Source organism: Cottoperca gobio, chromosome 22 (genome assembly GCF_900634415.1).
Source record: "Cottoperca gobio chromosome 22, fCotGob3.1, whole genome shotgun sequence".
NCBI classification, from domain to species: Eukaryota; Metazoa; Chordata; class Actinopteri; order Perciformes; family Bovichtidae; genus Cottoperca; species Cottoperca gobio.
In genome coordinates this window covers 15,596,400-15,660,444 of record NC_041376.1, presented here as the reverse complement: position 1 = coordinate 15,660,444, position 64,045 = coordinate 15,596,400, and the positions used below count along the sequence as shown (strand labels likewise).

At 39.2% G+C, this 64,045-nt stretch overlaps 4 protein-coding genes across 19 annotated transcripts; all 4 read right to left on the bottom strand.

Annotated features, from left to right (window-relative positions):
• Nucleotides 1-6,279: 6,279 nt before the first annotated feature.
• kcns3a (potassium voltage-gated channel, delayed-rectifier, subfamily S, member 3a) lies at nt 6,280-8,755 on the bottom strand. The gene is made up of 2 exons (XM_029460981.1): nt 8,705-8,755; nt 6,280-7,913 (listed from the first exon to the last, which is right to left on the bottom strand). The coding sequence occupies exon 2, from the start codon at nt 7,854-7,856 to the stop codon at nt 6,555-6,557; it is 1,302 nt and encodes a 433-aa protein (XP_029316841.1). The 5' UTR covers nt 7,857-7,913; nt 8,705-8,755; the 3' UTR covers nt 6,280-6,554.
• Nucleotides 8,756-9,616: 861 nt separating this feature from the next.
• Nucleotides 9,617-26,760, bottom strand: wdr35 (WD repeat domain 35). Its single transcript, XM_029461347.1, has 27 exons — nt 26,737-26,760; nt 26,518-26,635; nt 25,410-25,481; nt 25,163-25,255; nt 24,949-25,077; nt 24,621-24,754; nt 23,581-23,746; nt 23,329-23,474; nt 22,944-23,069; nt 21,479-21,664; nt 21,235-21,270; nt 21,066-21,126; nt 18,830-18,974; nt 17,313-17,427; nt 17,112-17,221; nt 16,758-16,977; nt 16,573-16,653; nt 16,118-16,254; nt 14,780-14,983; nt 14,546-14,692; nt 13,029-13,161; nt 12,809-12,919; nt 11,986-12,150; nt 11,642-11,782; nt 11,385-11,541; nt 10,577-10,808; nt 9,617-10,086 (listed from the first exon to the last, which is right to left on the bottom strand). Exons 1-27 carry the CDS (start codon nt 26,758-26,760, stop codon nt 9,936-9,938), a joined length of 3,540 nt encoding a protein of 1,179 aa, XP_029317207.1. The 3' UTR covers nt 9,617-9,935.
• Nucleotides 26,761-27,576: 816 nt separating this feature from the next.
• Nucleotides 27,577-45,380, bottom strand: LOC115027198 (matrilin-3-like). Of its 16 annotated transcripts, none has more exons than XM_029460342.1 (21): nt 44,992-45,380; nt 43,903-44,040; nt 42,415-43,113; nt 40,169-40,288; nt 39,220-39,339; nt 38,887-39,006; nt 38,365-38,484; nt 37,854-37,973; nt 37,493-37,612; nt 37,029-37,148; nt 36,762-36,881; nt 36,235-36,354; nt 35,358-35,477; nt 34,321-34,440; nt 33,444-33,563; nt 32,407-32,526; nt 32,139-32,258; nt 31,681-31,806; nt 31,366-31,485; nt 28,828-28,929; nt 27,577-28,527 (listed from the first exon to the last, which is right to left on the bottom strand). In XM_029460342.1, exons 1-21 carry the CDS (start codon nt 45,323-45,325, stop codon nt 28,475-28,477), a joined length of 3,252 nt encoding a protein of 1,083 aa, XP_029316202.1. In that variant the 5' UTR covers nt 45,326-45,380; the 3' UTR covers nt 27,577-28,474. The 16 variants fall into 16 exon arrangements, 15 of the variants coding, with proteins under 15 accessions (XP_029316202.1, XP_029316208.1, XP_029316207.1 ...); XM_029460348.1 differs by having other exon boundaries at nt 42,538-43,113; XM_029460347.1 differs by lacking the exon at nt 32,139-32,258.
• Nucleotides 45,381-52,488: 7,108 nt separating this feature from the next.
• On the bottom strand, nt 52,489-58,110 carry odc1 (ornithine decarboxylase 1). Its single transcript, XM_029461058.1, has 11 exons — nt 57,927-58,110; nt 56,829-56,976; nt 56,456-56,593; nt 55,812-55,985; nt 55,506-55,678; nt 55,179-55,395; nt 55,003-55,086; nt 54,722-54,884; nt 54,361-54,476; nt 54,038-54,252; nt 52,489-53,903 (listed from the first exon to the last, which is right to left on the bottom strand). The coding sequence occupies exons 3-11, from the start codon at nt 56,555-56,557 to the stop codon at nt 53,765-53,767; spliced, it is 1,383 nt and encodes a 460-aa protein (XP_029316918.1). The 5' UTR covers nt 56,558-56,593; nt 56,829-56,976; nt 57,927-58,110; the 3' UTR covers nt 52,489-53,764.
• Between the last annotated feature and the right edge of the window lie 5,935 nt (nt 58,111-64,045).

The following is a 64,045-nucleotide window of genomic DNA, read 5'->3' as shown; positions in this document are numbered from 1 at the left end:
CTAAAAAAACTGGACTGGATCTGAACTTCCTCCTTCAGAGTCAATGGTTCAATGAATGATCATCTTACAGTGAAAATATATTTTATAGCGTGAGGAGGAAACCTGCGACGTATGACAACAAACTGGGCTCTTTTCTGACCTCACCACCGGTGTCACACACCTTGGCCAGTGAAGTAGGATGGAAATGTTTCCTCCTCTTATTGTCTACTTAATGTTGTAATATACACTTTATCAACCTCGCACCTTACTTGATTGAATTAATCTTATTTTTATTATAATAATTTTTTAATTGTATTAATTATTAATTTATTTATTTATTTATTTATTTATTTATTTATTTATTATTTATTATTTATTTATTATTTAATTTATTAATCAATTTTCTATGTTTCAATTGTAATAATAATAATAATAGTAAATTATATTTGTAAAGTGCCTTTTAAAGCTAAAAGCAATCTCAAGGCGCTAACATTAGTGGACGTGGGAGACAGTTCTGCTGTACCTGGGCTGTGGGTGGGGGGTGTTATTTTGTTTGTTTGCCTTTTTGTTTTTGTCATGTGTATTTTTTTTACTGAAAAATAATGTTTTGCTATAATAAAAACATCTGGAGAAAAAAATCTGCTTTTGAAAAGGCATCTTGTTGTTGTAGAAAGCGTTGATCTTTTGTGTAATGCGGATATCAAACCACTAGAGGGCAGTGTCTGCTTCCCTCTGCTCGGCATCAGGTCCACCGAGCTAAACCTAATTCTAATAAAACAGTCTTGTAGTAAATCATACCATCATGAATATAATGTACAAAGTGTTTTAGAGAACTGTGTCAACCGTATGGTCATTTTAGAGGATGTAGTTAGTGTTGCTCTTGAAACGTATCACAGAAGTGTCAGTTATTGTACCTACCCTCATTGATATAAATGGTCCTTTTATGAATGTGGGACTGTTGTATTAGGCTACATTCGTTTTTGCAAAGTGGACCTAATTCACCAAACTGAGTGTATATTTAATTCTAGTCACACACAACCAGATGTTTATGGTATTTTATCCACTTAAATGCATGTTAATTAGAATAAAAGCTTGACTTCCTTCAAGAATAAAGTGTATAATTGATTCCAATCAAACATCTCTACTATAAAAAGATCCAAAAATTAAAATATTGTTATTGTTTTACTTTGAAAGTAGACACTGACAGTGTTTAGGTGAACAGATGTGATGAGTGTTCACTGCCCTCAAGTGGTCACAGAGGGGAGTTACAACACCAGGTTTAAGTGGGAATAATAGTCATGGTGGTTCTTGTTTATTTTCATTGGGCTCAGTAGTAATACCCATGTTAGCAGTAGGGGAGACCGGGGTTGGTTGGCACACGTTTCCCTCTGCCGTATTTCTCTGCCATAATTTGTTAGAATACCAGCAAAAAAAGAAAGAAAGATTAGCTCTCAGTTTTACATAAATATGTATTAATGTACACCAATGTGTTCTAAAATTAGGTGTTTCATGATCAAGGCCATGTTTTGCATTTGTGCCAACAAGCCCCATCACAGTTAAGAATAAAGTTGAAATTCTGAGAATAAAGTTGAAATACTTTTGGAAATGCCCTCCCACTCTGACTTTCCTCAGAAGCTTTATGTGAATGCTTCATCGCCTCAATAGAACTGTCTATATGATATGCAAGTTGTCTTTGATTAAAATGTATTTATAGAAGTTTCGACACTGAATCAAACCCTTCATTAACAGCGCATACTCGTAAAGTTTGACTGTATTCTCAAAATGCATCTTCCTAATGTTTCCCCCTTATGCCTGGCCCTAATACTCTTCCTATTTCAGTAAGACAGACCTGTGTTGGTGTGGCCGGGAACCTTTTGGATAAATTTGATGTCAGCGGGCTACTCTAGTCCGTTACATAACCTGGACATATACATTTCTCTCTTGTCAATCATGTGTGCTTGGATAAATCCGTTTCTACCCTGAGATATGATTACAGCTCCGAGTTTAAGAAGCACATTTGTGAACTTTTATTCTTCTGTGGTCCTTTTTCTTTTCCAGGTACTGTTTCAGCCAGAGTGCAGGCTTTTTTCTATTTCCTCAACTGCTAAAGTTGCATTTCAAGAACACACCCTTCGTTTGAACACAATACGTTCATTGTGAGTGAATGTGTCTGTGCCGAGTAAGCAAGGGTAATTTAAAAAATTGATTTCCGTCTTGTGAAGCAACTCTGAAAGTAGGAGAGCAGTAAAAGACTGCAAACAGGCTAATAATCATTAGACATGACATTTTGTGACAAGTGGCTCAAGTCCTTTTGGAGAGCCAGTAAACTGCTGTGCAGTCGTTATTATGGTACCGGAGTAAGAAACCAGTGTTCAGGATGAGGATGCAAAATAACTCTTAGATTTGATATCTTACTTTTAAAACACAAAACACTGAAGTGGTTTTTAGTTGTTGAAAGATGTTGTTCTTGCTTTTTTCCACTCCAGCAGATTAATCACCACATTTCAGCTACTCAGCACACATCTCTGGTAAAATGCAGCTACTAGTGTGTTCCCAAGTGGTTTGTTTTAAGAGTTAACCTGAACCTGTTAAAAAGAAAATATGAGGATATAATGATTATGTAAGGGGTCATTAATTACACCTGTGACTTCCTGTTGAGACACGTCAACATGTCTGTTTGAACATGTCTGTTTGAACAGGCCTGTTGGTGAAAAAACCCGACATTTTAAACCTGAAACCAGTTTTCTATTGAATCATTTGAATAGGGAAATAAGAAGCTGCGGGGAATTACTGCAGACTAACTGGTTTGGTGTGTTCCCCTGAATTATCTGTGTTGGGTGGACCTTAAAGGATAAATTCACATTTTTTAAAGTGTTTTAAAACAATACTAATATGTCCATATGCATATTGAAATATTAAATGGGTGCTGTAATGGTTCCTCCTGTTCAAACTGGCCATGAAGCGATCTGTTCCTAAAGCGATTGAAGTGTTACTGATGGACAGGGGGGAAAGTAGGTCTGTTACTCTGTTCCACTAAAAGATTCAGTGCCGGTACTGGAAGAGGGGAGAGCAGCCGCCTGCCTTTTCTGAACTTTTAAACGCTAGTTAGCAGGCTCACCTAACCGACTGCTGGCTGGAGACAGAGCTGAATGATATTGAGTGCTGTGGGTTTTTAGCAGGAAGTAGTTTCTTGCAAAATTCTCAAGTAAAATAACAGACATAAGTTGTGATGTTTCGAGCGTCATTAACTCTGGGATAACGGTTTGCATCTTCACTTCCTGAACAGTCCTTGGAAGGGTGTGTTTAAATTTAACATCATCATCATCATCTCTTCTTTCATGTATGTGCCCAATGTACTGCAAATTCAAAGACAGACTTGTAAACTGTGACACGTGTTTGGCGGGGGTCAGAAAACCAGTCAGTATCTGGTGTGACTACGCAGTGCGACACATCTCCTTCACACAGAGTTGATCAGGTTGTTGGTTGTGGCCTGTGGAATGTTGGTCCTCTTCAATGGCTGCGAAGTTGCTAGATATTGGCAGGAACTGGAACACGCTGTCATATACGCCGATCCAGAGCATCCCAAACATACTCAATGGTGACATGTCCGGTCAGTGTGCAGGCCGTGCAAGAACTGGGATGTTTTCAGCTTCCAGGAATTGTGTACAGATCCTTGCAACATGGGGCCGTGCATCATCATGCTGCGTCATGAGGTGATGGTGGTGGACGAATGGTACACCAATGGGCCTCAGGCTCTCGTCACGGCATCTCAATAAAATGCACCTGTGTTCGTTGTCCATAACATAAGCCTGCCCATACCATAACCCCACCACCACCATGCGCCACTCGATTCACAATGTTGACATCAGCAAACCGCTCACCCACATGACGCCATACACGCTGTCTGCCATCTGCCCTTGTACAGTGAAAACCGGGATTCATCCGTGAAGAGGACACCTCTCCAAAGTGCCAGACGCCATCGAAAGTGAGCATTTGCGCACTCAAGTCAGTTACGACGAGCAACTGCAGTCAGGTCAAGACCCCTGTGAGGACGACGAGCATGCAGATGAGCTTCCCCGAGATGGTTTCTGAGAGTTTGTGCAGAAGTTGGTTATGCAAACCGATTGTTGCGTCAGCTGTCCGGGCGGCTGGTCTCAGACGATCTTGCAGGTGAAGATGCCGGATGTGGAGGTCCTGGGCTGCTGTGGTTACACGTGGTCTGCGGTTGTGAGGCCGGTTGGATGTACTGCCAAATTCTCGGAAACGCTTTTGGAGACGGCTTATGGTCGAGAAATGAACATTGAATTCACAGGCAACAGCTCTGGTGGACATTCCTGCAGTCAGCATGCCAATTGCACGCTCCCTCAAAACTTCAGGCATCTGTGGCATTGTGCTATGTGATAAAACTGCATATTTGTGTACATAGAAAAAGTCTTAGATCTTGGATTTCAACTCATGAAAAATGGGAGCAAAAGCAAAAGGGTTGTGTTTATATTTTCGGTCAGTGTATATTACGACTTTTTTATAACATAAACATAAACATACGACTTTCATTTTTTAAATATAATATATTAGGTCTTTTTCATGATATTTTTCTATATACTATACTATGACATTTTTCATATTTTTCGATATATACTATGATATATTATATATATATTGCAATATTGTTCGACATACGTGATTTCTTTTCAAGTGCTTCCACAGCTCTTTTTGGTGGCTTCTTGGTGCATGTAGTGACATCCTGTCAATAACGTCAACATCATATCAACAGCCTCATGAGGGTCACTAGCAGGTTCAGGCTTTCAGTGATAACAGCACACACTGTATGTTCCTGTGTAGAAAACCACCTTGCTGTCCTTGACCACAGATATTGCTGACGGTGGCGTTCGCTAATAAAGACTGAAACAATGAACTAAATCAAAGTGCAATACTGTGTGACTTTGAGCATAAAGGAAGGACGCAGGAGGAGGGACCCGAGCTTAAAAGGTTACCATACCCCTGATTGCTGATGTGATGTTTTTTAAGGGCTGAAGCCACAAGCTACTTAACAATTCTCTGACAGCTGCAAAATGCCATAAAAATTGTAGTCAACTGCCAGCGAGAATAATCTGACTAAAGATCAGTTGGATTGAGATACAAATTTCTGTTGGCATCCTTTGGAGGGCAACTCGGATATTTGGTCTGTTTTTATTGATCGGCATGTTCTTATCTGTGGAAGAGATAACAGATAAAACACATGTATAGAAAATGCAGATGAAGGTTAATGCAGCAAGAAGCAGAGCATTAAACCACAGCACGATGTTTGCTTGCATATAAATTCAACACAAATGTGAAATATAACAGCTGCATGGAAGAAATACAAACCCGGGCACATAACTTTATTGATCGGTTTATTCTTTTCAAAAGTCATCGTGGGATGAATTGTGAATTCAGCAACTTGAAAGGATTTTTATTGACATGCTCATTGATTAAGGACTAATTACATTAATGACCCAGTAAACAAGAAGCCTCCCGTTGGATTATGCAAATACAAGCCTTTTAAAACAAAATACAACAGAGACATAAGAACGAGACACATGGATCGATAGCAGATGAGAACAGCAATGGAGACGTTTTTTTTTACGGACAAAGGACATGAACAACTCCAGAATGCTGTGTCATATCTTTTCAGTGGGGACACATTTGGAGTTTTATAAACTTGCTATAAATGCAAGACTTAATGAGTCTTTAACTGTTAAACTTTCATAATGTATTTAATGGCTTGAAAACATGGTGTTACACTTGGATTAACTTGTCAGATAAGAAGATTGATACCACTCCGTATCTGTACAATGACAGCAGCCGGTCAGCTTAGTTTAGCATTAGGACTGGAGACAGCTAGCCAGGCTCTGTCGATAGGTAGGAATATCCACCGACCAGCACAAGTAAAGCTAACTAATGAACATGTTGTATCCTATTTCATTAATCTGAACACATTCTAGTTATATGAACTACTACTAAGCTGTTTTACAGGGGTTATGTGCACGACTATTTCCTGGCCAGGACCTGTCACTTCCTGGAATTTCCGCTGGCCAAGAAATAGTCCATGCTGGTAGTTGGATTTTGTTACGTTTGGACAAAGCCAGGTTACCTGTTCCCCCAGTTTGCAGTAGTTATTTTTTAAGCTTTTAAAAAGCTTTATTATGCTTATTTTCTGCAATAATTCTAAATCCAATGGAAAACTCCCATTGGATTTAGAATTGGCACACAAAAATACATCATCTCTGCAGCACTTTCTTTACTGTATAGTGAGTAATATCAATCTTTTCAGTTAAACAAGACAACGATTAAGCAAATTTCTCAAAATGTCGAACTGTTCCCTTAAGCCATGAACATATTTATCCCGACCCAAGAAAAAAACACTTACTTGACCTTTGAGTAAGCCATTTACTTTAGCCAAGTTTATTACAGTACATTGCGCAGCTAATCCCTTTTTTCTGCACAAATTATTTCACGGACCCCCTGACAGAGTACCACAGACTCCACTTTGAGAATCACTGCTTTAGAACACTTCTGTACTTTCTGGAGAGAGTTCAGTTATTGCTTTGTCTGAGATCTATACGTTTTTTCCTCTCATAGAACTTGGAGAATTTATTGAAGATGTTAGTAATGGGCAGAGCGACGATCAGCAGCCCAGAGAGGATGCACAGAGTTCCTATCAGCTTCCCAGCTAGCGTAACAGGAAAAGTGTCCCCGTAGCCCACTGTAGTCATGCTAATGGTGGCCCACCACCAGCCAATAGGCATAGTCTGCAGCGCCGACTCTTGACATTCTCTCTCTACGAAGTAAATGAGAGCGGAAAACATTGAAATGCCCACAGACAAAAAAAGCACGAGCTGCCCTACTTCACTGGAGCTGTTTCGCAGCGTGGCACCAAGAGAGCGAAGGCCAGCGGAGTGGCGAGCCAGTTTTAGGATGCGAAACACTCGCATCAACCGCAAGATCTGCACCACTTTGCCAACATTCTCCAGGTCTGTGTTCTCGCCATCAGCCATTATATCACAAGCTACGGTGAAATAGAAGGGCATAATGGACATTAAATCAATAATATTGAGAGGGCTACACAAGAACTTCCTGGCAGACGGTGCAACAGCTAGACGAAGGATAAACTCTGCAGAGAAGAACAGAACACAAAGGTTCTCAAAGAAATTCAACGCTGGGTTTTCAATCTCCCTCTCATTGAGATCAACTTGATGGAAGTCTGGCATGCTGTGGACACACATGGCAACAATAGAGATAATGACCAAACTTAGAGATGCCACAGCCATAACTTTGGCTGAAGTGGAGTAAACTGGATTCTCAAGTCGAATCCAGATATTCCTGCGAACGTCTGCACACAAGGAGCCTTCAAACATTTCTATGTTGTCCTCCGAAGCTGACAGCTCCTCAATCGACGAGCCTGAGCTGTGGAACTGCAGCTCATCGCTCCTCTGATCCCAGCACTCGTCTTCAGCAAGCCCCATCAGTTCGTGGAATTTGTTGCTGCAGCAGAAGTCCAGGTGGCGCTCCTTGATGCCCCAATACTCAATCTCTTGGAAAAACGAGACTACGCACAACCCGTCCACTAGGTGGAGTTTGCCTGTGAGGTAAAAGTTGAGAACGTAGTAGAAGAAATGCGGATTGCGATCAAAATAGTACTCCATTTCAGAGGGAGTGAAATCATCGCAGAGCTCCAGGACTGCTTCTTTGGAGCTGCAACACAAGAGGCGCCCCAGACGTGTCTGTGGGAATCGGTTCAGGACGTTGTGCTCCATGCGTTGTTTGAAACCACCAACATTGACATTAATAAAGCAATCATCGGGGCTGTGCGGATGAAGGATCTGCCCATACATCATGACGAAACTGTTAGAATTGTCGGCTATTCTTGGTTAAAATCTCAGATGCTTCAGTGCCTGTGTACAAAGAGAGTGAAATAAGAATACCTCACACTTTCTTCTATGTCATTTGATCACATTGCATCAAGTTGCATCTGGGTTTGTGTTGCACCCTGTGATGGAAATTTAAACGACATCAGCATCACTTACAATACATACAATCTAAAGATACGTTTCCACATATATACATATATATATATATATATATAGTTAGATTTCTATTTGTCACAAGGTACACGTGTTACACTTCATGACTGTGCTAACACAATGCATTTGCAAGAAATTAGTAATATTAGTCAACCTTTTAAGATGGATGTTTAAAAATGCATCAGATATAACTTCACACAACAACTGGCTCTTTAAATTGAATGTATTTGCTGCCAATGGCTCAGAACACACTAGTGCTGAACACATTTGAACATTAAAACATTGACTTAGTATCTTAGTATCAACAGTCATCATACCTGCTGTCGCTCCTGCCTGTAGCTCTAAAACGAGCTGCACTTACTTGTTACGCACTGGAATATAGCGTTTCAAATTGCAATGAAATGGCAAACCAAGGTCAGATTAGACGTTTCTGCAGCAATAAAAGTTGTTTTTAAAAATAATCGATGGAGGGACATAAAGCTTAAAAGACTAAAGTGAAATAAAAACAGACTTTGAGTGCCAATTACAACGACATTGGATGTTATGCATCAACAAATCAGAAAACTGTGCCAAAAATATTACAAATAACGTCAACGGGTCGCAGCAAAGGAAGTTTCTCTACATGAACTTAGAAACTGGAGGGAATGATTACAGCATTATACCTGGCAGTGAGTTCCGGCAGCGCAGATGTCCCGTAGCTGCTTCACTTACCTCTGAGTCCGGAGTGAAGCGCGTGCATTGCGGTGCTGCGAGTACAGCGCGGCGCAGGGCGGAAACAGGACAATTGATCACACAGTTGGCACTTTATTCCACATTAACAGGCTGTTTTATACCACTTTAAACTTTAATGTGTCACCAGCGCCCAGGGTGCGCCTACTCATTTAAGGTGTGCCAAATGTATCACTGTGAATATTTTATGATTCTTTCGGCTAAGTGCTCACATTATTCTGTAAAGGCTGCATCATTTGTTTAGATGTTATTGTGAATTACTAATACCTTTTGTGAAGCAGAAACACCCGTTGGTCAACATTTATCGACCGATCGGTGAATCACAACAACTTACCCTGCAATCAATCATCGTCTAGTAAAACCATTTGAATTCAGTTAACCATTTTAGTCTCAAGACAGCAATGTAAAAGGCTAAAAATGTGCACACTGGCAAATTTCATCCTATGATGTACCGAGAATCAAAACCACATGAGAAGCAGCATTTAACTTTGAACCATGTCCTCATTATCTACCAAAGTGACCTCTGGGGAGCACCGGGCATATCCCACTTAAAGTGTCTTTTCATCTGCTTGGACATACTAGTGATTCCTTACAGATGAACAGCACAGACACTTATTTCTTATGCACTGTTCGCACTATTCGCAAGTGCAGTAGCTTCCTCAGTAAATACTTCTGCGGGTTTTGGTCTCTAGTTTCCAAACGGACTAGTTGGTGACAGGGGTTTGAAAGCCTTCTGTCCTTTGCGTAACAGCAGTTTCCACATCATGTTCAATCATCAAGAATGCAACATGACATTAAAAAAGTGAGTCGAATGAAATCCAAGGAAAATACATTTTGAATTGTTGTATTAAGTTGACAGTTTATTCACTGTTTACTTCTGTATAAAAATAGTTTAGAAAGCAGTGTTCAAGCGAGTATTTTACAACACTAAAAGAAAGAAATTAAACTAAATGATTGAAGACATATACATTGAAACTTACTGAACATAGCCTGTATTTTGCTTTGACTGTGAACACAACATATTTAAGAACTTTAAGCATTAAGTTAAAACAAATCATAAATCATATGTGCTCCACAAACCCATATACTGTATAATATATGCAGACTAAAGTACAGTACAAGGCTTTGAAATGTGAAAGTGAAGTTTTCTTATGGGCTTTAGCTTCATGCTACAGGACTATGACACAGTGGGCAGCAGTTATATCTCCTTATCTCCTGCTGGAGAGCGCAGTGTTTACACACACTGCACATCCAGAGCTGGTACTCCTGGATCGGTAGACCCGTCACAATGCATGTGGGTAATTCTCTATCCACCCTAAAAAGTGGAAGAAAATAGAATTAATAGGGAATATTGTGATGCAGTAAGGCCACAGAGGAACTCTATTTAAACAATCTACAGCGCATGGTCTACAGTGCATTTATTAAACATTTAATATGATAAACATGCATTGATAAATAATAACAACTGTATTTCACAGTATTATACAGTGTTGACTGTAAGGGGGAAAAACCTAAAGACTAATATAGGCTGTTTTTTTACTGCAATTTATGGCCACTCATAATATGGGTTCATATTTTAATACTAATAATTTCAAATCACTCTCCTTTGCCAACACAATTACTGTTGTTCCTCCAAATGTCAGAGAGACAAACTCATCATGTCTTTAATATGTCTCTCTTAACCTCTAGTGACCTCACCGTGGAAAATAATGACATCAAATCAGCATGCGTCAAAGTGTCTTTTAAATCTGATGTTATTTTGCAGCCATACAGTTTAGGAAAGTAGAAGTCACTGGTGCCCTCACCCATCTGATGATTTGAACGGCTCTGTCCCGTGGCAGTTGTGCGTGGTGAAGATCTCCAGGGCCAGATCCTCATAATGCTGCCGCTGTTCAGGGCTCAGACTCTCCAGGGACTCCAGCTTGATGAAGGCCTGTGAACATGTGCCGAAGCACTTGTTGGCTGCGGAGCAAATGGCGAGCAGAGAGTAGATCTCCACCGCTGGGATGATGTCCTCATACTCACGGAGGTGAAGGGCTTTAAAAAGAGAAACAGTGTTAGACTTCCAAATAATAACTTATTTAAACAAATTAAATTCACAAAATGTAATTTTCTGCCACTAGGGGTCTCAATCAAAACACAATAACAATTTAAAGATGCAAGCTGCGACAAACGGGTCCTTGCACAGCCACGTGTGTCGGAGGTACTAGCGGGACGCCGGTTGATGCAGCAGTGCATTGTTGTGACCGTTGGAGACTGAGCGCATGAGTGAACATTACTCCATTATTGCATGGAGTGTGATGTGCTGGAAATAACATACCAGATTCTTGCACCACTTGTCCACTATATGGAGCTAGAGAACACACACACACATTTTATCACTGAAACACTGTTAATGTGTGTGCATAGTTTTGCTTGTTTTCATGCATCCTTAGACCCTAAAAAAACAACTTCATGGTAAATGATGAGTCGCCACAGCAAATACAAAAGCTTTGCAGTCTGCCAAGGTCTTGACATTGAGCTGACAAAATGTTAGATGGATCTGGTCAACCTGCAAAGAGCAGTACACCAAAGTATAGCACTTATGAGGAAGTTTGTCATTTGATGTGGTACCTGTGCGCATGGCGTTGACCATGTCGCCTTCATATAGCTGCCGCTGAGCGAGCAGAAAGAAGTGATAGGCCTCCGCTCCACGCCAGGCATTGTCCACAATACGATTGTCTGAAGAGGTTGCATCTTCCTCAAGCAGTCCAGCAAGTGCAGATGTTGCCTAATTACAGTATAATAATATTTAAAAGCTTTTATTAAAGAAAAATAGAAAAGGTATGATTTTAGAATATATGTAGAAAATATTATCAGTAATAGATTACCTCAGACTTCTTCCCTTTGGCTTTGCTCTGCTGTGACGTCTTCACCTGCTCGTGGTAATTCTCAACGAGACGTGCTGCGAGCACATAGAGCTTCTTCACGCGCAGTGGTCGGGTCCTTTTCTCCGCCTCCTCATCTGCTATCTGTAACAAAGTCCATGTCCACGTTATTCCAGAAAGTAATCAGCTACACACAAGTGTGCTGATGGAAGCTGACAAGACGAACAACCACCAGTTAACTTTAGATCAGCTTTTAGAACAGACCTCTTTATCTGACTGTAGAAGTCATATCAATTGTATTTCTATGAAGCTACTCAAAAGTAATGAGCATGGAAACATTAGCCTACCTTAAACATGAGTTTGGCTGCATCAAGAAAGTGGTGGGCTTTCCGATACAGTTCCACCGCCTCTAAAGTTTTATTCTTCTCCAGAAGATGTGAAGCATATTTGGAAAGAAGAGATTTGATCTCCTTCATGTTGTGGGTCCTGGCGAGTTCCACTGCTTTGTTCCACTGTAAGAAAACGATAACATTCATTCAAAAAAACTAAATTACGACATCGTAGCTGACATTAGCCTTTAGCTGAAATAATAATCAGAAATGGTATGTAAGTCAATGCAACATATACTTGAATTTAGCTTTCAGTGAAAATCTGTTTTGAACTTAAAATCCTTTTCTTGCTCTCATTTCTGAAACCTCCTAAAAAAGGCCCTGAGCTGCATATCTCACTTACAGTCGGAGCACAAGAATGAGATAACACGAGAACCCGCTGTATTTTTCAGACATTCCGGGGATGAGGCAACAGGAAAGTTAAGGAAATAGTTAAAGTCCCCTTTTGGATTATCACAGGCCAGCTGTGGCTTTTCAAGGTAAAACAGCTGCAGCTGAAAGTTCTTTCTTTTGTCCAAACCTGAGCCGAGAACAGTTAAACAACCATCGAGAGCCGAGTGTTAAAGTTGACATTGGAAGAGCAAAGTTTGAGAGCAGCATTCACACTGTCTGGCTACATATCGCTCAGGAAGAGGATGGGAGTGGGAGGACAGCAGGTGCCACAGCGACTGCTGAGGTACAAAGCTGTCAAAGTGTGTGAGATGTGGCTGATGGAAAGCCGCACGTGCTCAGAGTGTCCCTTAGAAACTCTGGCGCCACAGGTTTTCTGTCTGTCTCTCACCTGGTTCAGATGGACGCAGGTGTCGACGGCAGCTTTGGGCTGGTTGCACTTCAGGTAGGCCTTCACAGCTTGCTCACACATGCCCACAGTGGCAAACATTTGCCCAATATCCTGAAACACAGACATGGGAGACAATAGAGAGGACTTTGATGTGTTAAACTATTACATAATAAATAGATATCAAAGAATTATTTTTGCTCAAATCTGAATTTTGGCTCACCGGTAAAAGTTTATGATTCTCTGGCAGCATAGTGGTCATCTTTTCAAGGCCATGATAGTCCTCCAACATGTAGTAGCATTCTGCCAGCCTTTCCTGGTTACGACCCTGAAGGTAGTACTGCACTGCATTGCACCTTGAAACAGAAAGGATTTATAGTGAGGCAAAGTTTCCTTTGAAGTACAGGTTTACATTTTTTTAAGTCTTAGAACAAAACTCAGATGTCCATAAGTACACAGAGAGAGATATCGGTCGCTATTATAGTTCCTACTGTACATCCCTGCAGTGAGGATGTCCCCTGCTAATGCTGGCCCAACGTTAATGATGCATGAAAGTCTTTTGCAGTTGGTATCTTATAAAGTCTGTTCAGTACAAAATGACCTCTTTTTGTTACCTACCAAACTGCTCAGCAAGGAAACACAAAGAGAAACACAAAGAGAAACACAAAGAGAAACACAAAGAGAAACACAAAGAGAAACACAAAGAGAAACACAAAGAGAAACACAAAGAGAAACACAAAGAGAAACACAAAGAGAAACACAAAGAGAAACACAAAGAGAAACACAAAGAGAAACAGGGATTTTGCACTCAAATTATTTTCATAATAATCAGTGAGGCGATCTCTTCCTGACATGAGTCCAGAGTAAGTGATGGAGGACAAACGCCGTTCTGACGTTCAGCTGAAGATAGTAGAGGCTTCAGCAAAGTGAGATCGAGGTGATCCAAGTTACAGTGATCGATCATTCAAAGGGAGCGAGATAGAATTAAAGGAATGTTTACCTATCCTTTAATGATGGAGTCTTTGTATTAGCATTTAGAATACGATCTGCACTTTTAAATGCTTGGTACTAATGACGGTCTCTTGCTTAAAATGTGAGATTTTATATTTGCATAATTTGTATATATATATTTCTATACCACACTAATAATGCATATCCCCTAAACAAAGAACAACCTTTTGGAATTATGCAAAGTACATTACAGAACTCCCCTCAAACAGATATACTATGAATAACTCAGGGCTGCACAACCAATTAAATATTAATCGTGTTTAGGATTTTGGCTTCCCACAATTAAAAGCAACATGATAGAATGAGATATTGATGTTTACAATGCGTGCACCGAGCATAGAAAACATTCCTGAATGCTGCAGCTGCAGTCAGAGTAGAAGAGTATTTATTATACAACAACATGATCAACGAAAACTGCACTGAATTCAGATGAAGAAGCTTATTTTAACTCTTATTTTGATGCAAAGATGTGTTAATTACCAGGATTGTAGCGTGAAAGTGAAAACAGTGCTTTATATATTTTAATGTGAAAGTGCAATATAATATTATAATATATACAAAATATATCTTGTCCCTAAAACCAATGAATAATCATGATAAATAATCGTGATTGATCATAAGAGTCGTGCAGCCCTATAGATATTGCAGATAAACCTCTAACATTGTTTCTGTACTAAATAGACTAAAACACTAAACCAGAGAAAGAACGGGCAAACTAAATTTCAATACCACTTCTGTCTGTCAGCAAAGTAATCTCCAATTGCATTGTACGCCTGTTCCAGCAGAGCATCATCACAGTCCCCAGAGCCAGTTTTGAGCAGCTGGAGCACCCTGAACCAGTCTCCCAGCTTGATCCTCAGGCTGATGGCAAGGTCCCTACACGAAATAAAACATCAACCATCATGCCTAAAGAACAGAGGATGTATTTGTCACCATGAAATATGCCTCAACAAATAAATGTACCTGCGATCCATATCCAGGTACATCCGCTCAGCTTCCTCAAACCTGCTGAAGTAAGCTGCCACCTCCGCCTGTTTCATGGGCTCGCTCTGCAGGTTGCCAAGTCGTTTGACGAACTCGATGCCCTGATAGTCTTTGCAACGGACGAAGGCCTGTTCAGCAGTCTTCAGATCCAGTTTCTGGAGGGCCGCCTCAGCCAGAAGACGCCTGGAAGGTTCATAACAGAGACAGGGGGCTATTATCACCAGGAGGGCTTGACCTGTATGAAATCCTTATTAATATGATGCATTTAGCATTAAAGCTGTATGAAGTCACTCAACACCACATGACTAAAACTGTTCATTGAAACTGTAAATCACAATCTAAGAGTTTTTTTACCACTTACTTATCTGTGTTCAATCTATCTGTGTCAAACTCAATGATTCTATGACTTAATAAGTCTATGAGATGAGTACACAGATGACCCTTAAAGGGTTAGTTTGGATGATTTGAAGTGGGGTTACCATATGTTTTGCAGCGGCCCCTGTGCACAGCACGACACTGCTCAGCTTTCGTGCTGTAACTTCTGTCTGTTTCTCCAAACTGTGAGTGTGCCGACAGTCATCTACTGTAGGTAACACACTGACTATGGAAAAGTACCTCATACAACTTCCTTAAAAACATCCAAACGATCCCTTTAAGACACTGACTGGAACTGACTCCCATTTTTCTTTGATGTGGTCAGATTTTGAGGGATGCTGCAAGATTTGACACACTAGGCAGAGAAAACACACAAGCTACAGAGATCACACTGCTGCTTCAAAAGACCATTAATCTCCTATACTCTGCAGTAATCCTCCCACACCAGCATACAGTGGCTGCTCAGAACCTGACCTGACAACAGATGTCTTTTGAACAGACACTTAAGGAATAGCTTTTGAGAAAATCGATTCTGCTGCTTTGTATCACTGTGTCGCGTGTTTACCTTCATTAAGTTACATGTAAACAACACCATGCTGCTGCCAAATGACAACGCACACCTCTACACACATCAGAAGGGTCCATAAAAACGCAATATTCTGCCTTTTTATGTGGGAGATAGATTATCAAAGCTCAAACTTTTTATTTTTTCAATCAGAATGTATTAATCACTGCATCCTGTAATCTATATTCCACTTCACCCAAACCTTTACTGCTGCACATGCATGTACTAAAATAGCAGGTTAGCTTTGAGACGCCCACACCGTCCGTGCAGCCAAGAGACCACTTTGTTGCTGCACTTGCATGATTTTAAAAGAGCCCTTAAACTTAAAGCCATGCTTTATGCTGAATCAAAAGTCAACATCAAAATACTTCATTTACCAGAGTCTTGGGTGAGGATTGTCTTCAATGAACTGTGAGGCATCTTCAATCCCCACTTTCTCAATCAACGCACGACTGTCTCTCAGAGAGCGGATTTCAAAGTTGATGAGGTTGTCTTTGTTAGGCCTCTCCGGATCCTGTCAAGCAAGATCCCATAAGAGAGGGTTTACTTAAATCAACAAATACAAACTGCATCTTTCAGCACTTTCAAGGTACAACAATGTAGTTATGAGAAAAGCCTCTCGTTATCCTTGATAACACTACAAAGGGATGAATTCATCATTTACCAGATGGCATCAAGACAAAACTATTGTAAATCCATCTGCTTTAGGATATTTAAGAGCACAGAGGATATTTAAATACATTCGAAGCTATGAGCAAATAAGTATCTTGATTTTATGTTTATGTTTCAGATTTTGAAATAATAGTGTTGGGACTTTAGGTCAAAGCTTTACCTTCATGATTTCGTCAAGCAGGACTGATTTGATTTCCAGGTCTTCAAAGTTGCAGATGTATCCAGATGTTTGGATGGGTTCCTGTTATTTTCCAACACAACACAGGATGGCAACAGTTGCTAAATGTTTATTCAGTAACAATAAGACAACGCAGCTGACCATCACACAAACGCCCGAGCACTCACCTCTGGGTCCAGGTTCCTGAAGACATACATCCTGGTCTTCTCCATCATGGCAAACAGATCAGGATTGTCATTGGCCCACTTCATGTCCCAAACATCCTTGCGCTCAAACTTTGACGGGTCTCCTGCAGACGCCTGGTTTCCTGTGCTGTCATCTGCGGAGGCTCGAACTTCCAGGTCCAACAAAGTCAGCACGCCTGCGATGTCGATGATGGCCAGACGACTAGAGGAAATAATGATTAAAACATCATGAAAAATTCCACACTTTTCAAAATTTGACATTTGTGTTTGAACAGTTTAATAATATTTATCTATACAGCAACAAGTTGTATCTGCAGAAAACCAACCAATGCTTGCCTGGAGTTGCAGTTCAAGGACAGATAGTAGGCTCTGTGGTTCAACGTGTATTTGTGGATGAGGACAACATTTGGGAGGCTGTATTTATGGATGGTGCCAGAACCACGACCCTGTAAACACACATACACCCACACTCAAACTTGTACTTTCATTTTTATTGGATGATTCAAAATTGTATGATTAAAACAGAGGTGTACATACAACAATCAGGGTCTTATCTGTTGCTGTTATACAACAAATGGGATCTCGAGTTGCTTTTGCAAAATCTGGACTGCTGTCATTGGCTCCAGAGGGATTGCTGTCAATGTGATAGACCCTAGAAAGGCAGGAAATGAGAACAAATGAGAAAGAGACAAAAAGACAGACAAACAGTTGCCCTGTCCACTGAGATGAACTGTGGTCCAGGTGCTAGTAAAGCCCTGGCAGAACATTAGGTCATGCCCAGCCTGTCTGGAACCTCAGTGGCATTTGATTCCGATGAATGAATCCTTTTCATAGCACTGTCAGTACCAACAAACACCCTACACTGAAACAGTGAGCCAGTAAAGCCAAGGCGTCATTCACTGACTCACAGAATCTTGCCTTGTGGTTATCTTGCCTCCCTGTAACTTTCCATGACCTGCTTGATGTGTACTGTACGCTCTGACGAGGGTAGGGATGTCCCAATCCAACCAGAAAGATCGTTATCTGGGCCGATCAAGGCATTTTTTAATGGATCGGTATCGGCTACATTGAGCACGGACCTGAGAATGCTCCTTTGTTATACGTCAGCTGTCATGAAGGTGTCGGTAGCAACAACAGTGTTTCCACTGTTTACACACACATTGAGCGGAGCAGAGGAAAGTGGTAACGTTGTCAGTACCGCTCACAAACAGGCTCAGTAGTGAACGACACGCTAACGTGCTGACAGGTTTGGTGTCTTTGTGTTATTAGCTGAGCTAGACCAGAACATGTTATAACAGATCGGGGATTCGGGTTTTGCGCTCGTTGTTCTCTGTGAGGTTTGCTGGAAGTGTTCTGATGTAGCCCCGGTGTGAGTGAGCAGTGCGCTGGACCTTTTACATGCTACATTGCATGTCAGCAACTGGTCATATGGTAACTTAGGAGGCAAGGTATTTTCTCTTTAAATGAGTGTTGTGCTGTGGATCTAATCTATGCCCAACAGTGGATTTCGAAAAAAGGATCCGATAAATATTTGGAAATGAAACTGATAAACATTTAAAGAAACTTTAACGTGTTGCATTTGAGAACAGAATTTGGTGTGATCGTACACTGAGTGTTTAATTGGGTTGATTATTTTAATTTAAAAAAACAACGAAAACAAATGCTGCAATAAGTTGAATTTTGATAAGATATATATATAAAATATTATTACTTTGTAATTTAGTAAAATAAATAAATAAAACCATTAAGGAACTCCTTGCATGCAGGCTTTTTTTCCTTATGCATTGCAGAGCCATTCAATTGTCAAGCATATACATTGGATTGATTTTAATAATTCAAATATACTTGAAGTGCGAGTATCAGATCGGGACTCGGTATCGGCACACTCAATATTAAAGGACTCGGATCGTGGGCAAAAACACTCGTGACACATAGACGTAGACGATCTCTTGTCCCCATCCAGAACCTGGCTTTGTTAAATACAGTTCTTATGACATCCAGCGCAGATGCGGCTCCATTGTACTGTAGATGTCAATGTGTGAAAAACCCCTCACCTCTCTCTCCCCTCCTTCTTAGTTCTGGTCACTTGGTTGATCTCCAGGGCAGTTAGTTTCTTTGCCACTCTGTACTGCCACAAGTAGAAAGCCTCTTTGGATGCAGCGATCACATGAGTCTTGGTCATGGTGACAAACAGTGGATCTAATCAAGGAGGCAAGCAACAGACTTAATAACAAAGATGAAGCTCAATGTAAATTATATATATATAATTATAATATAATATTATTAATTATATCCACGTCATTTGGTGGATCATGTGTGAGCCTGGCATCACATTTCAAATGCAATGTCAACAAATAAGAAGATTTTAAAGTTGCTCTAATTCTGGAAAATAAATATAAATAAACATACAAAAATGATTGGAAAAATAATAATGATAATGTAAATATGTACATTATACTACAATATATAAAAAAGGAAGAGGAAAAACAGAAATAATAAATATGTATACTATAATATATAAAAGTGTAAATAATAATAATGCTGACAAATGGGATCTATGATTAATTGTGTTAAAATGCAAAGGTAGCATGAAAAAGAATATTGGCGGAAATGTACAGTATGAATAAATAAATGAAGTATTATTGCCAATGGTGAAAAGTTACATAATATTACAACAATTAATTCTCTTACCGTAAACTAGTTACCTGTTACCTTGAACTAGGAACAACTTAGCATATTTTCTGTGTGGATAAACACAATATAATGCAGTGTGTTCTAAAAAAGACTACACCGACTAGCCATCATGAGGCCACATGAGGAGACCCCTCCAGAAAGGCAGACACTTGAACTCACTATATATCTGGAACCCACTAAGACCCACTGAGCCTTTCAAACCTGCAGACTTTGAACTCTCTTGGCCAGAGCTTCTCAACAAACATTTGACCAAGTCAAGCAGAGACAGAATGGTCAATATTTGAGAGATATCAAGATGCTCAGTGCTAACTGTCTATTTGCTATAGGATGCTGTGGGAACAAGAAAGATGGAACTGTGGGCGGCGGGTGGCAGAACGCCAACCTCCATTTCTCCACACACAGGGTGTGATCTCCCACATTGGCTCGAAGAAATACACCAACCTTATGGTAAATCAGAACTTTGATCAACGCACTGCGATGCCATATGAAAAAATAAGTTAATTTCTGCGTGCCCACTGTTTGCAGGCTTACAGGGCTCCTGGCTCGTTTAGTAGATTACATCAGAAAATTCACATTTTTATAATGTTGACTAGAAAATGCAAAAAGAAAATTGCCATATATAAACATTCTAGTAACACTTTCAATGTCTATAATGCATTAAATATACTTATAAAATGTGTTATGATCTGCTTATTGCAATGTATGATTACAGGTATGGTAATTATTATAGGGTATTATCAAATCAAATCAAATTTATTTATATAGCCCAATATCACAAATAATACATTAGTCTCAGTGTGCTTCACAGACTGTACAGGTTACGACACCCTCTGTCCTTAGACCCTCGCATCGCACAAGGAAAAACTTCCTAAAAGAAACCCCATAATTAAAGGGGGAAAATGTTAGAAACCTCAGGGAGAGCAACTGAGGAGGGATCCCTCTCCCAGGACAGGACAGACGTGCAATAGATGACGCGTGTACAGGATAAACAACATAGTACAAATACAACATGTGACAGAAATGATGATATGGTAAAAAAAAATGAAAAGGATGATGTAATATAAAAAGGTTTCCCGGTGTCTCCAAAAAATATTAACGTGGGCGTCAGGCAGGATTTATGATCCAGACGTTCCCATAGTTGTGATCATTATTATATTTTTATAAAGTATTATAATTACTGTTAATGCATTATTATATATTATAAGTTACTCTAAGTGGTCATTGTTTTTTTCACTTCACTTAAAGCAAACAATGACCACTTAAAGTCACTTATAGTCGCATTATAATGCATTATAAAGAACATTTTAATTTTATAATGTATTAAAATGATGGAATTATAATACATTATGAAAGAAAAAGTCACTGAGTGACCAGCAATTATGAAGTATTATGATGCTTGACCTAAGTCATTATAAAATGCTTAATAATGTGTCATGGTTATTGTTATAAATCATTATGAATAATTCTGAGTGCTTATAACTATAATTATCCAGTGCTATAACCAGATTATAATGCATCACATGTTTATAATGCATTATAGACAGGAGCGTTGTAGAAAGTGTTACCATTATTCCTTTCTTTACTGTATGAACTCACCAATGTCAATGTATTTTGAGTCCAGTGGAGTCCCAATGGAGTTGCACAGAATCAGGACATACTGAAAAACACACAGCAGTGCGGATTAGTCACAGCAAGTCAATTTGAAATTCTAAATTGAAACAAATAGTCCTCATTTTGAGTGTGTGGTTTTAAATTTGTACATTACCCTTGCATGACTCTCGGACTCCAACTCAGCCTCCTCCTGTGCGGCAACAAATTAGAAAAACAGGAAGTCAGACAGCAGAGAAACATTTGTGATCTTTGCCATCACAGCTCACTCTGTATCTTCTACTGGACACTATTGTATGTAAGAGTTAGACTAGATCTGTCAGAGGCAAATGGATATGCTTGTCTGACCTGTAATGTTTTATTTGCCTTCCTGTCACTGTTCTGTTCGGAGGTGTTTGTACCTGAGGATGGGTGTCATCTGCTTTGCTGGCTAGGATGCAGAAGTCCCCAGACGTAGTGATGGACATCAAGCTCTTGACGTATTTGACAAACTTCTCGTTGTTTTTGGTGTCCCAGAATACCACACAGTACTCTTGACGCTCTGGCTTAGTGTAGGCATACACCACTGTGCTGCAACAGTAGCCCCACTGTTGAGAGACATAAAAGAGCAAGAAGTGAGATTCACCTTTTGTGTGGGGCTTCATAACTCTGGGAAGAAATATGATCAAACAAAAGACACGTTCCTTCAAAAAAGCCTTTTGTCACAATTAGTCAATTGGAGGTTATTTGTTATTCAGGAAGTGAAGTTCGTAGTTTCACTTCTTTGTAAACATTTGGAAGCATGGTGTTAAACTGTCAACGTTGAATCTTAGTTTGACAGCATATAAAGAATAATCATCTTCATACTACTTTATGGAACAACTGACTACATTGTATTACTCTACTATGACTAATTTCAACCTCTTTATTCAAAACTACAGAAATGTATGCATGTATGTGTTTTATGACACACACCTTCCACGTAAAAAGAGAAAATCAGTGGTCCAAAAACCTTTAGACACTTACACATGAATGGAACATGTAAAAATGGATCCAATATAATACAGATTCATATTACTGTGACATTACGTTTATTTGGATTTGTGATCAGTTTCTATATCGAGCCATGTTTCACTTAATTTGTTTTTATTAAAAAGGGCAACTTCGGTATTTTTCAACCTGGACTATTTTCTATTTTCATGTTTGTGTCCAAATGACTAATGGGGTTAATCATTTATTTTAATTGGTCCATTATTGAAAAGCATCACAGACAGCAGCCGCAATGTAATCGCTCGGGACAACTCCGCACCGTCGATGTGCGTCCACTAAAAGTGCTTGTTTTTGCCGCTGACAGGCTCAGACTACGTTTCTGACAACTTTATGGTAAAAGCTCCATACAGAGAAGTAAAAGGGTTTTCATTAACATTTGGAAACGTGAGAGACTTAGAGAGAGAGGGGCGGATGTTGTAAGAGTTTGTTGTGTTGGAGTACAGAAAGTGCAGCTTAGTGTTATCTAAACAATTTTCAGTGTGATGGCTGAATATTTAGCTGATTTTGACAATGTGGCTGCGTTGCAAGATTTTCAGAATGATACATCTCAGAGTGAGACTTGGTGAGACACAATAGCAGACAGATGTAAGAAAGTTAAAGAAAAACTTTTATTCGGCTTCAGGGTCCTATCCATAATGTTTCTATCTGAGCCCGTCAGAGGCAAAAACAAGCTCTTTTAGTGGACGTACATTCAAGTTGCGGAATTGTCCCGAGCAATTACATTGCACTCTCGCTCCAGATTAAGGATTCTGTTATTAGGTTTGTCTACGACTGTCATCAAAAAATGTTTCTTTCCCAAAAACGTTAAATAAAAGGATGCAAAGTGTTGCCATTTACCTTGTAGTCAGGTCTTATGTTGGCAAAATAGATGTAGGAGTCCACAGCCAGGCCAATACGTAGCCCTCCTCCCTCCCAGCCAACTCCTGTCATCTGCTTCCCAGGCACCTTAAGAGTTCTCAGATGCTGTTTGAACAAGAAAAATGCAAATGTTCTCATGAGCCATGGCTTTTTTTATTTCCACACTGGGGTTATTAGGGGTTATGTGCAATGCAATGGATGCTTTTTAATCAATATCAAGAACTCAAGAACTGTTTGGCCAGGTGCTTGTGTTTGTTCTCACATATAGTGCTGACAGGATCACTGCATGCTACTGCATATGCATCATCTTCATGTAGTAAACTCTGTAAGTAAGTCTGTAAGGGAACAAAGTGTTCACCCTCACCTCTCCAAATGGTGTGTAGAACTGCACAACATTGAACTCTTTGTCCAGATTCGAGGCTCGGAGGGAACCTGCTACTGCCAGAACACTGCCACAATGATTCCACTGGATACTGACCACATTCATCAGAGTGTCAATACACACTGGGTCTGAAGAAAGAGGCAGCAGCATAGCTCATCACCATTGGTAAACATTTCATTCAAGTGTAACCTGGAGAATATATTGAAGTCTTCGAAGGTTTCCCCCCCCCCTTACTTTCATCAATCTCGTAGCGCATGACCTGGCATCTTCCATTGTCAAAACAGATAGCGAGACATGGACAATCTGGCTCAACGTAACCCCCAGTTCCTGCATACCAGTGGATACCTGCGATACTGATAGCTCCAGTCGCGTTGGTGAGACAGCTGATGGTCATTTTCACCTGAAACATAACATCAAATTATTATTTTGTATTCATTTCATGATGCAAAGTGTAGCATTAAACAAGCCATGGACCGAGTAGTGTGCATTGGTGTCTTTTTTGATATGACCAGGAGTCGCAAAAGTCCAGACCTTTTCAAGTCCTTCACTCAGGGGCTTTACAAAATTATTTCGGGATCACTAACAATATAATATTCCACCATTTAAAGCACACAATATGTAATTTTCTGCCACTAGGGGTCTCTCAAACAAAATAATTACAATCATGGGAGTTTTTCATTGCAGTTAGGATTCCTTCATTGTTCATCCATCAGGAGGTTTTTACCAGGAGTCAAATTCTCCTCAGGTCTCCTCGTCTCCAAAACAATGCCAGCAGGTGATTTAAACCAGTAAAACATTGAATAAAACAGTTTCACGTTAAAAACCAGTGTTTCCCTGACGCAGCTCGGCAGAGGGAGTTGCCACTAATGTTTACTCAGCTTGTTTCTCTGATAACTCCAGATCCAGATGTTCAGGGGATTTTTACCAGGAGCCAAATTACCTGCAGAAGTATTCTCCTCTCCAAAACAAACGGACACAGTGAGTAAAACCGTTAAAAACACTGAATAAAGCAGTGTCACATTAAAAATGTGTGTTTTTCCGACGCAGTTCGGCTGCCACTAACGCTTGCTCAGCTTGTTTCTCTCATAACTTAAGATCCGATGACTAATATCCTTCATCTAATTAAAATATATAGTTAAAAATGTCCAAGATCTAAAAAGTGTATCATAAAAATGTGGCTAAACTGGATAAAATGTCAATTTAAGACAGCTTCTGGCAGACAACCACAATGCCGACTCATGCACAAAGGAGATACGACGACATTATGCACTCACTATGAAGTTTCCTTGATTGTCATAGATTTGCACTTCCCCGTTGGCCATGCCGAACAGGAGGATCTTGCTGTCTGGCGACCATGCCACATGAGCAAGCTGATTTCCCTTTAGCTCCTTTCCCCAAATCCGGTTTCCTATAAAAAAATACAATTTTAAAAAGAGGCATTTATCCTACTGTACATGTTTGTACTCATTCCCTCAGTATGTGAACAAAGCATTCCTTGTGATGGGAGCCTTAGTGATTTTATACTAAATCTGGTTGGAGAAATGTTGTGATTTATCTCCATTAGTTAGGTTTTTAGCAGTAACACTGTAAATCAGTTTTTACCATCTACAGATCCAACAATGACCGCTCCATCTTCATACACGATGCAGATCTTCTGACCGTCAGCGTTCCAACTCATGCTCCTCACCACCGACTTGTTCCGGTTGTTGATCATCTCCTCGTACCACGCACCTTTGGAATGGGCAAAGATGAACAACTGTAAAAGACACACTTATTACAAGACAACTTGGCCTTTTCATTTGACGACAGTAATCACCTTTGTAGAGCATCCACACAATGATGAGTCCATTCTGGTCACTGGTTGTAAGCTTTTCATACTGTTCGTTCCACGTGACCACTTGTACTGCGCCTGCACGTGCAGTAATCATCAAGTGTCAGATCATTTTCCTGAGGCTCGCTCTTCGGCCTTGCACCCCCTAACTATGGCTTTCATTTTGTGGATGCTGCCTGTTATTAGCATTGTATAATGATAACAGGTTGAGCTACTAATGGATATAACTTACCACTGTGTCCCTCTAGAGTCTGGTTCATTGACAGGTTACTGGGTGCAGCAAGACCTTTAAGTTTGGCATCATCTGTTGAGAGTACAGTAAGAGAGATCAGGTTCAGAACCTCAACAGTGTCCAAGCAAATCTCAGTGAGGTTAAGAATTTTTTTTTAAAGGCCAGCACTTGTCTACAGCGTTGGAGCAGTAGTTTGTAGTTAAATACCAGCACTAGAGTTTTTATTGTTTCTTCCACTTCGCTGTTGGTGGTTTTTAACAACATAAAAGCGGATCTGACGACAGACGGAGTGGACGAGGTGGTACCAGTTTTACTACCAGAACAGAGCCAAAAAGCTTATGAAAGTTTCAGAAGATTTCTTACACACTGTAAGAGTCTCAAATCTCAATCACATGAGTATTACATAATGGATTTGAATGGAACCGATTTTAGCAGAACACTTCTATTCTATCATAGGGCAAAATAACAGCAAGAAATAAACACCTGAAACCAGGCCCAGCCAACATCAGTGTATAGGTAAACAAATGGTACACGTGATCATTATTATAATAAGTCTTACCAATCTTTCAAACTAGAAAAGGATTTCATCCCAGGGTTCTTTTTCCCAGCAGATCTCACAGTTACATATGCTGTAAAGCACTTTACATGTCAAGCAACTTTGAATTGTGTACTTTTAAGGATTTACTTTGTGATTACATTTTCATTTTCATGTTTAAAAATAAATTAACTTGAAGCTTTACCATCTAAAACACTCAAGCCAGGAGTAGCTAGAAATGAGGGCTGCAACTAACAATTATTTCCATAATCAATTAATGACTTTCTTGATTAATCGTTTGGTCTATAAAATATCAGGAAATAGTGAAAAATGTCCATCCCAGTCATAGGTGATGTATCAAATATACTCAGTTTGATAAGATATAAGAGAAGTAGGAAAACTCAATATTTGAGAGGAAGAAAACAGAAGTTTCCGCCATTTTTGCATAAACATTTGTTTAACCATTAATGAATTAACAAAATCGTTGGCTATTATTTTTCTGTCCATCGATTCAGCTCTACTAGAATAGTGGAGGACTGTTTGCAGGCAGTCAGCTCCATCCTCTGAACTTACCTGTCTGAGTTTCAAGCTTGAGTACTCTGAGGAGACCATCGTCTCCTCCACAGGCAATGAAGCCTTGATCTTTGTTCCAGGAGACACATTTTAGATGGATATTGTTTGGAATAGCAATCTATAAAACACAGAAAATGTAAACCACACTGTTAACCACAGTTCGCATTGCATTAGCTGAAGTGTTGATAGGTGGTTAAGTGGGTGCCAGAGCTCACTCACCTTCTTACTGAGGTAAATAAACATGGCGGTGGTGATAACGTCACCTCTAGCAATCCGAAATGTATTGCTTACGGTGTGGTTGTACTAGTAAACATAGTAATTAGCAAACTAGACAGGTAAAGTGAGCTAACTTTTCCAACATAGCTATGCTACATCATGCGGCCTGTATCTGGTGAATGTAACGTTAGCTTATACCGTTAGCTTTGCTAGTTACCTCCTGCCTGACGCGACAGAGTTAACATACCTAGTACCAAGGACTGTTCACTCATTAAATGTAGCCTCACAAATTAAATGTCAACTATGACTAGAGTGGATAACGTTAGCAAATGTATAGAAAGAAAACTAATCAAATTCTACGTTTCGTTGCTTGTTTTGGAGGACTCCAGTTACTCAGACGTTGTAGCTTCCCTTGGTCTCCCGTGGTAACCGTAAACCGGAAGAGTGTTTGGGGTCTTTCTGGTAATTGTAGTCTTTCTTGTTCAAGTTTCTGGCGATAGGAATTATTCTGAAGAACAGTCCCGTCCCTTTGGCTCATCACTAAAATGAGCGGTACATTTGTTTTATTTGGGACTTACATTTTTCAGTTTTTGAGTGAAAGTTAACTCTAATTTATTTAGCTTTGCAGTGATGCCTTGAACTTACTTAGCATACTGTAGGCTAAAATTGGAGGCCTAGTAGTAGACCCACTGCAAAATTGACCTGAACACCATGAAAAAAGCTTAATAAATCAGCAATTCAATACATAAAGAAATGTTTTTAATACAATAGTGCATTTCATTATGTTAGCCAATGCAAATGTATTGTATGAAGAAAATACCGTGCAGTGAAAAACTGTTTTAACTGGATGTAGATCTTGACTTCAAATTTCACAATTCCAGTGCATTGAAAATAGTATGTAATGGCCAGGAATGCTACCAAATCTTGGTGTGCAAAGTATTGAAGCGGTCCAATAACCTTTAAACTCCACAAACTGTTTTCCCTCCCCCCCTTAAACAATTGAACCTGTCTGTTACGCACAAGCTAATAATTACCATTTCATGGAGCACAATATAATTGTTGCAACATTTCAGGTATCAAGAAAAGGATTTTAGTAATTCACTGCGATGAAACAATGCCATGGGCCCTTTAATAAGGCTTTATTCTCTGCATAATAATGCTGCATCAGACGAGTAACAACAATGCTCTTGTTGTAGAAGAGATTAGTTGTTGTGTTGCTGTTATGGATGGAGGCTTTGTGTTCTACGAAGAACACTGATTCCCCGAGCAATGGATACACAACACGGATGTGGTACAACAGTTTTCCCAACAAAAACATTTATTATGAAAGTAAACTTTAAACATTTTTCTTTTCAGAAGTTTGCTATTCTCTCTATTCTATAACTAGCCTAATTGTCTTAGTTTGAGTCTCAACTCAATGGCTTACACTGCCAGGAAGAAATGTAGCTTTTCTTACAAATATACAGGTATATGTAAAAGTTTACTTCAGCTATATCTGACTTTACTGAAGTAATAACAGACAGTGTTTTGCAAATGCAAAATGCAGTTTTATAATATAAAACATTAATGCTGTCAGTATACTGCATGAGAAATCAATACCATGCAGACCTCCATCACATCTTAGACATTTCTTCCTGAAGCATTAAGAGTTTTTGAGGGTTACAGATGACTTCTGCTGGTCAAAAATAATTGGATACATTGCTAGTCATGAACATGTCTTCTGACATCTTCATCGCTGTCCTTAATGCTGCTGTTGGCCCTCAATCAGGCTCACTTTGTCTGAAAGTTCATCTAGTGAACAGGCTGTCAAGGAAAGAGAATTAAAAAAGTGTAGCAGTTCATCATCACATGAGCATTTCTAAAAACGCACTGCTACAAATCAACAGACTAAAACTATAGATTATTCTTAGATTATTACCCAACTTATTCTCAATAAAAGTACTAATAAGACAAAACAACTGTGGCAGTATCCAAAGCTAGTGCAAATGTCTTACATTTTAGAGGCAAAATGCAGATCTTTCATTCATTTAATAATCTTAATTTTAAAATCGTATTTCAAATTCAAAATGTGGATTCTTCCAAGCAAAAGGATATATTTTCTGCTCAGCTCCTGAATGGTTGACTGTACTTTCTTCTGGAACACAATCTGAGCCTCACACATGCAGGCATCTTGAGTTATCTCGCTTCTCATTTCCTCTGAAAGAATGAGAAAAAAATATAGAAAAGGTCAAAGCATGAGAATGGTGTTTCACAATGTTTAGTGATGCCTCTTTGTAATACTCCATGTGGCTGCTTAGTTAAAAAAAACAACATAACCCATTTTATGTCCCTCCCCAAAAGAGTCGATGCTGATGTTTAATTTTGGTGCTGACGAAATCAGATAAAAGTTAGGTGTTGTTTTTACATGGAAACATAAACATAATGGATATTGATTGATCAATATAGCAAGAGATCAAGAACAATCATGATTTTTCTTTTGTGAGTGAGATTAGGAAATATGTAAAAAATAAATTCAATCAATTCAACTAGATAATCACAACCTAGGAGTGCTCAGTTTCTGAGGACTGGATAGCGTTAAATAGGACACATGTTAATAATCATTTGAGCAATATACTCACGTATACATACAAGACCAATTCACTAAACATTATACAATCACAACAGACAATAGGCAAATCAATTACAACCAATATTGTTTGGTCCTTCACTTGGACCAAAGTTCTCAGTGGGCTCCCACCACAACTTCTATTGCAGTGCCTCATTCCTTCGACCAGCAGCACAGCACACTTGTATGTCCTTTAAACTGTGCTGTTAATGACTGGATCAGTAGAAGTATTGCTTGTCGTTGGATAGTGGTTTTGAATGCAGTCAACTGCAGATGTCTCCACAGCTAAAGAATTAAAAAAGACAGACACAAAAGGTATAATAACTATTAAAATCCAAGTCCATGCATTGAAACCATAAAACTAAAGCCCCCTATCATGGTCATAGGCTTGATCAAGTTCCAACCTGCAGGAGTGCACTGAAATGTACATGTGTTAGCATAGACAATTAGTGAGAGCTTGTATATGACTCTATTTAACGGTACAGTATTCATTCACATATTGACAGTAATTGTCAGGAGAAGTTTTGACAGGGCTACAGATCCTCAAACTTCTATTTCATACAAGCTACACTCTTGAGGTGAATGTGTGGTCCTCCAATGAGCTATTGTGAAACCTTAACATGGACCTAAACTTGCTAATTGTTAACTCACAAAATTCAACATTGCCAGCTCTGGTAGATTTTCTTTGATAATGTAGACCACATGGAATAAGTTAAAAAATGACTAATTTTCACCTATCCAGTAATGCTACTACTATAAACTACTGTGTTTTTCAGACTTATCACTAAGTTTTGAAGCAGTGCTGTGGCAATCAAGGGTTACATTTTGACTCAACTACAAACCCTAATGTATCATTGATAGGACACTTAGGAAACACAGCCCAACACATGTACAATTTGGGACAATTGGGACTCTTCTTCTAATGGCACACCCAAACCTGGTGAGGTACTGAGTCGACTGAACTGTGTAAATCATGGCATACATTGGGGACCTAGCTGTCGCACTAAGGTTCTAAGCAGAAGAAGGCCACCATTTTTTGTTGCCATAATATTGCCAGCCTTCAAAGTAATGAGGATTTGTGTTTCTGTACTAGTAGGCTGTCATGTTATGACAGGCCTGGTACAGCCAGTTGTGAAGCCATGTCACCACCTATGGCTGTAGCAAATTCTCAAGCAAAGTAGTTTAGCTATTTCCCCTGCTAAGATACAAAACAAATTCCTTGCCCTTTGAGACGGAATTTCAACGAACATATTCCATTGTCCAGATTGATCTCTGCAGCATGAAAGACGTAGCGCCGTTGCTCTAACATCCTGCACTCTAGGCTGTGTGGACTGTCCATATTTCCAGTAATAGCAAGGCCAAAGCAGATGTGGCAGAAAGTTTGCAAAGTCAGCAAACAGAGATGACATTGTCCTTGAATGGGATTCTTTCCCTCTATGTCTACATTTGTGGTAACATATGCAGAAGGAAAGTGGATGCAGAGTGACAGTCAGACCAGCTTCCACAAAAGGCTAGGCACATTTCAGTACTGCTCAGCATGGGAAAATAATCAAGCCTATAGACCTTTTAAGAGGACAACACCTGGCTGAAATACGACATGACATAAAATAAATCTATATTGGATGGTGGATTATTAGTAAACCTACAGATAGCATTTAGAAAACACCTTACTCTCACCTTAAATCGTCTTGCATGGTTTCGAATAGCTCTTGTCAAGTCAAGCACCCGTCTTTGATAAAGCCTCTTCAAGTTTTATAGAGAAACAGTATTCAAGTAGCCTCCGGTCAGCTGTTGAAACCTGGTTGCTCCTTGTACCTTTGAGGACTCCAAAGTTAGTGCCAGTCTGGCACATTGTCTCAACTAGTGCCCAACACTAGTTGTACAAGAGAGCTCACAAGGCAATAATATAAGACGGTTGGGGGAAAGATTATTTAGGCTAGAACTGATTCAAAATATGGGAAATCTCTAGAAAGGTTTAAATACACATGCACCATTTTGTTTGTTGAAAAGATGATCCAGAACCTTACGTGAGCATGTTTTCTGATCTGCATTCAACACGTATCCCACTTGACACTTGCAGTTGTACGAGTCACCGTTGTTGATACAAATGTGCTGACAGTCATGTCCCTGAGCACATGCATTGGAACCTGGAAAGAGACACTCCCACATTTAACTGACTTGGTCTAAGTAATTCAAGGTCATTCATGGTATCCCTTGCCAAAACATGACTATATGTACAGTATATGTGTCAAATACAAGTTGAGTTAGGAGTTACTATGGAATAACATAAACCATCTTGAGGTACTGCATCAATGTTTAGTTGAAAGGAAGAAGTTTCTTACGTGAGCATGTCTTCTGATCCATGTTCAACATGTATCCCACTCGACACTTGCAGATGTATGAGTTCCCATTGTTGACACAAATGTGCTGGCAGTTATTTCCTTGGGCACATGCATCCAAAGATGAACCTGAAAAGAAAAGCTCAAAATCTCATCAACTTAGTTTTATGACATCATAAACAATCACTCAGCTTTTTGCAGAGCCTTTGGTCACAGTTTTCCCCCAGTCGCTTTATCTCATGCTTATTTACGCTGAAAATGGAAAACCATAGTCACAAGACTTCATAAATGTGGTGTGTCCACAAGACAAACCGCCTCACCAGCTCCTACTCTCCAGTTGGAGCTTTTGTGGCTCTGATGAACCATGCATTGAAGCTCCAACTTTGGTGCTTTGTGGAATATCGGAGAAGCTGGATCACGCCACAGACAAATATGCATATTGAAACAAATCAGGTGCTTACGTGAGCATGTTTTCCGGTCTGCATTCAATACATATCCCATTCGACACTTGCAGACAAACGAGTCGTTATCGCTGACACAAATATGTTGGCAATCATGTCCCTGGGAACATGTATCTGAACCTGAAAAGAGACACTTACACATCTGATGGGCTCAATTTACATCAATCAAAGCCCTTAGTAAGTAATTATTATCGATTATACGATGGGTCAGAATAATGGACTCTGACACATTCCATCAACTCTTTAAAAAAAACATCCTGGTTCTTACGTGAGCATGTTTTCTTGTCAGGATTCAAAATATATCCTGTTCGACACTTGCAGATGTACGAGTCATCACTGTTTATACACATGTGCTGGCAATCATGTCCACGGACACATGGATCAGAACCTGAAAAGAGACATGTCCACATGTGATATGACATCTCATGGCATCATACAAGAAGGGCTTGGACTGTTGGAGCCTCTGTCTCAGCAGTGTTTCAATTGATGCTACTGTCTCCCTGACACAAATATCCTGGCAGTCATTGTCATGAAACTGATTACATCTGTCAAGGAGTACACATGGAGTTTTTAATGGGCCACCAATCCCTTTCCTTTTTTTTTTATATCATGGCCATGTAGACCATACCTCTAGGTGCAACAGCCCTACCACCAATACCACAGAAAGGCCTTTGTGAAATGTAGTCAAGTACTTATAAAGTCCCCAAACGGACTAAGTCCAAGGTACCTGGACACTACCGAGGTGCCCTTGAGTAAGGCATCGGAGCCCTACACTGCTCCCCGGGTGCTGTATATATAATAGCTGCCTATGGTTAAATGCAGAGTCTAAATTGAACTGTGGGTGTATGCCTTGTACATGTGTGACGATAAAAGAGGATTAAAAAAGAAATCCTCCATTCCATCCATTGTGTACTTGTAACGGACTAAGTCTAATTACATCTATCAAGCATAATTTAATGGGCCACCATCGCACTTACAAGTAAAGTTAATCAAAGGTATGTGCATCGGTCCATGGCTATGTTTTAAAATAAATTCATTACCGACTATCCTAATCTATTTAGAACAACCTACATGAGTTAATATGCATTGTGTCCACAGCCTGTGCTTCACCATAAAATACTCCAGCTGAAAAAGATGTGTGGTTGTTTCTGGCAAACACCAATACCATATGGATTATTTTGATCCTCCAGACAATGGCTTTTGCAGTATTTAGTCATGCACCTAAAATGATGGATTTTGAGGGGAACCTGAGACATAGCACCACAACATGCACATCAAATGTAAAGGTTAAATTCAAGTTCTTACGTGAGCATGTTTTCTGGTCTGCATTCAACACATATCCGTCATGACATGTGCAAAGGTGAGAATCACCATTTTTGACACAAATATGCTGGCAGTCATGTCCCTGGGCACATGTATCCAAACCTGAAAATAAACACTGTCACAGCTGACATCCAGATCTAACGTAGTCTAACTCTATCAATTAATGAATTTTCGGCTTGTTGTGGAGCTAAAGATGGGTCAATAGTTATTAAAAATTCTACAGGCTTTATGTATGTACGTTTATCCAGATTATTCTGCATGTATTTAAACACCTAAATCTATGCATTTTACGTATGTTAAGGTCAAGACTTCTACATGAGCATTTTTTCTAGTACGCAATCAACACAATCCACTCAACCATTCCACTATTAACTTTACATTACGGCTCCAACTTCAGTCAATATTTTGAAGCTGCATGATTTTAATATCTTCCACTAAATTGCTTTTGTAGCTTTTAGTTAAGTATATCTAATATTGGATTTTAGTGGGACACCTAACATTTTGTACAAGAACATGCATGTCAAAGACAGTGTACAATTAATGTTCAGGTTCTTATGTGAGCATGTTTTCTTGTCTGCTTTCAATACATATCCCTCATAACACATGCAAGAGTAAGAATCGCCATCTTTCACACAAATATGTTGGCAGTCATGTCCCTGGGTTCATGCATAAGAACCAGAGACACCCTCACAGCTAACATCCACAGTAAACGTCCTTGGTAAAGCTTATGATTGGCCAAAATTTATTTCTGAAAAACTATAAAGGCCATGGCCAAATGATCTATGGATCGGATTGTAGTCAACAACAGACTAGCACTAGGACATGTACATATATTAGGTCAAAGATTCCAAGATCTTACGTGAGCAGGTTTTCTGGTCTGCATTCAACTCATATCCCACTTGACATTTGCAGATGTACGAGTCATCACTGTTTATACACATGTGCTGGCAATCATGTCCACGGACACATGGATCAGAACCTGAAAAGAGACATGTCCACATGTGATATGACATCTCATGGCATCATACAAGAAGGGCTTGGACTGTTGGAGCCTCTGTCTCAGCAGTGTTTCAATTGATGCTACTGTCTCCCTGACACAAATATCCTGGCAGTCATTGTCATGAAACTGATTACATCTGTCAAGGAGTACACATGGAGTTTTTAATGGGCCACCAATCCCTTTCCTTTTTTTTTTATATCATGGCCATGTAGACCATACCTCTAGGTGCAACAGCCCTACCACCAATACCACAGAAAGGCCTTTGTGAAATGTAGTCAAGTACTTATAAAGTCCCCAAACGGACTAAGTCCAAGGTACCTGGACACTACCGAGGTGCCCTTGAGTAAGGCATCGGAGCCCTACACTGCTCCCCGGGTGCTGTATATATAATAGCTGCCTATGGTTAAATGCAGAGTCTAAATTGAACTGTGGGTGTATGCCTTGTACATGTGTGACGATAAAAGAGGATTAAAAAAGAAATCCTCCATTCCATCCATTGTGTACTTGTAACGGACTAAGTCTAATTACATCTATCAAGCATAATTTAATGGGCCACCATCGCACTTACAAGTAATGTTAATCAAAGGTATGTGCATCGGTCCATGGCTATGTTTTAAAATAAATTCATTACCGACTATCCTAATCTATTTAGAACAACCTACATGAGTTAATATGCATTGTGTCCACAGCCTGTGCTTCACCATAAAATACTCCAGCTGAAAAAGATGTGTGGTTGTTTCTGGCAAACACCAATACCATATGGATTATTTTGATCCTCCAGACAATGGCTTCTGCAGTATTTAGTCATGCACCTAAAATGATGGATTTTGAGGGGAACCTGAGACATAGCACCACAACATGCACATCAAATGTAAAGGTTAAATTCAAGTTCTTACGTGAGCATGTTTTCTGGTCTGCATTCAACACATATCCGTCATGACATGTGCAAAGGTGAGAATCACCATTTTTGACACAAATATGCTGGCAGTCATGTCCCTGGGCACATGTATCCAAACCTGAAAATAAACACTGTCACAGCTGACATCCAGATCTAACGTAGTCTAACTCTATCAATTAATGAATTTTCGGCTTGTTGTGGAGCTAAAGATGGGTCAACAGTTATTAAAAATTCTACAGGCTTTATGTATGTACGTTTATCCAGATTATTCTGCATGTATTTAAACACCTAAATCTATGCATTTTACGTATGTTAAGGTCAAGACTTCTACATGAGCATTTTTTCTAGTACGCAATCAACACAATCCACTCAACCATTCCACTATTAACTTTACATTACGGCTCCAACTTCAGTCAATATTTTGAAGCTGCATGATTTTAATATCTTCCACTAAATTGCTTTTGTAGCTTTTAGTTAAGTATATCTAATATTGGATTTTAGTGGGACACCTAACATTTTGTACAAGAACATGCATGTCAAAGACAGTGTACAATTAATGTTCAGGTTCTTATGTGAGCATGTTTTCTTGTCTGCTTTCAATACATATTCCTCATAACACATGCAAGAGTAAGAATCGCCATCTTTCACACAAATATGTTGGCAGTCATGTCCCTGGGTTCATGCATAAGAACCAGAGACACCCTCACAGCTAACATCCACAGTAAACGTCCTTGGTAAAGCTTATGATTGGCCAAAATTTATTTCTGAAAAACTATAAAGGCCATGGCCAAATGATCTATGGATCGGATTGTAGTCAACAACAGACTAGCACTAGGACATGTACATATATTAGGTCAAAGATTCCAAGATCTTACGTGAGCAGGTTTTCTGGTCTGCATTCAACTCATATCCCACTTGACATTTGCAGATGTACGAAGCATCATTGTTGATGCAAAAATGTTGGCAGTCATGTCTCTGGGCACATGTATCTGAACCTGAAAAGAGACACTCACACTTGTAACTGACTTAATTGAATTACAGTAAAGCCACCAACAAGCATTTAGCCTGTTGTGGAGCTTTTAACGTGGCACCGAATTATTAATTGTTAATTAAAGCCATGAACACATGCTCCACAACTATAGGTGCAATAGTCCTAGTCTCACAACTTCCTGCTTATTCAAAATAAATTCAAATTTTACTTCCTCATCATTTGAGACAACCTACTAAAGCTGATGTATGTGTGTCCACAGCACGGTGCTTTCACAATCGGTTGCTGTCCAAATTAAACCATTTGCGCCACAAACACCAACACTTCAAGCATTTTTGACTTACTTGGAGGTAGACCCAAGACACTGCACCTTGACATGCATATAAAATATATAGGTACAATTCTGGTTCTTACGTGAGCATGTTTTCTGGTCCGCATTCAACACATATCCCTCACGACACTTGCAAAGGTATGAATCAACAGTTGTGACACAAATATGCTGGCAGTCATGTCCCTGGTCGCATGTATCCAAACCTGAAAAGAAACTTCCACAGCTAACACTTAGACCATCAGGATACACCAAATGCTTTAAGTGTTTTTCTGCCTTTAACCAAGCACGTATATTAAAAATATATATATATTTACACGCTGCACTAAGACATGCATATCATAAGGTCTTACGTGAGCAAGTTTTTTGGTCTGCATTTAACTTATATCCCACACGACACTTGCAGATGTACGATTCCTCATTGTTTTCACAAATGTGCTGGCAATCATGTCCATGGGCACACAGATCAGAGCCTGAAAAGAGACATGTCCACATAACTTACGTAACTGAAATATCATCACATCAGTCAAGGAGAGCCTGAGTCATTGCTCCTTCTACTATGTGGGTACATGATCTTTTCCTCTTTCTTTAACATGTCTCAACAAGTGGTATGAAGAAAAGTCTCTCTGTGCAAAGTACCTTAACAACCTCATAATTACAGGCTTCTATTCAGAGGTCCACTTTACAATGTGCCTGTCCAACAGAAAGACTTGGTGGTTTCTGTACTTAATCAAGCACTAAAGTGCAGCATTTACAACCCATTTAACGCTTCAAGATGTAGACACTCAAAATCAACTGTAAGGTCAAAGGTTCTTACGTGAGCATGTTTTCTGGTCTGCATTCAAAACATATCCCATACGACATTTGCAGATGTACGAATCGTTAGTGCTGACACACATATGCTGGCAGTCATGTCCCTGAGAACATGAATCCAAACCTGAAAAGAAAAAAGTCCCAAATCTAACATGGAGCCCTTATTGTGGAACTTAATGTTGAGTCTGTGCTTGGCAATTTTTACGGTTCATAATCATCTCCTGTTCAGTCAAGCTAAGTGTCTCACCAGCTCTTGCTATGTACTGGTTATGGAGAATACATTGAAACGTTCAGTCATGCAGAACACACAGGATCTGGCCTAAAAAAACAGACAACAAATCTATGAAAAATGTTCCGGTTCTTACGTGAGCATGTTTTCTGGTCTGCATTCAACATATAACCTCCTTGACATTTGCAGAAGTACGAGTCATCATTGCTGACACAGATATGTTGGCAGTCATGTCCTTGGGCACATGTATCTGAACCTGAAAGCAGACACTTTCACATCTAACCAACTAACATACAGCAAGCTCATCTCAGCAGTGACTTTAATGGGCCTTGGGGCATCAGTTCTTTTACAATGTATGAGTCATGGCCAATTGCTCGAACTCGTGCATCAATCACAGTTTCCTAATTCTATGCTTTTTCAAGTAAATTCAATATATACTGCAGCCAGTCCAAAAAAAAAGCCTTAGCAGCTCTTGATGTCAAAATAAAGTTTTTAAGCTGTTTTTGGCAAACTAGACTGTAGGGATTCTTCAGTGCTCCAAAGAACGAGTTCTACATTTACTCAAGAACCAACAATCATGAACATTTGGGAAACCTGAAACACTGGACCAAGAGAGGGACTTGAAATCTGTTGTTAAGGGTTCTTACGTGAGCATGTTTTCTTGTCTGCATTCAACACATGTCCCTCGTGACAAACACAGAGGTAAGAATCGTTGTTTTTGACACAAATATGCTGGCAGTCATGTCCTTGGACACATGTATCCAAATCTGAAAAAAAACATTTCTACATGTAACTGACTGTAGCTGAGCACAACAACCATTTGTGGTGAACTACTCAGAGCAACCCCATAAGTCACAATATCTGTTCCTGGCCCTGTATAAATCCAAGCTCAACTGAATAGGAACTTTAAGAATTACATAAATTCAAGTAGCAGCCACCTAAATTGAAGCAAAGGCCAGTGTGTTAGTGCCTTAAGGTGCAGTTCTTTTAATAGCTGCTATGATGGCTCCAAGAAGACTTCAACACTACCAAAAGACTGGGAAAACTGTCATAAGCCAACTAACAAGTCAATGTATTTCTACACATTTTGTCTAATCAAGAAACATAACTAGATTTGTGGGAAATATGTGCCAAGAAACAAACATAGACTGAAACGTCCAGGTGCTTACGTGAGCATGTTTTCTGGTCTACATTCAACAAATATCCCATTCGACATTTGCAGATGTACGAATCATCAGTGCTGACACAAATATGTTGGCAATCATGTCCCTGGGAACATGAATCCAAATCTGAAAAAAAGAAAAACTCCCAAATCTGAGATGGAGGCCTTATTGTGGAACATATTGTAGAGTTCACATAAATTAAAGCATCTCCTGTTCAGTCAAGATAAGTGGTTCCCACTGTACAAAGTGCACCACCAGCTCTTCCTATGTACAGTATTGGAGGATACATATAAACTTTCAATCATGCAAAATACATATGAAAAATATTCTGGTTCTTACGTGAGCATGTTTTCTGGTCTGCATTCAACACATATCCCTTACGACACTTGCAAAGGTACGAGTCATCATTGCTGACACAGACATGTTGGCAGTCATGACCTTGGGCACATGTATCTGAACCTGAAAAGAAACACTTCCACATCTAACCAACTGAGTCTAATTACATAAGGCAAGAAGCCCTGAGTCAGTTATATTTCATACATGTGCACATTACCCTTTAAATTGCCTTTAACTAGGGTTACACTACCCAAATTGTTGATCTGTGATGAGCTTATGGGAGTTGTCAATGCCCTCCATAAGACCCTAATAAAGTCTTTACTGACCAGAGCAGGTGGCTGTGGAATGGAAGTACATTTTGACTTTCCATCCATGAGCTTAAGACAACAGCATACATCTTATTTGGCCTATTTTTGGGTCTAAAATACATAACTGAAAGTTGGAAGCAGCCCTAATTCCAGGTTAAAAACACCTTAGGGCAGTTAGGGTAGCTAACCTACTGAACTGTGACATTTAGTCAAGCCTGTGACTTGGAGAGAGGATCTACTTGTCCTCTTCTAAGTGGCCATCATTTACTTCTAGAATATGTGCCTCTCATCAGTCCAGGCCTTCATAATTGTCCCGCTCACTTAATTTGTGCTGAATAGTGTCTGCGCTAATCTATTTAGGGCAACCCACAACATTAGTAACAAGAGATGGTATGCAGTGTATTCACAAAACAAAGTGCTGTACGTACTGAGCTGCAAAGCTTATGAACTTAGAATGCCATGGTTCTGTTAAAGTTCTTACCTCAAACATTTTAAAAGTTAGACATTTCTACTTATAATAAGGCTTTTCCCTATCAAATCCCAAATAATTATTTTTTTCTGTTTTAAGATAGTGAAAACACAATAAGATTTGGTTATGCTGAGACATTGGACAAAAACATTAAGACAAAGATAAAGATTCTTACGTGAGCATGTTCTCTTGTCTGGGTTCAAGACATAGCCGTTGCGACACTTGCAGTTATATGAGTTTCCATTGTTGACACAAATGTGCTGGCAGTTGTGTCCCTGAGCACAGGCATCCAAACCTGAAAAGAAACACTGTCTGATTGGCTTACGCCTAGTGAAATCAATCATTTTGTTTTACATTTCTGTTAGTAAGTTGTAAGTATGTATTAATTGTGCATTTGTGTAACTCTACATAGCAACATGCAGATTAGTTTGCGCGATCTCTGTGCTTCAAAGATAAAGTAAAATAATTTTGTTGTTTTAAAATCCTGGTATTTGTAAAGAAAGGAAGAGACGTAGTCATTTGTCACTTTCAAATGTTACACAGGTTTTAGAATCCTGAATACCTATCTATCTTTAACAGCATATCCCACGCAGTTCAGACCATGCAAACACAAAATCTACTCAAGTCAACAATCTGTCGTAATCATTGCATTTCTTTGGTAGTGACGTCACTGTTGTGGATGGACAGAAGTTGGTCACAGTGAAACACAGAGGTTTGAATTTGTGTGACTAGAATCAGTCATGATTTAAAGCACAGCATGTGTTGAGTTCAACACCTGGGAGAAGCTTGCATGAATACCTTGCTAGTTTGGGTGGTACCAAAAGTTGAAAAGAGAAACTAAAAGGTGACATTTTTAAATCCATTTTTGACGTGTGGACAGTTACTCAAAAGTACTGAGGAGTCATTCTCTCACAATAACTTTTGTGCTACCTGACAACAACTTTTTGTATTCCCCTGATGACCACAGCTGTAGCTACATGCTAGGCAGTGGGTTGAGCTATGTTTGATGCTGGGGCAGGGTGTGTGGATATTCTTTTTGCTAGGGCTACAGTTGCAGCTTTTTCTATGGCTACTTCAGCTGTGTTTTTCAATCGTCCATCTCACGTGTGTCTGACAGAACAGATAGATACACTCCTCTTTTAATCAATCCAGATTTCGGCATGGTGTAATGGACGTGGTTATAGCTGTAGCTGCACTGTAGTTACTCTTTACATGTATTAATGCGCTCACATTAGCAGAGAAAGAATCCTGAAGCCAACAATGTGTTAACAATATCCCAATCTTGGATACATTGGCTTTCAGTTTGACGACGATAAGCTTCGGGCGGCAATGGCCAATATTCTGGGGTTCCTGTGTAGCCGGCGGATATTCCGGTCAAGACTTCCTTTTGCGTGCGGCGGTCAATTGACTATTGCAGTTTGATTAGCATCTTGATATGCGAGAATGAAGTTGGAGATGCAATAGTCTATGACTATTAGAAATGTGTATAGATTTCTTTCTTCGTGCAATGTCGTCCCTGTGAGGTTGCCAGGCAACTGGCGGAAACACCAGAAAGTCTGTGCCCAGCTGAGAAATAGTCTCTGTAAACCACAACTAGTTCATTTTTTGTAGGTATTAAACACATTAAATAACTTGAATAACTTCTGACAGAGACAGGCTAGCTGTTCCCGCTGTTTCACGTGTGTATGCTATGCTAAGTTAACGTGCTGTTTGCTCCAGCTTCATATTGAACAGACACATTTGAGAATGGTCAGACTATTATTTAAACAGGTCTATTGTCTTTTTATTTTAATTAGCCTATGTAAAGATAACATAATATTAAGACTTACGTTTTCTTAGCAATTTCATCTAATCTAAAAAATGTCACTCCAATACATTTAAAGTCAAATTTAGCGCAGGCTAATTTAGTTCTTGCCGTGCAGGATGAGTGGCCGTTAATGTTCTGTCACAGATTGCAAAAGCCCTAATTGTGGACCTGGGCAGCTTAGCCCGCCTTGAGGTAACTGAGCAGGGCGTAAGGCACAATATGCAGCGCAAAGTGCAAAGAGCAGCACGCACCATGAGAAAACTATAGGCAGCATCATATTAGGTTTCTACCATTTTAAAAGTGTTCAAGGTTGTAGAATTTGCTCTGAATTGGCAGATCAACCAGTGCTCAGAGGTGTGTCTTCTTCTTTAAGTCAGTTAGTACGTGACATACTGGACATGTTTTTGACTGTATTAACTGCACTTATTATCAACATTTGTTAGTGAACACCTTTTTGTTGGAAATCCAAACGCAACAAGAGGAGGTAAATCATCGGTTACCTTGCCCTTGTTCTGAAGACTAAAGAAGAGGACCAGTGACTTTAGAATGGAGATTCCCTCTATGGTGCTGCCCATATGATCACAGGTGAAATTTAAAGGACGGATCTGACATACCGTTGTTTCCTTTATCCTCTTTTTCATTATTTATTCCTTTACCGTCTTTTCTGCCACCTAGTCCATAATCATCAATTCCGCCATCTAATGGAATATCCGCACTCCCATTATCATCATCCTTACCACACAAGGTTTCCCTAAATTTGGAAGTGAGCTTCTCAATGACACCATAGGTCTCCACGTAGAAGACATGGTCATCATGTGGCTGGCTGGCCATGAGGCGCAGGGACATCATATCAGCTCGGTCTACTCCCACTGCATAGATCTCGATGCCAGATGCCCGAGCTGCGGCTGATACATCCTCCACCTTGTCCTGGGGCCTCCCGTCTGTCACTATGATGGCTACTTTGGCAATGTTCGTGGAGCTAGCACGGGCTCCTGCCGCCGCGGTGAAAGCTTTCTCCATGGCAGTCTTGATGGCCATGCCTGTCATGGTGCCTGAAGCAAGGGGCTCGACACGGGCCAGGGCCTGCTTCAAGGCAGACTTGGCAAAATACGTGTTCAGAAGAAACTCAATCTGCACCGTGCTGGCATAATTGACGAGGCCAACTCGCGTGGCGTCTGAGCCGACCTCCAAGCTCTCCACCATGTCTTGCAGGAACTCTTTGGCCTTTTCAAACTCAGCGGGGCGTACACTGCGGGAGCTGTCTATGATGAAGACCAGGTCTATAGGACGATTTCTGCAGTTAGATCTTGTTGCTGTAAAAAAAGAAGAAGAAGAAGAAGATACACGTCACAACTCGTGAACTTAGAGCTTCATGTGGACTCTTCTCGTGAACACGCTAAACACGACCCCATGTGAAGGCAGCATAATAGAGCTAATAACATTTGAGTGCTACAATTTTAGGAGACCAGAGATAAATACTAGAATATCATAACTGCTAGTATCTCATTTTCAAATACTGTATTCTTGAATATTTCAAAGGGTGATAAGAAAAAAGTGAACAATAATTAGCTTTTAGAATTTTAATCAAAAGGTATTGTTAAAAGATACTTGAGATTGTGATACTTGTGATTATGGCTCTCAAATGTTGTGCTTTAAGTGTTGATCACTTAAAACTCAGCACAGTGTGATATAAATGATGGCATTCAAAGGCACATTCATCATCATCAGTGTATAATGGGCAGAATTCAAGCATATGCTACTAATGGAAAATCATGAAGAAATCACATGGAAGCACATTAATCAATCTTTAAATCCATTAAATAATAGCATCACACATATATAATGTATGTAACTACAGCAACCAAACTTTGGCAAGGAACTAAAGTTTGCTGTGGCATCTCCAAGATTTGATTTTACAACCTCAATATCAGTGGACTTTCATCCTCTGTATCAGAAAGATTTCAAGGTTTTCAGCCCAGTAAATGAGACAAATATCTTCATGTAGAACCCTTTAATATGTTTCAGAAAATACTGTCCACAACTCCACATATGTCGTTTGGGAGTTAAATGAGAACATGTTAATTATGGCTAAAGTGGAGTACCTGTGTCAGCTCTGATGGATGCAGGAGAGACACTGGCGTCCCCTGCAAGCTGCCAGGATACAGCTTTGTGTTGCAGCTGTGAGAGCGGCTGGTCATGGGAGGACTGATAGTGATGAAACCCGGAATTAGTGCCACCAGCTTTGCCAGAGGAGGAAAAGGCAGAGGGGAGAGAATTAGAGCAGCAGTTACTTTGGTTTAACTCAAGCAAAATTAGCTGCAATATGACGGGCATGCATTTAGATTATTGTACATGAGTGAAATTTAACATTTCATTGTCACTTATATTGGTGTATGTTGATGTTTATTGATGAATATTTTCTATGTTCGTACAAAATGACAACACATAATTTATATTGTTCTTGTGTATTCGAATATTAAGTCTTTTTCTAGGAAGAAATTGTTGCAAAATGCAATTTTGTCAGATGTTGATAATGTACTTTATGCAAGACTGAACAAGAGAGTATATTTCATCTGTTTTATTTTTGCCCATATTGTATTACATCTTGGTCAGACTTGTGAAGAGAATTACATATTCTGCAAAACAACACAATTAATATAGAAGGTAAAAGATATTAGCACAATTCAATTGTTTTGAATGTGATAATAACAGTTTATGTGCTATTGTTAACTTTTAATCTCAGGGAAATGTCATATTCATAAAGCTACACTTTTTTGAATTTCATAAATGTGTAACAAATAAGATATGTCAGTAGCTTAAACAAAATGACTATTAAGTTATTATTATTATTATTGTTATTAATACCTTTACCTTCCGATGTAGCTATTTTTTTCTTTCTTTGTTAAAAAAGATGTATCATTTCTTTAATTCCTATGGTTAGAATATCAACTGTTGTTTAACAACCCTCTGGGTTTTTCAAAGATTGCAGGTTATCAAGGTTTCCAGAATCATACAGGTCCGTCTTGTATTATAAATGAATCTATAGTGGAATTAATTTCAAATACGCAAAATAGTAGGCCTAATTATAATAGTAATATTAATAGCTGGTGTTATTAGATTTCTGAAAACGTTTCGCCACAAATTTGAGCAAATGTGTCCAAACCAACACAACATCTACAGGAGCAACCCACCTCCACTGTCAGCTCTTCGTCTCTCCTGCGCCAGGTAGTTGTTGGCACCTGCTCGGGCCCCCTGCTGCTGCTGGAAGCCTCGTGCTGTGTGACCACCCAGCTGGACCTCTTGAAAACGTTCAGCGCTCGGTTCTTCATCAGAGGTTAGTTCGATGGATTTGATCTCTTCAAAGCGCTGATGGACTCTTGGAGGGACTTGCGAGGACTCTCGCGGGATTAAAGAGATTATTGAGTGGATCTGCCGGTTGCGTGACCCAAACTGTGGGAAAGTTCCCAGAGTTCCCGACGCCAGGATGCCAATGAAGCAGAGCAGTCTGCACATTAATGAGGTCATGTCGCCCGCGCACAGTTGTGTTCCGTCCGCCTCTGGTGTGGATGCACCTCGGTCCACTTCCACAGCTGACTGTAGCCTTTTTATATGAAGACGTCCACTCTGCCCACAAGGCGTGGGGAACAAGAGGCATTTCGGGGGAAGTGAAGGAAGGAGTGCACAAATGAGGAAGGTTTCAGAGCAGAGAGTTTAGCTCTTTATAATAACCATCATTAATAAATTGTAAATTGATAGGTAATTAAACTTTAGTTTAGTTTAGATTTTACTGTTAACAAACAATGACATTATAATTAATAATGTTTACTAATTATTAGTAATTATATCATTAATGTTATTTTATCATAAGTTTGTGTAATATTAAATCATTTTTTGACATTATATTGTAGCTATGACATTAGTAAATTATTATATATTATATTTTATTGTTGCACACGTAATATAAGTTAGGTATTTGTTAATGATTATTTGTAAAACATCTATAAACATTACATAGATCTTTGAACCAGAAACCAAAGTATTACAAATCTATAAAAAATAATATTAATAGATACTTTTAATCATTGCATTGTTTGTTAAAAGTATAATAAAAAGGTAACCAAAGTTTAATTTACTAAAACTTTACCATTTAATGATCATTTTTATTTTATCGGAAGTCTCAGAGGTGGAATGTAACTATTTACTCAAGTACAGGTACATTTTGTACTTTACTTGAGTATTTCCATGTTATGCTACTTCATACTTCTACTTATTTATTTAACAGCTATAGTTACTAAAGTCAGTTTGAAGGGTCAATATTTATCATTTAAAAAATATAATCAGCATAATAAATATGATGCATTTCTTAAATTAAACTACCATACTAATAATAATAATAATAATAATAATAATAATAATAATAATAATAATAATAATAATAATAATAATAAAAACTTACACCATGAAGAAGAAGAATATATAAAAGCAAAAATACATTTTAAGAATTAGATTAATTATAAGTGGTATTAAATAAATAGGTTTTCAGCTATTGTTTAAAAATGCTCACATAAATAGTGTATAAAGTTGCTTTGATTAGCCCCACATCAAGCAGATAAAACATTTAAATGCAGCTTAGGCCTCAATGTATCAGTGATAATAATTCAATAATATAACAAAACATTCTGACAGGAGGCATCCTATCAGCTTATGATTGCTTTTACTTTTAAAACTTAAAGTCGGTTTTGCTGCTCAAACATTTGTACTCCTGCTTAAGTAAATATGTGAATGCATGCATGAGTATTTTTATAGTGTGGTTTTATTTTACTTTAATAAAATATCTCAGTACTTCATCTACCACTGGCTATAATCATTTTTCCTGAGAAGACATTAATGTTGGATTGTTTTAGTGTCTTTATGGAGGTTGAACAGAAAAAAAGGTTTTAGTAGTTTAGTAGAATGGAATGTTAAAGCCAAATGTATCTAATCTACAGTATCCCACACGTGTTGTCTCATATTTTGTAATACTTGTTACAATCCTGACCTCTGCTGACACTATAAGCAATAACCATAAAGAAATGTCCTCTCTGCTGGACAGTTTATTCTTGACCTGGGAAACAGCAGCCGACAAAACAATTCACACTTTGGGTCCACTTAAGCTTCATCAGCTTCATCAGCAGATGGAATCTAATCTGAGCACTTTCAGGACTGTTTGTATAATAATAATGACAATTATGTGGGCCTGAATTGATTTGTATATATAATAAATGCTAATAATAATAATATATACAGTAAATATATAAATATATATATATATATATATTATATATAGTATTATTTACATAACTGCACAAATACCATATGCCTTAACTATAAGACAAACCTTTCTGTTTTAAGGCACTAGATCAGGGGTAGCTAACGCGGTGCCCGCATGTTCTAAAAGTAGCACTAGTCACCATGGAGCTCCGTCTAAAATTTGTAATTAATTGTTTTACTGTTTTTTTAATATCAATAACACTTTAATTATTCTTAATTTTGACAATGACAATATTGAATATAGAATTTAAAAAACAAAAATGTTTTTTGTATATAAACTCTAAAGCTAAATCTCCATTTTCTTTTTCACTGAGACAAGCTAGCGAGAGTAGCTACGATGGGGCGCTAGGTGCGTTTTTTACGCTAAACACGACAGAAAAGCGAAATAAAACGAACTATTTTCACAATGATTGGGAGGAAGAATTATTTTTTACAACAGTGAAAGAAAAATGTGTATGTCTCATTTGTGGGACGACGGCAAAGCGGCACATTGTGGAGACACTTCTGTATGTGTCACAGAAGCTACCATGCTAACTAACTAACTAACTAACCAACCAACCAACCACCTGCAGCACTGCGGACAGAACAAGTCGAGAGTTAAAGGCAGCTTTGGGCAGCAGCATCTCTTTTCACGAGGCCGGTGAACAAGTCACAGAAAGCAACGGAAGCTTCATTTTAAATAAAATTCAAGAAAGCCTTTGGCAGCGCCCTGCCAACGGAGCCCGGCGCCCTGCCTGAAATTCAAGGTGTTTTTTTTTTTTATTCTTTCTCGAATTTCAAAAGAAATAATATTTTATTCACAACTCACTTTTCACATTCACAGGTGCTCTTTTATTAAATAGACTAAACGCTTATGCTATTGATCTAATTTATGTGCACGTTTCAGTTTGTACTGTCTACTTTGCGCTTTCACATTAACTCCTTCGGCTTCGTTTTGCGAAGGGCGGACATGTGCGCACACACCTACAGAGCGGAAGAAAGGAGAGGGGATAACTACGCGCCACGCGCACACAATCTCCCCGCGCCACGCACGCACACGCACAAAACCCCATTCCCTGTCCCACCCCCCGTCGCACGATGAGCGCCCCTCCGAAGCAGTAAACCTAGGGGAAACACTGATTATTAATGATAATATTATCATTAAAGGTGAACCGTGCAACTATGTTATTCAGGAAGTTTGTATCAAAAAAGTAGCCCTTCGTATTATTCAGTACCCTTGAAGTAGCTCTCAGTATTAAAAAAGTTGGTGACCTCTGCACTAGATACTCAGAAAGCACAGTCGACAAGGAGCATGTTGCCCTCTCATGGACTGTTTTACAAACTGCACCACAGTTATTCTTTTTGGGGTGACTGACCTAAATAACAGCCATTGCTCGATTAAAAAAGCTGTCAAATACAGACACCAGACGTGTCTAAACTGGGATTTCGTCTTTTTCAAAATCATAAAGCCTGGTGATTCATTATTTATAACCTTGAATGAATGAATACTCCTCTATGAGCTATTAAAAACACCATGGTGTTATAATGCCCACCGGGTGTTTTGAAGATGTATTAGTAAGAGTTAGAATCGAGTTACAGACTCACAATGCAAGCGATCCAGTTGGAAGTCCCACAAAAGGCTATATGATATATATATATATATATATATATATATATATATATATATATATAGATAGATAGATAGATAGATAGATAGATAGATAGATAGATAGATAGATATATGAGAGCTGTTGTCCAGGAACCAGATCGTAGAGGAACAAATGCACACATGTTCTAGTTGTGGTTATTTGTATTTACTCTCCTGGGGACACTATCACTGAAGGACTTTTCCCTATTCACTTACAAACCAATAGAAGCACAATGTCTGGATCATTGTGCTGTACTCAGTAAGTATGCTTTCATTGAAATTAGTCATCAGTGATTCCACTTTTTACTTCTACACCACTAAAACTCAGAGGCACACATTATAATTTTACTCCACCTAATTTATCTGACGGCTTGAATTCAGTTTCAGATTAATAGTACAAAATATAATAAACAAAAAATGTATCATGTACATTTTGATGCATCAGCATCAAAATGTATTTAAAGTACATGATACATTTTTTGCTTTTGTACTTTTACCTAAAACAAAAATATGAATGCAGAATTTATAGTTTTAATGGAGTATTAATTTAATACTGTGGTATTACTACTTTTACTGAGATTGTGTAAAGAGCGGTCTAAACAGTGAAGTCTAAACAGGTGAAGTCTAAACAGTGAAGTCTAAACAGTCATGTCTAAACAGTCATGTCTAAACAGTCATGTCTAAACGGTCATGTCTAAACGGTCAAGTCTAAACGGTCAAGTCTAAACGGTTAAGTCTAAACAGTCATGTCTAAACGGTCATGTCTAAACGGTCAAGTCTAAACGGTCAAGTCTAAACAGTCATGTCTAAACAGTCAAGGTCTAACGTAGTCTAAACAGTCAAGTCTAAACGGTCATGTCTAAACGGTCAAGTCCAAACGGTCATGTCCAAACGGTCAAGTCTAAACAGTCATGTCTAAACGGTCATGTCTAAACAGTCAAGTCTAAACGGTCATGTCTAAACGGTCAAGTCTAAACAGTCAAGTCTAAACAGTCATGTCTAAACAGTCAAGTCTAAACGGTCATGTCTAAACGGTCAAGTCCAAACGGTCATGTCCAAACGGTCAAGTCCAAACGGTCAAGTCCAAACGGTCAAGTCTAAACGATCAAGTCCAAACGGTCAAGTCCAAACGGTCAAGTCCAAACGGTCAAGTCTAAACGGTCATGTCTAAACGGTCAAGTCTAAACGGTCATGTCTAAACGATCAAGTCCAAACGGTCAAGTCCAAACGGTCAAGTCTAAACGGTCAAGTCCAAACGGTCAAGTCTAAACGGTCATGTCTAAACGGTCAAGTCTAAACGGTCAAGTCCAAACGGTCATGTCCAAACGGTCAAGTCCAAACGGTCATGTCCAAACGGTCAAGTCCAAACGGTCAAGTCTAAACGGTCATGTCTAAACGTCAAGTCCAAACGGTCATGTCCAAACGGTCAAGTCCAAACGGTCAAGTCTAAACGGTCAAGTCCAAACGGTCATGTCCAAACGGTCATGTCCAAACGGTCAAGTCCAAACGGTCATGTCTAAACTGTCAAGTCCAAACGGTCATGTCCAAACGGTCAAGTCCAAACGGTCAAGTCTAAACGGACATGTCCAAACGGTCAAGTCTAAACGGTCAAGTCCAAACGGTCAAGTCTAAACGGACATGTCCAAACGGTCAAGTCTAAACGGTCAAGTCTAAACGGTAATGTCCAAACGGTCAAGTCTAAACGGTCAAGTCCAAACGGTCAAATCTAAGTGGTCAAGTCTAAACAGTCAAGTCTAAGCGGTCATGTCTAAACGGTCATGTCTAAACAGTCAAGTCTAAGCGGTCATGTCTAAACGGTCATGTCTAAACAGTCAAGTCTAAGCGGTCATGTCTAAACGGTCATGTCTAAACAGTCAAGTCTAAGCGGTAAGCTAAAAATAATGAATGTTCAGTTCAAATAGTTAGCGAACTAAAAGTGATGGATAAATGGTTGAAATAGCTAAATGTCTAGTTTCTACCACTAGTACTACAAATGCACACTATACAAAATCAACCCAAACATTGTCACTGTAATTATATGAAAGAAATATTTCATGACAGTGTAAAATATGTACCAATATTGTTTGGTATACGCCCTTCTTCGGCATAGCTTTCTCCCTCTGCATGTCCTGCATTCTGGCAAACCTGCTCCAAATCTTAGTGGGCTTTAACTTTGACCTGAAGATAGAGTCTTTGATGAAAACACTCAATCAGGATCATGGATGTGCCTTTGTTCCCCATATCCTGATCAAATCATATCAAACCAGATCATCCTGCATCAGTGGAACAAAGGCCCCAAAGGCACAAACTTCTTCATTGCCATGATAGGATACATTTTCTAGGGCCTGATTTGTTTCTTGTTTGCATTCAAAGGTAAAACGTTGCCAGATCTGTATAAAAATACAAGTATGTTGATCTTCTTAATCGTTTCAGTTTTCTTCATCCCGATTTATATCCAATTTTTCAGGAAGTACAAGCAAGCCATTAAGAGCGTAGCCATTCTCATTTCTAGCTACAGCATCCTTGGCTGTCACTTGGCCCCAAAGTGCCTACATCAGGCAGTGTTATGAGCAGACAAACATTGCTGTGGTGAAATCATAATCGCACATCCATAAATTCTTTGCTGCACAGAAATTCCTGTGGTGAAATCATAGCATCATTGATGTTTTTACACCTGCAGCAGATGAAATATACCGTGTTATTACTGAGATTTAGTTACAAAAAAAATGAAAATACTATTTGTAATACTCATTTCATATATTGTGTGAGCAAATTGTGTAACAGATAGAATTGTATTTGTATCCTATCCATATACGTACCTTGTGTTTTGAGTATTTTACTATGAAGAAAACATGAATGTGTTTAGTCCTAGTTAGAACATGGGGTAGTGATGCACTTCAGCCTCTTGTGACTGAAACATTTTTTCCACCCGCTTTCAAAGATGAATTTTTGACATTTCACCTTTTCTGAAGCCATAAACACAGGAGAGAACAAAAGTAAGGTAAACATGTTTGTAATATGGTTATTTTTGTGTATATTTTACATTTTTGTTCACGTCTTTGAGATATGAGTCGTATATATGAGAACGTTTTAAGTCTGTGAAGACACACTTTTTGAGAGACTTTTCGTCATAAAGGGCTGTATACTGTGAATAAATTAACTTTCTTTGTGAATACTGCAACTCATTTACAGCTTGAAAGTTTTTTTCTATGGAGTGTTCAAGGTAGACAATCTGCAACTAAATGGAAGACAAATACAAAAAGGGTCAAACACCTCGATTTAACCGGGAGTTTAGAGGTAGATTTATACAGCCAGAACTTTACCCTAAATACTAGACAAATGTCACAGCTACATAATAAAAAACATAATTCACCTCATAACAATATACCAGTTGGATTTAAAAAGCCAAAACATGTTGCTTTATTTAACTTTAAACTGTAAAGTAGCAGAAACAATTATAAAATGTTAAAAAGCTGTATCTTCTGGTGATAAATCTACACTGGCATGCAAAATCAATGACCTTGCATGTGTCTGAAACAGTTGTGAATGGAGGCAGAGAACAGTGAAAAGGCAGAAGGAATCCTTGTCACTATCATTGAGAAGTTTGCACTGTGGCAACATCTCAGGGTCACAAGTTTAAACCAGTTCCTGCTGCCACCACTAGATGGAACTCTGAAACATCCTGTGATAGTGCTATACAAGTATTCAATGCATTTTTCTGTCCCATATGTACAAAAAAAACAAAACAAAATTCAGCTCTGCACCCAATGTTTTATTTATTAAAAAAATACAAAACTTCAAAAAAGTTTCCATAGGAAAGCATTATGAATTTGCAATCCCGTCTCTTTCGTATCCATTTCAAATGTATTGTTTAACACTGCTTCTTATTCTTATCATGAAATGACTTCTACAAGTTACAGAAAATAATATAAAAGGGAGAGGAGAGGTGCAGTATGCTTCTTGAGTCCATGTGTTGTAAGTGTTAATCTTGAAGATTTGTTTTTGGTGGCACCTATAGTAGCAGGTGACCAGAACTAATATGAGGATCACACATTTGACATGGGTAGCTTAAATGTTATGCATCAATAATGCTGCCTGACAAATTGTTTCAAAAGCTGCAGTCATATCAGTACAGACGCATTATACGAGGATTTGATGCAGAATGTGATACATGCAAGTTTGTGTGTACCTATACATATTCAAATGTTGCATTGGAAAAGAAATGGCTATGAAAAAAAAAGGAGGAAAAAAGCAGTTTCTGTATATGTTAACATCTTGATGATTAACACTTGGGAAGTTCTGTACAGAAGTGGAGATCATGTTAGATAAATATAAACATAGCAGCCATTTGAGGAAAATAAATCACCTCTCTGACCACCTCTTTGCAAGTTACTAGCTAGAGATGTGACTTCTGATGTTAACAGGGCTTTAAAGGCTCAGCACTTTAACAATAAACTACCCTCCCACCTTACATTTAGCAGTCAGCACTTGTGATTGCCTAAGGTGGAAACATCTGCTACTATTCTTCTTGATAGTATTACATTTATAGCAAGATTGACCCTTCACCTATTGGACTTTTACTAGTTTCAAGTGTTGCGAGTCCTCTGGAGATGGGAAACTTCAGTGATGCAAAGCAAGAGTTTCTCTCCATACACTATTTCATTTCAGCAAATAGTTTCTTCATAAACTAACAATACTCTAGTTCTTACAGGTCACTCGCCCAATTTAGAGGCGGAAAGACTGCAGCAACAAGCTTCAAGTACAGCGTTGCCCTGTAACACTCTGCCTGGACCACACAGAGACACTCAAGAGTGTGATTCAGCCTCATTTCATTGAGGGTTGATCCCCACTTCCATACAGAACAGACATTTGTGCAACAACATGCCCCTCTCATTCTCCTGTCAAGTAACTGGCCTTAAATGTCACGTACATTTGGGGAGAAGAAAAAAACAAAACAACCTTCTCCAATAATTAATAACAAAACAATGCTAGATCTGGAGAACATTGCTGTGATGTACAGTAAGCGTTTAAACCACATGGGCCTGGCAGGGCTTAGTGGGCATCTCCAAGCTGCTCTCACGACCACAGCAGGCCGGCACTTCAAACAGGCAAGACTCCTCCGCAGGAGTCGGCATGCCCTGGGAACAGATCTGCTGCACAGTTTGCCTGTAGAAGACAATGCAGAGAAAAGTTAGATTGCCTAGTAACCAAAGAAACACTTTCACATTTCCTCACGATCAGATGTACTCCAGAAATGTAACCATTATTAACTACCACTTTCAGCTTTTGTTACTACTCACCAGGCAGTGCGGGACATGACGTAGTGAATGTCGGGTCTTTGGAAGCCATTGAAGGTGGAGGCAGCAGCCACAGTGTAGGCACCCATGTTATCAAAGATCAGCCAGTCGCCCACTTGCAGGTCAGGTAGGTAACACTGCTCAACAATGCGATCCAGGCCATCACATGTTGGGCCCCAGATACTGCAGGGGTATATGACCTCGTCTGGCTTTGGCTTCTATTAAAATTAAGAAGAGGGAAGACACAAATTATTGACATTTGTTTCACTTTTCCACTGACTTGTATGTATGATGAAAAACTTTTTCAATACTTGAATTTCCCTTACCTTATGCAGTGTTGGCAAACAGTGAGCATGGTCATAAAGTATACAGTTGAAGGATCCATACACTCCATCGTTGACATAGTACATCAGAGTCCTATCATTGGTCCCCTCGTCTTCCTCTGAACAAAGCAGAAATCCTTTTACTACAGAGAAATGCTACAAATCTGCTTGGTCTAAAAAAATGTCAGAAAATAGTGAAAAATGTCCATCCCAGTTTCTCAGGTTCCAAGGTAATGTCTTCAAATATACTACCCCAACAATATTCAGTTTAATATAATATTTTAAAAAACAGGGAAAAGCAGGAAATCTCCATATTTATAGATCCATTTCATAATTTAAAGTAAATCTAAATCAAGGCTGTTACCATCAGAGGCTGGCTCCTCGTCCATGATGACCTTCTTGGCAATGATGTTGACGACCAGTGTGTAAGCAGAGGCCACATAAAAGCGCCCTGGCTCAGAAATTACCCTAATGCCAGTGTCAGCAGGGAAATACTTGTCCAGGGCTGGGCTGATTACTGCAGTGATCTAGCAAGGAGGGGGGGTGTCCACAGATAAATATCAGACAGTAAAAAGAAATTATGTCCAAAACAGACAAATAATGTTTAGCCTCTGAATGGGCACATGAATAAAAAATGTAATTTACCTCTTCAAATTTGAGTTCAGTATCGTCTGAACCAGGGAAACCACCTCCGATGTCCAACAGGTCCATGTTGAAGCCCAGCTCATCCTAGGAGGTCACAAAATTTTGTTTCAGCTTACTCTGATGGGTGAAAACCCAGATAAAAATCAGTTATACAATACATTTCTGGCACAACTCACCCCCATATCAAAGACGCAGCGGGCATCAGCGATAGCCTGGGCGTAGGTCTGGGGATCAGTGCAGCCACTGCCAACATGGAAGCTGACGCCAATCACATCCAGCCCCAGTTCTTTAGCTTGCTCCAGAAGACTTCGACAATTTTTGAGTGTTGCACCAAACTTCACACTCAGGCGACACACTGCCTTAGAGTCATCTGTAGCAATACGCAGCACCAGCCTGGGCACAAAGCAAAAAAGAGTTAGGGGAATAAATGGAGAGAAGAAGGCAGATAAAGAAAAACCTAATTCAACTAAAGCCTTCATATTATGGATGGTAAAATGTCTCACTTGGCATTGTCATGACAGCGGGCCACTTTCATAAGTTCCACCTCGCTATCAAATGTCATCATCCGGACCCCATGGGCGGATGCATACTTGATCTGAGACACTTGCTTGCAGGGGTTGGCATAGATGATTCTGCTCGGATCCACTCCCAGAGACTGAACCATCTGAATCTCCGTCTAGAGGGGGACAATTCCAACAGTCAGCAAAAAAAAAAGTGGTAATTTAAAAACACGAGCTGCCAATGCATCATCAAGAGGGCTTTGTGTCGTGTTATTTTGAGAACAGCCATGGGAATTTTTCAATACGCACCTTGCTTGCACAGTCAAAGCCAGCTCCCAGGGATGCCAGTGTCATAACTACAGCCCGACTGTCGTTGCATTTGACAGCATAGAAAGGAGTGACATGAGGCAGGGCCCTTGCCCAGCGCAGGTGCTTCTTCATTACATCTCCCAAGTCACAGACGTAGAAGGCATCCCTGTCATCCTGTGATGGAAAAATAAGAGACATACGCGTTTAACAAAACATTTTCCAATATTCACGATAAACTGCAAACAAACCTCACAAATACCTTGTTTGTTTTTCACCCCAAAAAAAGGATGTTCACTTAAAAGATGCATTGTATATGTGATAAAAAATATATTTGTTTCTTAACTAAATGTAAGGTTAAGTGATTCTAAAGTGATTTTAGGGCCATTTTAAGAGTTTAAAGCATATTTTGGTGGATTATGATGGATAATATCGTGAAGGGCAATTATTGTGACATGAAATTTTTCCATGTTGTCCCACGCCTATTTACACCTCCATGGTTTTAAGAGTTACATAAAGGAAATACAATTCATTACCAGTAACCAGAACAAAAGTGTAAGGTTTCAGTTGCATCCTGTTGACATTTATCATCTAACAAATGGGGCCATCTGTATATCCTCTAAACAATGTCAGCACAGGATGCTTACCGTTGTGGATGACTCATTGATCTTCTGCTCCACAATATCCCGGGCAGAGAAACCCTCTTCCAGGAAAGAGAAGTCAAACTCAGTGGGAGTGGTAGTTTCCATGGTCACAAGAAGTCCTTCTGATTAGTCACTAGTAAACTGAAAGAGGGAGAGGAGGACATAAAGATTACAATCAGTTTAGAGAACACTGTCTTTTGTGTCCTTGATTACTAAAGTCCATTTCATTCCCCACTCATTGGCAAGACTCAAACTCTGAAAATGTGAGTAATTTCCAAAGCATTGAGTGAATGACAATTTTGTTACAGTGTTATCTGTATAATATGACAATGCAATATCTAAATAGAATTCAAACAGCAGACCGTGAGACACTTACTCGGATATGAAAGATGAAATTTTAGTGTTGATGTTATTCAAGTACAGAGGAGCCAAGGTGGCTCACCAGTGAAGTTAAATCCCTTCAAATAAGACTCAAGGCCAGGGCCTGCTGAGTAGCCAGTGTGCGTCTTCCTAGACTGATGATTCTGTAAAGAAGAGCATTTGAAAGGATTTTAAAATACAAAATATTTTTCTTTAGGGGAAAAAACTGGGTCAATTAATAAGTCTCCATCTATGGACTCAACTTCAGTTAGTTTAAAAGGTCAAATAAACTTAAAATTACAATATAACTGCATCTATTTTTATTTAAATTAGGATTATTCTAGTAAAACCATTACAGTACGCCTACAATTGGCAAGACTTAAAACATGCCCAAGACAAACATATCCAGTCTTTAGTCTTTAATAGAGCTCTATTTTACACCTATGTCATGAGATGTACTACGACACCATTTGTACAGAATAGTCATTGAAGGGACCAAGTGGTTAAACCCCGCCCATTTGCAAATGTAATCCAATTACAAAGAAGATCCGCCTTTACTTTAAAAGAATGGCATGAAAATGAACCAATCAGTGAGTAACAAATTACGCCCACGTCAGTTTGCCGGTTCCGTTCAGAGCTCATCGTGCCATGAGGCGATTTAGCATCCAAGTAACTGGTAACGTGGTTTAGCAAAGTTAACACAGCCAATTTAGAAACTTGTTCAGCGTTGCTAAAACACACCGAATTCTTAGCCCTGAAACGTTCACATCACAGACAAACGTTGTGCCAGTTAGTTAACAAGGTTAACAAACAAATTGTTACGAATAGCTAGATAACGTCCGTTAACCATAGCCTGTCATAACGGCTATGTCGCAATATTAGATAATGGTAACAGTTAACACTCAGGAGCGATTCCATTTTGAATTAAATTGGCGTTACTGTGATAACGCAAGAATACCCAACCCTAAGAAGCCCCCCCATTTCATTGTCCTTTTTAAGCCGCCATAAGCGAGTCAGCCTGCAAGTTAACGTCTGCTAACGTCAGATGAAAAGCACATAAGCTAGCTAAAATGTGACGTTGTTGGTTGAGCGAGATCGAAAATCCTTCCCTTACCTTAAAAAGCATTTACAAAGAGTGTTTCCATTAGACCAGAATGCTGGGATAAAAAAATTAAGCAGTGCTGGAGGTTCCGCCTCTGTCAGGACTGAAACTGGAGTGGAAGCCGGTAAAAGATCCAGACAGTATTTATAGAGAGCTCGTTACTACGGCAACGCAGCCAGCTGAAACCGGCCTCCTATCCACGTATGAACCGGTTTAGGCTCGTCACCTCATCCACATGGTGGGAAAGAAAGACAGACAGGGACCCTAGACAACTACGTACACACACAAGATTACTTAAGGTAACACAGCCACCGACCTTCTATCTATGTAAATAAAAAATAAAACAACCTTCAGGCCTTTCACTGTATTGTAGTACAATACAAACCAGCCACCAGTTAACTAGTTAGCACTCACAAGACTTGTCTAGCCCCAGCTTGTAGCCTACTTCTCATATAACAACGTGACCTATATGGTCTCTTTTGCCAGGTTTCCTTATCTCACTGAAAAATAAATGTAGATTAGAGCGTTTGCAAATTCTATTTTTGATGTTAATTGTAAGGTTTTTATTTTATTTTGAGTAAGTCCAAACATTCAATAAATGCTGAAAAAGCCTGTGAGTATTTTATTTGTTTTACTCTGCTCAGCTGTCTACTTCTTCTTTGCATGAAATGAATGAAACATGTGTAGGGATCATGACTCACATATATATATATATATATATATATATATATATATATATATATATATATATATATATATATATATGATGGCAATGGTCATCAGTACAGGTTCTCCATCGTGGCCAGCTGTCATGGAAGAAACCTTCCCTGCATTTGTGTTAATCCCAGAGATGCTCACTCACGCTGTCTGGCTCTGACCGACAGCATGGCCTCAATAATGTGACCTGACTTGATGGCAGTCTGCACAGTGTCATTCTTGACCTGATTGATGGGATTAAAGGAGATCACTACATGACTCAGTCACAGCAAAGTGTCAACACGCACACATATGTCACAATAGCTCTGTAAAGCCAAGTTCTATAGATACACTATTAATGCATTTTTATCATATTTATATCCTTGTCCAACACATGCTACTGTAAGCTACTGAGAATGGTATGCTGTTTGTTTTTTAAAGGACTCATATGGTGCTTCTACTCCTAAATGTTTTTTTCATCCAGAGCCATAACATTCCTGCCCCCTGACATTTCCCCCCTTACCGTATTCTAATCAGTCCAAAGGTTGCTTTCATAGACATTTGGTCTGCAAGCAGACATTATCAAATGGAGGAAAATAAAGAATTTGGTTAGTGTCCCAACAGTACATGTGGAAATGTTGCACAAGCATCGGTTCCAGGACACTAACAGAAAACTTTAGGGCTTCATGAGGACCGCATATCTGTGGGTTTTAACTTAATATCTTTTCCAGGTCTTGAGGCCACAATCAAGATGGCAGTCAACTTCCATTCAGATCTTCTGCAGGGTTGGTGAATTAAGTCATGTTTTCCAAGTAGTTTAATTATCAAAAAGTAAAAAGCACAGCCCTTTCCGAATCGGTCATAAAAGTTTGAATGAGGTTAAGCGGCAAATTTGTATGATGACATAATCTGCGATCATTTTCATACATTACAGTTTTCCCTATAGTCCTGCCCTGAATCTGAACTTGTTTTTGCAGGCCTCGCATCCTATGCAGAACTATGCCTGTCAGTCAGGAAGTGGGCTCACACTTGGGGGCTAATTCATTTTCCACAGATGTTTATCGGCTTGTTCAAAATCACAAGATCCCAAAACACTTGCCCATATTACATATAAAACCCGAGTTAGATTGTATCTGTTGACTCCAGTCATTTCCTTTTGTTTCAGTTTTTGTCTCTCTTCCATCAAATGTCTGTTTCTACCCTCTCCTTCACCCCTCTCCTTCCCCTCCTCTTGTAATGTCTATCTCTCGCTCTGTGTAGACTTTCTGTTATCGTTACTGTGGACCATTGTGGCCTAGCCCCCACATTTACAAGGCCTCACAAAAGGACAAGGATGATGATTGTTATTGGCCACCCACAAGATACAGTGCAGTGTACGGGCCTTGGTGACTGCGTGTCATGTGTATCACTGCAACTGGCTTTGTATTTCTCTTCACTTCTTCGTAATTGCACAATGAAATGCCAAGGTCAGTTTTACTGTACTTATGTTCCTGTACCGTCCAGCTCAGTGTGGACAACACGTCTTGTGACATTAAAGTGAGGAAACAAACCAAAACTGTCCTTGACATTTCTCAAGCCATTCAACTATACTTCATTTGTCCCAATATTATGAAAGCTGATGGACCAATAACAGCAATCAAGTGAGATCTTGTACATGATCATACATCCCAACACAAAATATCAACTTGTGATATCTTGGGATGTACATTTATATTCCCTTTGTATCTTTGGGACAATATCTCTGTATCTCTTAGCAGATTCACTTTAGCGTTAGAACTGTGAACCATTGCACATTCCTCTGATATATTTGCAAATTTCTGCACAAAACTAAAACTGCACAGCTTTAACACTTTTTAATTCATTTTTTAATAATATGTTCTCATATTGTTATTGTATTGTTCTCCTATATTTATGTTTCTTAAGCAAATTCCTTGTATGTGAAAAACCTACTTGGCAGTAAACTGCATTCTGATTGCACTAGTAACAACAGTTATGTGGTCTGTATCTGTGTTTATTTAAAAAAAAAAGACTGGGAATGTAAAAGTGTAGGAATGTGTATTTGTACACAGTTTGCTTTGTTAATTCATAAGAGATCAGCAGGCTAAATCCATAAAAGGCTTCACCTCAATATACCTGAGCATTGTTGTCTGCTCCAGAAAGCTGCTTGTGACACCGGAGGTCTTAGTGCTTACTGCTCCAGGCCCATCCAAGCAGATGGTACCTGTGCTGTTTCTTTACTCTTTTTACTCTGTTCAATGTGACTTTGATAGAGCGAGCCCCCAACAGCATGTTGACACACAGATAGCTTAATCTGCTTAAAGGTCTGATGACGCTGAAGACTCCACCCATCTTAAAACCGTTGCACCTCGCAGCCACTGAACTATGACTAGCCTGCCACAGAAAAACAGTGCACGGTTGTAAATCGTATTGCAATTTGCTGAATTTAGTTACAAACCTGATCTTGTTTTTTATTTGTTTTATGTCAATGCAGATTGTCATTAAAAGAGAGGGAGATGCAACAGAAAGATGAGACTACATTATGTGGTGACTTTTACTACTTTATTGGCCTGACAACTAATACGTTTAACTGGAAGTGCTGAAAACCTCCATCCCATGTCAGATGGATCAAGGATATAATGTTTCATCTTTAGTTGAAGAATACAATTCACCTTAAGGGGCAATATTGATGAATACAAGAAAGTCTGGATGCCTTTTTCTGATTTACTTTGATAACTCACACATACAACCTGCATGTGCACTCTGTTACATATGTATAGTAGTTTATAGCATCACTCAATGCACTTTCTGTATATAATATAGCACATTTTTGCACTTCTGGTTAGATATTAACTGCGTTTCATTGGCTTGTACCTGTACTCTGCACAATGATAATAAAGTTGAATCTAAATCTAAATCTAAATAATCTCACCATCGGATCATCTGACTTTTCATCTAGTACCACATTTTTTATTTGTCCAATACGACTTGACCCAATACCTGCAATGATATTGTCAGCCTCGTTAATGCCAGTGAGGAGAAATGGGATGCATGAGAATAAGATCAAACATTAAACTTCCTCACTCCTGCAGAGCACATGATATACAGTACATTGATTTTGGGACTGCGTAAACTGGCATTTTAAAAGGGAATTTGTTTTGGTGAACTTTAAGGGTGGTGTTAATATCACCATATGTGAGCTGCTTATTTTTTTTAAATGTCATGGTGATAATGTTGAGATACCATGCAGCTCCAATGTGTCTTCTATCATTGTGTCTTCAATCTGAAGGTCAGAGTGACTCCATATTTTCAACATTGTAACAATGTTGAAGGTTGTTACCGGCCCTTGTACTTAGCAAGTTTCATTGTTTTCTCTGTCCAGGCATTGCTGGTACACAAATGCAATGCCTTTGTCTAGCCACTCACTGTGGGGTATCAGGGTGAAGAGCCAGCACACATCTTTTCTCTGCTCTAAAGTTGGTGTCCCTCTGCTTTTTGTTTTCAGGTGGAGTGCTGGTTCTGACACATCTGAGTCATCAAAATTAATATCTTAATGGTAAAACGTTTTCAATTATATTCCTTATTGTAACAAAATGTCTAAATATAATGTGCATATCTAATAATCTAAATACTACATTAAAGCCTAATTATAATATACATATGGTTGTTGTAATGACATTTTGGACCATGCAGGCCAGCTGCCCCACTTGTCAGCTCTGATCCTGGAGTGATGAGAGGAGAGTTGTTTAATCTGGTTCTCTGCTGACTCATCATTTCTTCTTCTTTCAAGGTTGAGCTGCCCAGAGTTGGTTCGCTCGGCACTGTGAAGACCGAGGCAAAAAAAAGAAAAATGTGATCATATTTTCACTGGAAGATCTTTTGTGCTTTCCTGGGTTGGCCTGAAGCTCGATGAACAGGCTGCGTCAGCACATTTCACTCCTTTGATCCAATTGGGGAAAAGGCCTGGGCCGAAGAGAAGGCTCACTGCTTCTCATTGAAGGGGTCATGGTTCTGGCATTAACACAACTATATGTGCTCTGTGAAATTACGATGAAAGGATTAGAAGCAAAATAGCAAAGCATTGCATATATCTTCACAAACAGATGCCTACAAAGTTGTTACACAATTTAAATAAATGGTGTGTACAGATAACCTAATCAAGGTTCAATAACCTGATGACCTCTGAGAGCCTCCTTCTTAATGGAGGACGATGGGGTGGCTGTGCAGAATCAGAAGTTCTGTGAGGCTGTGTTTAGGCACAAATGAGCTAAATGCTAACGTCAGCATATTAGCATGCTCATTCTCAAGCTTAGGTTTAGCAAGCTTAGGTTTAGCAAGCATGTTCAGCATCTTAATTAAGCCTGTTAGCATGTTAACATTGCTAGCGCTAACAAAGTACAGCTGCAGGTATTTGATCAAAAACCAAAGTATTTTTCCAGAAACTGGAGAATCCAGACCTCACAGCAAATACAGTAGTTTTCAATGGCAAAACATTCTACCTATGAAAAGGTCCCTATGAAACTCTTTGACTGAATTTTTATTTATGAATTAGTAATAATGGACACACTACCTCACAAAACTTCCCGTCTGAAGAAACAGCGAACACTACCATTATGGAACCACAAACCTTCATCGGGTATGGTTTGACTCAGTCACATTAAAGGAAACGTGGTTTTTGTTCTTTTGTGTTTATAATTGAACCAGAAACACACCATGAGCTGCTATTACGCCCAATGTCCTACTGCAATCAAGCTCTGATTTGCATTGATTGAGTAAGCAACATCTGTCATGATAACAACATGCCTTGAGTATTTCCACAAGACTGAAGTCTTCAGAAATCTCAAACCACGAGGCATACTAGCGGTCTACGTAATGGTTTGGTATTCAAGGTAAAGTATATCAAAGCTCTACCTTGCCTTGGTGGAAATTCAGTTCCCTAATTCTTTATGCCAGTTTTGGTTGACCCACTTCCTGTGGCCTGATCTTCAGTTGTCATGGTGAAGCCAAAGCATAGTGAAAGCAGAGGGGGGCGATTTGCTTAGAACAGATTAAAGAACGACACTTTGCTAAATTATGTTTATTTGTTCTACAGTTGGACAGTCCCAGCACAAATGAATGAACTAGGATGGAGCTTTGTCATCTGGCCTCAGTAACCTACTCTCGACTGATGGTAATCTCTCAACAAATTCCTGCATAAAAGAAATTCCAAAATAATTTCTGTTTTAAAGTATGATGAAGCCCTGATCCTGATCTAGTTTTAACAATGGTCCAGACCTTTGCATCTGCCCACTCCACCGAGTTGACCGATTCGTCTGGCATCATGACATGAAACAGCAGTTTCTCAGTTGAAAAAATAAATTGATCCAATGAGCTCCACGAGGCCGTTGGCAAACACCAACTTTATTACCTCGATAGCTTTCATTTGGGCTGCTGAAAGA

What these genes read in the sequence shown, in the direction of transcription:
- kcns3a (XM_029460981.1), bottom strand. Translation starts at nt 7,856, where the DNA reads ATGATGTATGGGCAGATCCTTCATCCGCACAGCCCCGATGATTGCTTT.
- wdr35 (XM_029461347.1), bottom strand. Translation starts at nt 26,760, where the DNA reads ATGTTTATTTACCTCAGTAAGAAG. An exon ending in CTCAAAATACATTGACATTG is followed by an intron (nt 18,975 to 21,065) that starts GTGAGTTCATAC and finishes CTCCTTGATTAG; the next exon opens with ATCCACTGTTTGTCACCATG. An exon ending in CAGCCAAACTCATGTTTAAG is followed by an intron (nt 11,783 to 11,985) that starts GTAGGCTAATGT and finishes ACTTTGTTACAG; the next exon opens with ATAGCAGATGAGGAGGCGGA.
- LOC115027198 (XM_029460342.1), bottom strand. Translation starts at nt 45,325, where the DNA reads ATGACCTCATTAATGTGCAGACTGCTCTGCTTCATTGGCATCCTGGCG. An exon ending in AGAGGATAAAGGAAACAACG is followed by an intron (nt 40,289 to 42,414) that starts GTATGTCAGATC and finishes GTTTCTTTTCAG; the next exon opens with GTTTGGATGCCTGTGCTCAG. An exon ending in AGACCAGAAAACATGCTCAC is followed by an intron (nt 38,485 to 38,886) that starts GTAAGCACCTGG and finishes GTTTTTTTTCAG; the next exon opens with ATTTGGATACATGTGTCCAA.
- odc1 (XM_029461058.1), bottom strand. Translation starts at nt 56,557, where the DNA reads ATGGAAACTACCACTCCCACTGAGTTTGACTTCTCTTTCCTGGAAGAG. An exon ending in TCAATGAGTCATCCACAACG is followed by an intron (nt 55,986 to 56,455) that starts GTAAGCATCCTG and finishes TTTCCATCACAG; the next exon opens with GATGACAGGGATGCCTTCTA. An exon ending in CTGAACTCAAATTTGAAGAG is followed by an intron (nt 54,885 to 55,002) that starts GTAAATTACATT and finishes CCTCCTTGCTAG; the next exon opens with ATCACTGCAGTAATCAGCCC.